Consider the following 72,089-nt stretch of genomic DNA (forward strand, 5'->3'; position numbering starts at 1 on the left):
TCATTTTTATCTACTAATTAAGCCCTGGCTAATGCCTATGTAACCTATGCAAATAAAAACAATGCAGCTTGCCGGGAAATAGGAGGCTACGTTATTTTAGCACCCTTTACAGGAGGTGTAGCTGACGGATTCCCAGGGGGCATTGGGATGTTAATGCACATCCCGATGCCCCAGGGATGCTTCTAAAAGGGAAGAATTGGCCCTAACCCAGCTCCCACCAATGAGCAAACCCATCCTGAAAGACCCCTGCCCAACCCCCTAGAGGTGGCCTAGAAGAAAATAATACAAAAATATAAGTTTAAAATTATGCAGTTGTGCCCCGCCCTTCCCCAAGCCCCTCCCCTTTTGAATGGATCCCTCCCAGGTTCATCCCCCAAGGCAATCGATCCCTCCACCCCCTCATGGCCACCCACACCATTAGTAGTGCTTGGTAGTCCAGTGACCCACCCTATCCCCAGACCCCCTCATATATTTAGAAGTAGTCCTTGGCATTTAGTGGGCCCAGCTAAGTCCCTACTCTCTGGGTCTGCCAATGCCATCTTTCGAAACAGCACTGGACAATCTTTACCTCATCATATGATAGGGGCAAAGGCCAGTCCATACCCTATTTAAAGATAGCGCTGACCACCAGTCTGGAACCTGGAGGCTGTTCCATTCTCCACCAGACTACCAGGGATCATTTCTACTGCTGGGGTGGAGTCTGAGGGGTGTCTGGGACATTGGGGGGTTGGAACTGAGGGTGGGGTTTGTAACATGCTGGGGCTTGATTCAGAAAGGGGAGGGTTTGGTTAGGGGGTGAGACTTCACTAAAAAATCATAAACTTCTTTTTTATGTTTCTGATTTTATGCCATTGTTAGAGGTGGTGGGAGTCTTCGAAGAACTCCAAGTACGTTTTTTGCACATTGGGTGGGGCTCAGGGTAGGACTGATTCTGGTTCTTTTAGAAGATTGCAGTCCCCTTGCAAAGCGGGCCACTATCATGGATTTTCACACTTTTTCCACATGATATATTTTATCGCACTGGGGAAATGTCCACAATATTTTTCTGTGGAGGAGCCTATTACTCCTGTGATAAAATATTGTGACTTGAGAAATGACCCCCTGATTTATCAATTTTCCATTGCACTACTCTCATCTATAAGATGAACGGAAAATCATTTTGCACTTGATCTCCTGCCGGAGCCATTTTCCGTACGAAAACGATTCGCGGCAAGAAATCGCTCCCGGAACCCCGCTGGACTCCCAGGAAACTTTTGGCCAGCTTGGGGGGGCCTCCTGACCCCCACAAGACTTGCCAAAAGTCCAGCGGGGGTCCGGAACGACCTCCTCCGTTGAATCGTTTTTGTCTATGGCCGCCGCCATTTTGCGGCGGCGATTTTGAAAAATGGCGCCAGCTGAAGACAACACGATTCTATTGAGGGGGCCGTTCCGGACCGCCGCCGTTCTGGACCACCGCCGGATCTTCAGGTAATTTAAAGCATTGGGGGGAGGTTCGGGAGGGTGGGGGATTTAATTTAAAGGGTCGGGGGTGGGTTTTAGGGGGTTTTAGTGTGCCAGTTTTCCTGCCCTCCCCCTTCCCCCGATTTACGATTTTTTTACGATAAATCGGGGGAATTGGTATTGTATCGTGGCCCTAACGATTTTTTGACAATTTTAAATATATCGGACGATATTTTAAATCGTCAAAAAACGATTCACATCCCTAATAAGTTATGTTAGCAAAGCTCTCTGGAAGAGCTTGGGGAATGTGTGGAAAAGCCATAGGGAAAAACCATTAGCAAAGGCTATTTCAGATAATTCATTCAGATAATGTCTGACTCAAAGTCCATCTGGGTAATTTAGTCCCCATAACAGAATCAATCTCAAAAGCGCTCACCCATTGGAATAACTGCCTACTTTCCATCACCAATCTACTCAACAGCTTAAACTTGGTCCTTAACACTTCTAAGACAGAGCTTCTCCTCATCTCCTCAAAAGATAACAATTAGGGATGTGAATCATTTTAGGACGATTAAAATTATCGTCCGATAATTTTAATATCGTCTTAAACCGTTATGGAACACAATACAATAGAGATTCTAACGATTTATCGTTATAAATCATTAGAATCGTGAGCCGGCACATTAAAACCCCCTAAAACCCACCCCGACCCTTTAAATTAAAACCCGAACCCCCCCGAACCCCCCCAAATGAGTTAAATAACCTGCGAGTCCAGCGGCGGTCCGGAACGGCAGCGGTCCGGAACGGGCTCCTGCTCCTGAATCTTGTTGTGTTCAGCCGGCGCCATTTTCCAAAATGGCGCCGAAAATGGCGGCGGCCATAGACGAACACGATTGGACGGCAGGAGGTCCTTCCGGACCCCCGCTGGACTTTTGGCAAGTCTTGTGGGGGTCAGGAGGCCCCCCACAAGCTGGCCAAAAGTTCCTGGAGGTCCAGCGGGGGTCAGGGAGCGATTTCCCGCCGCGAATCATTTTCGTATGGAAAATGGCGCCGGCAGGAGATCGACTGCAGGAGGTCGTTCAGCGAGGCGCCGGAACCCTCGCTGAACGACCTCCTGCAGTCGATCTCCTGCCGGCGCCATTTTCCGTACGAAAATGATTCGCGGCGGGAAATCGCTCCCTGACCCCCGCTGGACCTCCAGGAACTTTTGGCCAGCTTGGGGGGGGCCTCCTGACCCCCACAAGACTTGCCAAAAGTCCAGCGGGGGTCCGGAAGGACCTCCTGCCGTCCAATCGTGGTCGTCTATGGCCGCCGCCATTTTTCGGCGCCATTTTGGAAAATGGCGCCGGCTGAACACAACAAGATTCAGGAGCAGGAGCCCATTCCGGACCGCTGCCGTTCCGGACCACCGCTGGACTCGCAGGTTATTTAACTCATTTGGGGGGGGGTTCGGGAGGGTGGGGGATTTAATTTAAAGGGTCGGGGGTGGGTTTTAGGGGGTTTTAATGTGCCGGTTTTGCGTTTTTACGATTTTTAGATTTTTCACGATTTTTCACGATTTTTCACGATATTTTACCCCCCCAAACGGCAACAATACGATTCCCTCCCCCTCCCAGCGAAATCGATCGTTAAGACGATCGAGGACACGATTCACATCCCTAATAAACAATATCCACCAACCAACACCACTCAACTCTCACATCACATGTAAGCAGGTTAGAGATCTTGGGGTGATTCTAGACAACCGACTAAACCTCAGGAAAATGGTCAATACAACAACGAAAGATTGCTTTTACAGATTACAGGTCCTAAAACGACTTAAACCTCTCTTATTCTTCCACGACTTCAGGACAGTCCTCCAAGCGCTACTGTTCGCCAAAATAGACTACTGCAGCGCCCTTCTACTAGGACTTCCCAAATCCTCTACTAAACCTCTGCAGATGATTCAAAATGCGGCAGCAAGATTGTTAACCAGTACCAGCCGCTACGATCACATATCACCAATTCTCAGGAACCTACACTGGTTACCAGTAAATTACAGAATTCTATACAAATCAATCACCTTAATCCATAAAACTATCCATCATCAACTTCAACTTGACCTGGAAATACCTTTCAAACTCTACTCCTCTATCAGACCAACTAGAGACATTTACAAAGGCACTCTTAATGTTCCCCCCACTAAAGCCACACGCCTCGCTACGACCAAAGACAGAGCCTTTTCGATAGCAGGCCCATCGATCTGGAACAGTATCCCATCAAACCTCAGACTGGAGCCATGCCTTTTAACTTTCAGAAAAGACTTAAACCTGGCTCTTTCAACAAGCCTTCCCTGAACCACCAGACAATCACTAGTTGGCCTTCATTCCTACCCGGTCTGGCACTCCGTTTCTCAAAGAAAAAATAAATGGACTCTGAGACATTCAGGTTAAAGCACCGTCCTTAAGTTTTTAACTTGTACACTCTATGGTAAAATTTCTTTTACCGGCCTATCTTCTTTCCAGCTTGTTGCAAGCTTCCAAGTTTCTCCCCCTGTTGATTGTAACTTTGACTTATTCCTACTTATTGTTATCTTTCGTTTACGTGAATTTGTTACTTGTTTTTTCCCTTTGTTAAACTGTAAACCGATCCGATATGGTAATTTACTATGAAGGTCGGTATAAAAAACTGTTAAATAAATAAATAAATAAATAAATAAATTAGTCCCTTTTCTCCGACTCAAAACTCGTTGAATATTCAGTTCAGTAAGGTACAAGATCGATCTTGATTGGATGTCACCACCTCTCATAGACACAGGATTCATGGGATGCAAATGATGTTGTCTGAGTTTCAATGCATAGGAATATCCACAAACGGTTAATGAAGTTCAGAGAGTTCATTAACAAAACAGGTGCTAGAACAATACTAATTTCATAACTGGATACAAAGATTTACTAAGAACATGTCTCACATTGATGTCAAAATAGGTGCTAGAATAATACTAATTTCATAACTGGATACAAGGATTTACTAAGAACATGTCTCACATTGGTGTCAGACATGCACTGGTGTCAGACTTTGGTGTCAGACAGCACCAAAGTCTGTCTAGGCCCAGAGGCTTGATTATGGTTGCAAAGCCTAGGCTCAGTCCTGCCCAGAACCTAGGCCTGGATTTGGGGTCCAACCCTGAGGCTGGTCTCAAGCTGAGGCCTAGGCCTGGTCCTGGCTGGGTGCCAGGGCCCAGCTCTGATGCCCTATCCTGGTTCTGAAGCCTCTATCCACTGCTAGGGCTTGGCCTTGAAGCCTGGTCCCTGGTCCTGTTACTGAGGCCTAAGCTTGGTGGTGGGGCTAGGCCCTGAGGCCTGACCTCATTGCTGAGGCTCAAGTCTGGAATTGGTTCCTGGCCCTGAGGTCCGGTTCTGGCACCAAGGCCTAGATCCTGTCCTCCAGAGGTCTTCTTTGTGTTCTGGTACTTGAAAAATGATGTTGTCCACCTGAAGCATGGTGCCACTGGTTCATTGTATGCATTACCTGCTATTAATGTGGTTGACTTAGAAAATAGCCACTGCTATTAGCAGCTTCAGTAGCGTGGGATATACTTAGTTTTGGGTACTTTCCAGATACTTGTAGCCTGGATTAGCCTGGAAACAGGATGCTGGGCTTTATGGACTTTGGTCTGACCCAGTATGGCAATTTCCTATGTTTATGTTCTTATTATGATATATGGTAAAAGAAATATATGACTACTAAAGTAGAAATGTACATCCATACAGCAGAATGCTACCAGCTGCACCAGTGGAAGGCACCAAAGTTATGTCACTCCGGTGACATCCTTAAAGTGCAAAGCGTCCTTTTTCAAGAGCCGGGACGTTAAGATCATATCTGGCTTCAGTGCCAGGATCAAGCCTTGGTGCTATGCCTGAGACCTATTTTTGGCCCAGAATGACTATCGAGTGCCACCAGAAACCAGTTTTTTTGGGGGGTGGAGGGAGGGTCCCAGTTTATGTATTTTTTTAGTTTGGAATATGAATCAAACCAAATCTAAATGAAAAATAAAACCTGAAACGAAAAAAGGAAAATTTTGGGACTGCACATCCCTATCTACTGTATCTGAAGAACATTTTTGGATAGGTTCTCCTGATGCTTCTCAGAAAGATGATGGAACTCATTAAGTAATCTCCTCATCCGACCTGCCTTTAGCCCATCATAATTTCTGCAGGAAGATGCTATTGACACTTTTACTAAGGTCGAAGCTCCTTGCAAAGCAGGACATAGTTTGCTTGCTTAAGTAGTGAGTGGACTGAGCCATTTGCTATAATTACCCTGTAGGAGTGGCCGGAATGGCATAGTAGATGGTGTTTGGAGCTGGATAGGGAGGACGTGTGCCTCTGTTTCTATTGCGGGAGAGTATCTCCTCTCTGTTAGGCCGATACAGTAAAGCGCTGCCACAGTTACCCCATTTCTAACCCGCTGTGTACTCACAATTTAGCCGTGTAAGTCTAACCCGCGATTCACTATCCTTTTTTACCGATCCTTACCGCTTTTTGAACTCGACACGTATCTCTTTCCGCCCACAGCATGTATATGATATGTAAACGATTGGATTAGCTATTCCCTCCCATACAGTAATGTGCGCCCTGATTATCTCCTTTTTTACCTGCTATCTTGCCGTGTCTTTAACCTGCTACTTTACCGCCTACCCTGACCCTGGCGTTAGTGTGGTGAACTTAGCCTCCCAGTCCCAAACCAACCCAATCCAAGTGTCAGGCAAGCCCCAGCAGAGAGTAAATCATATTCATGCTCACTGCCTGGAGCAGCTCACTGCTGCTCCAGTCTGCAGCAAGGGGTGGAAGATGTGAGTGAACTCATGGAAAGTATGGACAAACTGGTGAAGATGGAGAGGTCTGTGGGCTGTAATAGCCTGCAGGCCAAAGTAATGCAGGCCCAGGCACACTCGGGAGCTGGCCACGTCCGGGAAGGGCATCCTGAGGATGGAGGGGGTCCTAGAGGCGAGTGAGGTCAGGTTAAGGTGAAAGGTTCGAGAGGAGTCGGAGAGAGAGGAGGGGGGCAGCTAGTAGCGGAGGTGAGGGGGGATTGGCTGTTAGTTGGAGTCCTCGTGGAGATGGCTGGCCAGGATTGGTCGGCTGCAACCAGGGGAGGGCTGGGCTAACGGCCGGGGTTCGTGCAGCGAGGCGCGATAGGGACTGCGGCGCGCTGCTCCGGGGAGAGAGGCAGCAGTTTCCCTCCCACCCGCCCTTATTTTGGTTATTGTTGTGTGTGATGTGTTTTGTCGCAGCGGATGGCCCGAGCCAGTGCTGCTTATACACTGGTTACATGTTTGTATGGAGTTACCTGGCTATTGGGGAATACTGGACAACGTGGAGTTGTTGGTTGCGGACTCCTTGCTGGCAGGCGGCGGGGGTCAGCTGACAGGCCTGGCTACTTGCTGGTGGCGGCGGTGGCCCACCGGGTTGGCTCCTTTGCTGGCAGGTGGTGGGAGTCTGAACTTGGTGCGGGGGCCACAATTGGTCGAGCCGCGTGGCTGGAAAGGACCTTCTTGCTGGATAAGCGGCGGACGGTTACAATGGTGGTGGAAAAGTTGTAATGTTAATTAATTGAGGCTCGGGCCTCCGGGTTGTAATAAAGCTGCGGCCCTGTTAACCCAATAGTAGTTGTCGTTGTTATAATTTGGATGTGAAAGGGCGGATGAGAGTGAGTGACGTCCTGGATGCCTGTATTACAGGTCAACTAGAAGAGGTCTTGGAGAACTGGTGCTTGGAAATATGTGCACAAGTGAGTAATATGTAAGGTACGAGCATGCATCAGCCAATGTTACAAAATAGCTATTGCCTCGCATAAACTGAGGCTTATTATGCAGATATGTTATAATTATATTTAAGACAAATAATATATGTGCATACTTTTATAAAACCAGTGTGCAAACTATGCGGATCACTTTGTTATAAAAATATTCATGTACTGAAATACACGCATACATTATCAGGGTGGTGACACGTGGACATTTATAAACTGTGCGGCTCCCGCTGCGGGTTTTATAAAATACAGGCGTGACTTTGGATATCATTCTGAATCTCTGTCGTATGTTGTGAATGAAGTTCAGTACTTTTAAAGTGTCCCTGTTGTTTTGGAGACACTTTTACTTTGAAATTGTCTTCATCAGAACGATACAGTGGATGAAATAAACTTCACAATCCAGAGGAAGCACTGAGAGGAGAGGATCACCTTGCTGGTGGCTGAAAAGAGCCGGAAAGTATTGCTTGGGGAAATTTTAGAAATTAAAAGTTTTGTCTGTATTAAATAGCAGGTCAAAGGAAAGGCAAAACCCAGGGGTTTATGTGTTTTATTTCCCTGCCCAGCCCTCACTCCTAGCTCATCCTTTAATTTATGGGCAGGTGACACGTTCACACTAAAAAAAAACCCCAATTAATATTAATCAGCCTTTTAACTTAAATTCAGAAATTCCCCATGCCTTATCAAGAGTTTAATCATTTCCTTGTAGGTCACTACCAGATAAATAATGAACACACTAATACACTAAGCATTCCTACTTCCACAGCAACCCAAACTTAACTAGGAACTGAACAAATTTAAGATGAAGGAAGCAGTCCAGCAGCAAGAGAGGGGCCTCCCAATCTTTTGCATTGAGTGTCAAATGTATGATTTTTTACCTGCAGTAAAAAAGTGGTTGTATGTGTGCACACAGTGAAAAGACCTCATGTCTCTCAGAGAATGAGTCCAATCTCTGGAGGCTAAGTGGCAGGCCTGGAGGATCTGAGACAGACAGAGGTTATATAGAAGATTCCTTCAGGGACATAGTAGCCAAGTCCCAACTCCAGTCCTGCAACCTGGTGCTTTGAAGGAGGAAGGTCTCCTGGTCAGACATCAACCAGGTACAGCAAGAAATGATTCTGTAGGAAAGACCAGCTCTCCAGGTGATGCATTGTCGTCTCACACTGAGAATGTGTCTCCAAGAGCTACTGCCCAGCAGGGAAGTGTTAGGTTGGCCATCATAGTTGGTGATTCGATTAATAGGAATATAGACAACTTGGTGGCTGGTGGGCCTGAGGATCACCTGGTAAGCATGCCTACCTGGTGCCAAGGTGGTAGACCTCATGCTAGATAGGATTTTAGACAGTGCTGGGGAGGAGACAGCTGTTGTGGTACACATGGGCACCAATGACATAAGAAAATGTATGCGGGAGCTTATGGAAGCCAAATTTAGGCTCTTAGGTAGAAAGCTGAAATCCAAAACTTCCACAGTAGGATTCTCTGAAATGCTCCCTGTTCCACTCTCAAGACCCCAGAGGCAGGTAGAGCTCTGGAGTTTCAATGTGTTGATGAGACGATGGTGCAGGGAAGACAGATTCAGTTTTTTAAGGAACCTGGATAACCTTTTGGGAAGGGGGAATCTTTGTTGAAGGGATGGGCTCCACTTTAACCAGGGTGGAACCAGGCCGCTTGCGCTAAACTTTAAAATGGAGATAGAGCAACTTTTAAACTAAATCAAAGGGGAAAGCCAACAGTCATTCAGCAGTGCATGGATCGGAAAGAGGTATCTGAAGGATACTAATGAAGCATTAGAGTTAGGGCATCCCAACGGAGAGATTTCAGTAATAAGAAAAGTAGTCCAAGGGCCTATATTCAAGACTCACCTGAGCTAAAAGATTCAAATTTATCCTTGTCAACTGAAAAGAAGTATGTTAATACAAACAAAAAACACACTTTGAAATGTTTGTATGCTAATGCCAAAAGTCTAAGATTGTGAGTTAGAGTGTATAGCACTGAATGATGACATAAACTTAATTGGCAACTGAGAGACATGGTGGAACGAGGATAACCAATAGGATAGTTCCATACCACGGTATAAATGATATTGCAATGATAGAGAGGAGCAAGTTGGTGGTGGAGTGGTGCTTTATGTTCAGTTTGGCATAGAGTCTAACAGGATAAAAAACTTGCAAGAGATTAAATGCACAATTGAATCTTTATGGGTAGAAATCCCTTGTGTGTTGGAGAAGAGTATAGCGATTAGGGATGTGCATTCATTGTGAACGAATGCACAATCTGCAACATATAGGTCCCTATTCGTTGCATTCTTGAGTTCGCGAAACGTATGGCGAACCCCCACGAATGCAATGAATCCTGAATGAATAAACTCCCACCCTCCTGACCTCCCAAGACTTGCCTAAAGTCCCTGGTGGTCCAGAGGGGGTCCTGGATCAATCTCCCCCACTCGCACCGTCAGCTGCCGGTATTCAAAATGCCGCCGATAGCCTTTGACCTTACTATGTCACAGGGGCTACCAGTGCCATTGGTCGGCCCCTGTCACATGGTAGGAGCAAAGGATGGCCGGTGCTATCCATTTCAAGCACTTGAAAAATTCCTGGACTGTGGTTAAACACTCTTTTTACAAAAATTCTATAGATAAAAAAAATCCAAAAAAAGTATATAGAATAAAATGCTATTGAAGGTGAATGATTGAGAAGACCGGTTGGTTTCGATAGAAATACAACGACAGGCTTGCTGACACCTTCATTGAGGCTATTTGAAAAATTGACTTTTGTGTTCCCATTTTTTGATTGATATATTTCTGCTTGGGTAACCTTACGACTCTGTTGATTATTGTTGTAGATTTTAATTACCCCAATATTGACTGGGTAAATGTGTCATCAGAACATGCTAGAGAGATAAAGTTCCCAGATGGAATAAATGGAGCAATTGGTTCAGGAACAATGAGAGAGGGAGCAATTTTAGATTTAATTCTCAGTGGAGTACAGGATTTGATGAGAGAGGTAACGGTGGTGGGGTCGCTTGGCAATAGTGATCATAATATGATCAAATTTGAATTAATGACTGGAAGGCGGACAATAAGCAAATCCTTGGCTCTAGTGCTAAACTTTCAAAAGGGAAACTTTGATAAAATGAGAAAATTAGTTAGAAAAAAACTGAAAGGAGCAGCTACAAAGGTTAAAAATGTGCAAGAGGCATGTTCATTATTTAAAAAATACCATTCTAGAAGCAGAGTCCAGATGTATTCCACACATTAAGAAAGGTAGAAAGAAGGCAAAAGGTGGAAAGAAGGCAAAATGTTTACTGGCATGGTTAAAAGGTGAGATGAAAGAGGCTATTTTAGCAAAAAGATATTCATTCAAATATTGGAAGAAGTATCTTTTAGAAGAAAATAGGTTAAAGCATAAGCATTGGCAAGTTAACTGTAAGACATTGATAAGACAGGCTAAGAGAGAATTTGAAAATAAGTTGGCCGTAGAATCAAAAACTCATAATAAATACTTTTTATAATATATCCAAAGCAGAGAGTCTGATCGAAGGATTAAAGGGAGAGAAGATAAGGCCATCACTAAAGTTTAAACAAATTCTTTGCTATGGTCTTTACTGAAGAGGATGGTGGGGAGATACCTGATCTGGAGATGATTTTCAAGGGTAATGATTCAGATGGACCGAACTAAATCATGGTGACCCTGGAAGATGTGGTAGGCCAGATTGTCAAACCAAAGTATAGAAAATCACCTGGACTAGATGGTGTACACCCCAGAGTTCTGAAAGAAATAAAAAATGAAATTTCAGACCTATTTCAATTAATTTGTAACCTAACATTACAATCATTCCTTGTACCTGAAGACTGGAAGGTGGCCAGTGTAATCCCGATATTTAACATGGGTAATGTTAAATATCGGGATTACACTGGGTAATGGTAATCTGGGAAACTATAGACCTGTGATCCTGACTTCAGTGCTGTGAAAAATCATGGAAACTGTTATGGGATGGGAGGCAATGTACTTTTGTGGATTGCAAGATGGTTAAAAGACAGGAAACAGAGAGTAGGATTAAATGGTCAGTTTTCACAGTGGAAAAAGTTAAACAGTGGCGTGCCTTAGGCATTTGTACTTGAATCAGTGCTTTTTAATATATTTATAAATGATCTGGAAAGGGGTATGATGTGAGATGATCAAATTTGCGGATGACACAAAATAATGCAGAGTAGCTAAATCTCAAGTTGTTTGTGACTGAAAGACTGGGATTCCAAATGGCAGATGAAATTTAATGTGAAGAAGTACAAGGTAGGGATGTGAATTGGGCTTCGGACGATTGAATATATCGTTGATATTTTCAAAATCGTCAGAAATCGGGGGCTCCCCAAAACGATAGGAAACCCCACAATATTGTTCCTGGGGGTTCTCTTATCGTTTTGGGTGAGGGCGGGAAAAACGGCACAAAAAAATAACCCCTAAACCCACCCCGACCCTTTAAAACTAATCCCTTAGCTTCCCCCTCCCTCCCGACCCCCCAAAAAACCTTTTACAGGTACCTGGTGGTCCAGTGGGGGTCCCGGGAGCTATCTCCCGCTCCCGGCCGTCGGCTGCCACTAATCAAAATCGCGCGGGCCATCCAGTGCTCCTACCATGTGACAGGGGCCGGCCAATGGCATGGATACCTTGTCACATGGTAAGGGCAAAGGGCCATCGGCGCCAGTTTGATTAGTGGCAGCCGATGGCCGGGAGCAGGAGATCGCTCCCGGGACCCCCACTGGACCACCAGGTACCTGTAAAATGTTTTTTGGGGGGTCGGGAGGCTGGGGGAAGCTAAGGGGTTAGTTTTAAAGGGTCGTGGTGGGTTTTTTGTTTATTGGCTCAGGCGCAGCTGATAAACAAAACCGCGATCTGGCCGGATGAAAAAAAAACACGATGTGAATCGGAACCGGAATCCGAGCCGATTCCGGTTTCGTTTCACATCTCTAGTACAAGGTGATGCATATAGGGAAAAATAACCCATGCTGTAGTTACATGATGTTAGGTTCTATCTTAGGAATTACCAAGAAGAAAGACATCTAGGCATCATAGTGGATAATACATTGAAATTGTCGTCTCATATGGTGATCAAAAAAGCAAACATAATGTTAGAAATTATTAGGAAGGGAATGGAAAATAAAATGGAGGATGCCATAATGCCTCTGTATCGCTCCATGGTGAGACCACACCTTGAATACTGTATGCAATTCTGGTCACCGCATCTCAAAAAGTATATAGCTGCACTGGAGAGATGGGCGACCAAAATGAGAAGGGGCATGGAACGGCTGCTGTATGAGGAAAGGCTAAGGTAGTTAAGGCTGTTTAGTTTGGAGAAGAGATGACTGAGGGAAGATATGATAGAGGTCTACAAAACCATGAAAGGACTTGAACAAGTTAATGAAAATCGGTTATTTACTCTCTCAGATAATAGAATGTCCAGGGGGCACTCCATGAAGTTAGCAAATAGCTCATTTAAAACAAATTAAAGAAAATTCTTTTTCACTCAGCGCATAGTTAAGCTATGGAATTCATTGCTAGAGGATGTGGCTACAGCAGTTAGTGTAACCCGGTTTAAAAAAGGTTTGGATAAGTTCCTAGAGGAAAATCTATAAACTGTTAATTTTTTCACAGAGAGGGTGGTGGATGCCTGGAATGCTTTTCCGGAGGAAGTGGTGAAGACTAAAACCATGAAGGATTTCAAAGGGGCATGGAATAAACACTGTGGATCCATAAAAGCTAGAAGATGGGAATGAACAGAAGAACCATGGGGGTGGCTTGCTGGAATTGAGGCTACTGCATGGTGATTACAGGATGCTGGGCTTGATGGACCCTTGGTCTGACCCAGTATGGCATGTTCTTATGTTCTTAATAAGCCTTCACACGGTTAATGTAACTCCAACATTGCCATCTGCTTCAACGACAAGGGGAAATGTGGAAAAGAGGATTTGCATTCAGACAACAACCAACAGGGACTGAACTACACTGTCTGGGTAAACAAATAAGCATGGGGGTAGCTTGCTTATTGCGGTGATTAGAGGGGGGATATGATAGAGGTGTTTAAAATCATGAGAGGTCTAGAACGGGTAGATGTGAATCGGTTATTTACTCTTTCGGATAGTAGAAAGACTAGGGGACACTCCATGAAGTTAGCATGGGGCACATTTAAAACTAATCGGAGAAAGTTCTTTTTTATTCAACGCACAATTAAACTCTGGAATTTGTTGCCAGAGAATGTGGTTCGTGCAGTTAGTATAGCTGTGTTTAAAAAAGGATTGGATAAGTTCTTGGAGGAGAAGTCCATTACCTGCTATTAAGTTCACTTAGAGAATAGCCACTGCCATTAGCAATGGTTACATGGAATAGACTTAGTTTTTGGGTACTTGCCAGGTTCTTATGGCCTGGATTGGCCACTGTTGGAAACAGGATGCTGGGCTTGATGGACCCTTGGTCTGACCCAGTATGGCATTTTCTTATGTTCTTATGTTCTTATGATTGGAGAAGAGCGGTGGTGGTCCCTCTTCACAAGAGTGGGAACAGAGAAGAGGCTGGTAACTACAGACCAGTCTGCCTCAGCCCGTTGGTGGGAAAGTATTGGGGTCACTGTTGAAAGAGAGAATAGTGAACTATCTACAGTCGGGAGAATTGCTGGACCAGAGGCAGCATGGATTCACCAGGGGAGGATCCTGTCAGACAAATCTGATTGACTTTTTTTGACTGGGTAACCAAGGAATTGGATCAAGGAAGAGCGCTCAATGTCATCTACTTGGATTTCAGCAAGGCTTTTGATACGTTCCCACACAGGAGGCTGGTGAATAAAATGAGAAGCTTAGGAGTGGGTGCCGAGTTGGTGGCCTGGATTGCAAACTGGTTGACTGACAGAAAACAATGTGTAATGGTAAACAGAACTTACTCTGAAGAGGGAGCGGTGTTAAGCGGAGTGCCGCAGGGATCAGTGTTAGGGCCAATCCGGTTCAATATCTTTGTGAGCGACATTGCGGATGGGATAGAAGGTAAGGTTTGTCTTTTTGCAAATTACACTAAGATCTGCAACAGAGTGGACACGCCGGATGGAGTGGAGAGAATGAGACGGGATTTAAGGAAGCTGGAAGAGTGGTCGAAGATATGGCAGCTGAGATTCAATGCCAAGAAGTGCAGAGTCATGCATATGGGGTGTGGAAATCCTAAAGAACTGTATTCGATGGGGGGAGAAGGGCTAATATGTACAGAGCAGGAGAGAGACCTTGGGGTGATAGTCTCTAATGATCTGAAGTCAGCGAAACAATGTGACAAGGCGATAGCTAAAGCCAGAAGAATGTGGGCTGCATAGAGAGAGGAATATCGAGTAAGAAAAGGGAAGTGATAATCCCTTTATACTGGTCCTTGGTGAGGCCTCATCTGGAGTACTGTGTTCAGTTCTGGAGACCGTATCTCCGAAGGGACAGAGACAGGTTGGAGGCGGTCCAGAGAAGGGCGACCAAAAGGTGGAGGATCTCATCGAATGACTTATGAGGAGAGATTGAAGAATCTAAATATGTACACCCTGGAGGAAAGGAGGAGCAGGGGTGATATGATGCAAACTTTCAGATACTTGAAAGGTTTTAATGATCCAAAGATGACAAACCTTTTCCGTTGCAAAAAAATCAGCAGAACCAGGGGTCATGATTTAAAACTCCAAGGAGGAAGACTCAGAACCAATGTCAGGAAGTATTTCTTCACGGAAAGGGTGGTGAATGCCTGGAACGCCCTTCCGGAGGAAGTGATGAAGACCAAAACTGTGAAGGATTTCAAAGGAGCATGGAATAAACACTGTGGATCCATAAAGTCTAGAGGATGTGAATGAAGAAGAGGCAAGGGGTGGCTTGCTTGCGGGAAAAACGGCTACTACCTGGAGATTAATATCCTTATTCAATAAACATACACACGGTTAATGTAACTCCAACATTGCTCTATGCTTCAACAGCAAGAGGAAATATGGAAAAAAGGATCTGCATCCTCAAAAAAAGCAGGAGTGTAGCTGGCTTGTTACGGCGGTTACTACCCCAAATCAAATAAGCCTGATACTTCACTTTCAATGCACATCCAGCATAGCTCTCTGCTTCAACGGCAGGGAGAATGAAGAATGAAGAAAAGATGATTTATATTCAGACAACAACCACCAAGGAATAAATTACATAGTCTGGGTAAACAAATAAGCATGGGTGTAGCTTGCTTATTACAGCGGTTACTATCCCGAATCAATTAAGCCTGATACTTCACTTCACTTGGAATACACATCCAGCGCATATATTCAGACAACCAACAAGGATTGAATTGCACAGGCAGGGTAAACAAGCATGGGAGTAGCTTGCTTATTATGGCGGCTACTACCCCAAACCAATTAGCTAGTTACTTCACTTAGATGCAGCTCCAGCACTGCTGTCTGCATCGATGGTGGGGGTGGAAGGGAATTGGAACCAAAAAGTTACCAATAAGGGCCCTGATTTCAATAGTCAGAGTAACAGATAAGTATGAAAACAATTAGGTGTGAAAGCTTGCTGGGCAGACTGGATGGGCCGTTTGGTCTTCTTCTGCTGTCACTTCTATGTTTCTATGTTACCCTAAACCAATTAAGCCTGATACATCACTTTGATTGCATACACAGCGTTGCTCTCTGCTTCAATGGCAGGGGGAAATGTATAAAACAGGTTTTACATTCAGACAACATCCAACAAGGCATTGATCTGTGCAGGCTGGTAAACAAGCATCGAGGTAACTTGCTTGATGCTGCGGTTACTACCCTTAACCATTAAGCCTTTTGCTCACCTTTGATGCAACTCCAACATTACTCTCTGCATCAATGACAGGGGAGGGCAGGAAATTTGAATCAAACAATTACTAACAAGGGCCCTGAATTTTGTGGTCAGTGAAACAGATAAGTATGGGAAAATAAGCGTAGGAGCTTGCTGGGCAGGCTGGATGGGCCGATTGGTCTTTTTCTGCCGTCATTTCTATGTTTCTAGGTTAATAAGCAATAGTAGCTCATGATTTGTTTAATGTTTGGGTACCTGCCAGGTACTTGTGACTTGGATCAGCCACTGTTGGAAACAGGATGCTGGGATTGATGGACCCTTGGTCTGATCCAGTTCAGTGTTCTTGGATTTTGAACCTGTAACCCCTTGAGTTTCTTCTACGTGATTATCTTCAATTTTTAAGCCATCCTCTCCTTCTGCTTGACGTAACTTTAGGTTCACCAGCTTTTGCATGTATGTGCTGAGTTATGCCCTCTATTGAATATTGTCATTTTAGGGCCAAATTTACTGTGGCTTTTCTGCCATTTTGTGATAGTGGGGAAAATGCTAAGAAATGAGGCCCTTAGATTGTGAATTCATTGGGTCAGAGGCTTATTTTACCTAAACAAATGCTGCAAAACACTTTGAGCAACACTTTATTACAAATAAATATCATTACTTCTCGTTTTTGACTGGCAGTACCGCTTCTGATGCACACTAGTTCATCACTTTGTACATAACCTTTTGAAATCACATAAGCACTCGCCTGATGTCCAGGATCTCATTCAGTGCATTTCCTTAGCATATACTCAGACATAAGTGCTTCAGACACAGGTCGCCTTTGCATCCTCTGACCACAGCTTGCTTACAGTTTGCTTACTCACTAATTCTGCTCAACCATGCACGTCATACACCTTCCCTAGTGAGAGAGAGCCTCGCACAGTGATTTTGCACGCAGGGTGAGAATGCAAGGCGTTGTTAGTGAAGATGAACTGAGATCTGAAACAGGGAGGCCATTCCAGAGCCAGCGACACAAAGGAGAAGCAATCGGACACCGCCCGGGGTGCGGTCAAGAGTTTGGCAGCCAAGAAATTAGCCACAAGATCCACACGTACAAAACGACAGCATTTGCGGGGAGGATCGGGGGTGAAAGCGTACAGTACATTTGCAAATTCAATTGTGCACATGTTGTACGCTCCCCCATCCTAAACACCCTAGGAATGCTTTTTTTAAAAATTGAATTTAACCCTTTGGCTGCTAAATTCAGATTAGGAATGAATGAATGAATTACCCAGCTAATGAGTTAATATATGCTTGCTGTGAAATCCTGCTTTCCTCAATGATCTCGTGCCAACAGCTTTGATTTGCAAGATGTCGACAATTAGTTTTCATGTAATATTTTTCATATTTTTATTTAATAACCAGGTGAATTTTTATATTTTGATATAGCCTGAAAAGCAGAGCTGCTGGGAGACCTAGAAGAAAGAACTTGGGAACCACTGCTCTAGAACATGGAGCAGGCACCCTGACAGGCTGATACAATAAAGGGCGCGCAGCCTGGTGCCCAGGTTTACCCACGTTTGCATACGCGTTTTGGAGGCGCTAGGCTAGCACCCAATGCAATAAGGAGATTAGCGCATCTAAAGTGCATGGCCAAACAATACATAGCGACAGAGCTCGTCACATGTAAATTCCATGTAGATGAAGCTATTATCGCCTGATGCAGAAAATCTCTGTGCACCCGATGCATAATTTTTTTTTCCGGCAAATTTAACTCCAGCCTCGGATCTGGTGCAAAATCAGTCCGTGAGTCAAAGGTTCGGGAGAAATTAAAAAAAAAAAAAAAGTCCTATGTGGTTCCTACCTTTATTCTTAAACCCCTATTGCTTGTGTTGTTTAAGAATAAATGTATAATGCAACTTCTTGATAAAATACAAAATTCTAGCCGCATAATATACTCGCTTCAGGCCAGGATCACCCCTTGCTACTGTGTATGTATATTGGGCATCCAGAAATCAGCCTGAAATGGGATGAAACAGACGCTCGTATTGCGTGCCCGTTGCAATGGTGGGCACACAGCCAAGTCTCCTGGGTGCCCGATGCATTTGAGCACTAGGGACGCATAATTCTTCCTCAGCAAATCCCTTTTCATGCAGCAGCTCATTAAACTATAGCATCCGGCGCCCCGGAGCTGTGGCTGTGCGCACATTAGGAAAACAGGCGCTCGGTGCACGCACCCGTCTTAATACGGACCTTATTGCACCGGCCCCTGAGTGGGGGACAGAGTGAAAACAAAAGAAATCATTACTGGGGCAGAGGGGTCTCAGAGCCCGTGCTCCAGGGGCCCACCAACACCTCGTGATTTCACAATATTATCCCAGGAAGATTCATCAGCTAGATTTACATTCATGTGGGCGGGAAATCTGGTTAATTTCCATACTTGAGTTATCCTGACTTCCAGACCTGTTTGAGACCCTCAGTCCATAGAGGAGAAGTTCTGATTTGTATTCAGTGTCCCGAGAGGAGTGGAAAATCTCTGAGTTCACTGCCCGTCCTCTCACGCTACAGCACTTCAAACCACGGGAGAGCTGGGGGCTCGGCTCTTGTGGTCTCCTGCAGTTTATTTTTACCCTGGGAAAGACACATGGATAATTCTTATAATTTAGTTATTCTGAATTCCTGTCCTATTTGTGGCCATCAAGCATCAGACATGGACCCTCTGACTTGTATTCAGAGTCAGACCAGTGATAGGTGACAAAGACGTGTCCAGAGAGGAGCGGAAAATCTCTGAGGTCATTGCACATCCTCTCACACTGTAGCACTTCACACCACGGGAGAGCTGGGGGCTCGGCTCTTGTGGTCTCCTGCAGTTTATTTCTAGCCCTCTCATTTCCTGTTTTCGTTGTTAATCTTCCTTGGTAAACATTAGTTGGCAGGGTCCTCAGTCACAGGGACAGCAGATGCACTCACAGCTTCAGTGGGGGAGATGCCTCAGATGAAACCTGAGTCTGTTTGAATTCTTTTCAATCAGCTCAAAGTGACGCTTGTCGCTTACTGCTCTGAGATTTTTGGCAAGAAGATCTTAAGGATGTGGAGAGAATCCCAGTAGGGATGAGGTCTCCCACTTGTTGGATGGACCCCTGCCTATCTTGGTTAATAAAGTCTGCTAACTGTGGCCATTTGGATTGGATTTAAATGGTGGTTAATGTTTCCCTGAATGAATCATGCCAGCTACCCTATAGCAAGCTGTTATTCTCTCCAATATCTTGAAATCTGCTTTAGATCCAAGAAGCCTTGATAACTTTAGGCCACTGCTCAACGAATCCAGGAGATAGAGGAGATTGACTTTTTGGATCTCTTTCAATCAGGCCAGGACACATCACTGTGACAGCCCTGATGGGAGGCTCTCTTGGATGTCTTATTTCAAGATTGGGATAGGGTTGGTGCTTCTCTATTAATCCTTCTGAACCTGTTGGTGGCCTTTTCTAAATTTCTACCATTAATTTCTCTGTTTTAATGAAATGCCTGACGGGATTATTTGTTCAAAGCCAGGGTGTCAGAGGCATAGCGAGGGTCTCCAGTACCTGGGGACCAATGCACCCCCCCTTCTCCCCCACCATCACCTACCAGCTCATCCCCACATGGCACCACAGTGTGAGGTTTTTATTTAACTGGGGAAGGGCGGGAACCCAGTGATCACGTCACCTCAATTGCAGCGCTGGCCCTTCCTCATTCTGTTTTTGGGGGTTTTTTTACATTTTATTTGTATTCTATTTCTAATCGGGATCAGTGCAAGGGCATTAGGCACCCTAAGTGAATCTTACAGCTTTGTGCCCAGCCTTCTCCCTACCATGGCCACCTCCACACACAATTTCAAATTATGCATTCATAATAAAAGATTTTACATGAAAAAGGACACTGAAAGTACAATCATCTGAAATAAAAATATCACAGCAGCACATAGAATATATTTACATGCACTGCTGTGCATGTAAATATATTCTATGTGCTGCTGTATAAAAGCCACATATTCTATGTGGCTTTTATACAGGAAACCCTGTATAAAAGCCACAAAGAACCTTGAAACCCATACGGTATTAGGACTCTTGTAATGCATGTTGGGTGTGGGCTTGGTCCTCAGAAAGCCATGAGCAAGCTAAATTACAATACAATATAATAAACCTCCCATTCCAAAACAGCGCTAACTGTCAGCACTCAAAACAGTTACCACCCTATGAAAAGGTGACCTTTCAAACATTACACCAGGCTCTAAAACACCAATATACACCAATATACCTCCTATTGTGCTGGCAGGTCCGCTGTGTGACCTATTCAATAGATCCCTAGAAACGGGAGTGGTGCCGAATGATTGGAGGAGAGCGGTGGTGGTCCCGCTTCACAAGAGTGGGAACAGAGAAGAGGCTGGTAACTACAGACCGGTTAGCCTCACTTCAGTGGTGGGAAAAGTAATGGAGTCACTGTTGAAAGAGAGAATAGTGAACTATCTACAGTCGGGAGAATTGCTGGACCAGAGGCAGCATGGATTCACCATTGGAAGATCCTGTCAGACAAATCTGATTGACTTTTTTGACTGGGTAACCAAGGAATTGGATCGAGGAAGAGCACTCGATGTCATCTACTTGGATTTCAGCAAAGCTTTTGACACTGTCCCGCACAGGAGACTGGTGAATAAAATGAGAAGCTTAGGAGTGAGTGCCGAGGTGGTGGCCTGGATTGCAAACTGGTTGACGGACAGAAGACAATGTGTGATGGTAAATGGAACTCTCTCTGAAGAGAGAGCAGTTTTAAGCGGTGTACCGCAGGGATCGGTGTTGGGACCGGTCCTTTTCAATATCTTTGTGAGCGACATTGCGGAAGGGATAGAAGGTAAGGTATGTCTTTTTGCGGATGACACTAAGATCTGCAACAGAGTGGACACGCCGGAAGGAGTGGAGAGAATGAGACGGGATTTAAGGAAGATGGAAGAGTGGTCGAAGACATGGCAGCTGACATTCAATGCCAAGAAGTGCAAAGTCATGCATATGGGGAGTGGAAATCCGAATGAACTGTATTCGATGGGGGGAGAAAGGCTGATGTGCACGGAGCAGGAGAGAGACCTTGGGGTGATGGTGTCTAATGATCTGAAGTCGGCGAAACAATGTGACAAGGCGATAGCTAAAGCCAGAAGAATGCTGGGCTGCATAGAGAGAGGAATATCGAGTAAGAAAAGGGAAGTGATTATCCCCTTGTACAGGTCCTTGGTGAGACCTCACCTGGAGTATTGTGTTCAGTTCTGGAGACCGTATCTCCGAAGAGACAGAGACAAGATGGAGGCGGTCCAGAGAAGGGTGACCAAAAAGGTGGAAGGTCTTCATCAAATGACTTATGAGGAGAGATTGAAGAATCTAAATATGTACACCCTGGAGGAAAGGAGGAGCAGAGGTGATATGATACAGACTTTCAGATACTTGAAAGGTTTTAATGATCCAATGACAACGACAAACCTTTTCCATAGGAAAAAAATCAGCAGAACCAGGGGTCACGATTTGAAGCTCCAGGGAGGAAGATTCAGAACCAATGTCAGGAAGTATTTCTTCACGGAGAGGGTGGTGGATGCCTGGAATGCCCTTCCGAAGGAAGTGGTGAAGACCAGAACTGTGAAGGACTTCAAAGGGGCGTGGGATAAACACTGTGGATCCATAAAATCAAGAGGCCGTCAATAAAGAGTGGGTGGCTCGCCAGAATGACGGCTACTGCCTGGAGATAATACCCTTATTCAATAAACATACACATGGTTACTGTGACTCCAACATCACTCTAAGCTACAACAGCAAGAGGAAATGTGGAAAAAAGGATTCGCACTCACAAAGTGGGGAGTAGCTGGCTTGTTACGGCGGTTACTACCCCAAACCAAATAAGCCTGATACTTCACTTTCAATGCATATCCAGCATAGCTCTCTGCTTCAACGGTAGGGGAGAAGAAAAACTGATACTTCACGCATAGCTCTCTGCTTCAACGGCAGGGGAGAAGAAAAACTGATACTTCACGCATATCCAGCATAGCTCTCTGCTTCAACGGCAGGGGAGAAGAAAAACTGATACTTCACGCATATCCAGCATAGCTCTCTGCTTCAACGGCAGGGGAGAAGAAAAAAGGATTCGCACTCACAAAGCGGGGAGTAGCTGGCTTGTTACGGCGGTTACTACCCCAAACCAAATAAGCCTGATACTTCACTTTCAATGCATATCCTGCTTCAACCGCAGGGGAGAAGAAAAACTGATACTTCACGCATATCCAGCATAGCTCTCTGCTTCAACGGCAGGGGAGAAGAAAAACTGATACTACACGCATATCCAGCATAGCTCCCTGCTTCAACGGCAGGGGAGAAGAAAAACAACCAATAAGGGCTGAATAACACAGTCTGGGTAAAACAAATAAACATGGGTGTAGCTTGCTTATTGCGGCGGTTACTACCCCTACTACCCCTAACTAATCAAGCTTGATATTTCACTTGGTTGCAGCTCCATCACTGCTCTCTACATTCATGGTGGGGGTGGAAGAGAAATAGAACCAAAGAGCTAAGAGAAACAGATAAGTATGAGAAAAAAATGTGAAGCTTGCTGGGCAGACTGGATGGGCCGTTTGGTCTTCTTCTGCCGTCATTTCTATGTTTCTATGTTTCTATGTTTCTATATTAAGAAAACAGAATGAACCTAGCTTCAGTAGATCCTTACATAGAAATGGCACATTAGCAGAATACTTAACCTCAATCACAGATGCAGAACACAGATAGACCCTCACCAAATACAGAACACCATCCTATGAAAAGATGACCCTGCAAACATTACACCAGGCCCTAAAACACCAATATACCTCCTATTAGGAAAACAGAACGAACCAAGCTTCACTAGATCCCTACATAGAAATGGCACATTAGCAGAATACTTAACCTCAATCACAGATGCAGAACACAGATAGACCCTCACCAAATACAGAATACCATCCTATGAAGAGGTGACCCTGCAAACATTACACCAGGCCCTAAAACACCAATATACCTCCTATTAGGAAAACAGAACGAACCAAGCTTCACTAGATCACTACATAGAAATGGCACATTAGCAGAATACTTAACCTCAATCTCAGATGCAGAACACAGATAGACCCTCACCAAATACAGAATACCATCCTATGAAAAGGTGACCCTGCAAACATTACACCAGGCCCTAAAACACCAATATACCTCCTTTTAGGAAAACAGAACGAACCAAGCTTCACTAGATCCCTACATAGAAATGGCACATTAGCAGAATACTTAACCTCAATCACAGATGCAGAACACAGATAGACCCTCACCAAATACAGAATACCATCCTATGAAAAGGTGACCCTGCAAACATTACACCAGGCCCTAAAACACCAATATACCTCCTATTAGGAAAACAGAACGAACCAAGCTTCACTAGATCCCTACATAGAAATGGCACATTAGCAGAATACTTAACCTCAATCACAGATGCAGAACACAGATAGACCCTCACCAAATACAGAATACCATCCTATGAAAAGGTGACCCTGCAAACATTACACCAGGCCCTAAAACACCAATATACCTCCTATTAGGAAAACAGAACGAACCAAGCTTCACTAGATCCCTACATAGCAATGGCACATTAGCAGAATACTTAACCTCAATCACAGATGCAGAACACAGATAGACCCTCACCAAATACAGAATACCATCCTATGAAAAGGTGACCCTGAAAACATTACACCAGGCCCTAAAACACCAATATACCTCCTATTAGGAAAACAGAACGAACCAAGCTTCACTAGATCCCTACATAGAAATGGCACATTAGCAGAATACTTAACCTCAATCACAGATGCAGAACACAGATAGACCCTCACCAAATACAGAATACCATCCTATGAAAAGGCGATCATTCAAGATGCTGGAGGCTTTGGAGCCCATATTGAAATTAAGGAAGAAGGCCTGGCAACAGAAGAGGAACAACAGGCTGTAGCGATACACTAACCCCTGAAGAAGGATTTCATTCGAAACTTGTACAAGTTGGGTTCAGCGATTTAGTCATGAATAAGTGGAGGAAGACGCCATAACCTTCAGTTAAGTAATGGTTTATTTGGCGGTCGTTTGAACATAAGAAAATCAAGCACGGCACAATTTGAATACAAGAAGGAGGAGGAATAGCCTAGTGGTTAGAGCAGTGGGCTACGAACCAGGAGACCGAGTCCTGCTATTGCTCCTTGTGACCTTGGGCAAGTCACTTTACCCTCCATTGCCTCAGGTACAAACTTAGATTGTAAGCTCTCTGGGGATAGGGAAATACCTACAGTACCTGAATGGAAACTGATGTGATATCTCACATTCAATATCAGTATATAAAATAATAATTTAGGTTATAGAGCACAATATTAGTTCACAAATTTCATAGCATGTGACATAAATTTGATAATATAAGAAGAGGAAGGTTGGTAAGTTTATGAACATATTAGAGGATGGATTGCCTGCTCTCCTTTGCCCTCGGCTCAGTGCATTCGGTGCCCAGACTCACCAGGGTCCCTGAGCCTGAGGTCCCGAGGACGCCTCTCGCCGGTCCTCCCCACGCGGCCAAAGAACCCCCCTCCCCCCCCCTCCCGATGACATCAGAGGCAGCGATCTACAGGGAAACAAAAGGCAAGTCCCTACCTGCCTTTCCCCTCTTTTGCCGGCCCTCCTTCACCCTCGGCTCAGCGCATTCAGCACCCAGACCCACCGGGGTCCCTGAGCCCAAGTCCCCCGAAGCCCTTGCCGGGGTCCCGAGGATGCCTCTCGCCGGTCCTCCCCCACATGGCCAAAGAACTCGCCCCCCTGACGACGTCAGAGGCAGCGACCAACAACTCTCTGTGAAACAACGGTCTACTCCCTCACTGTCGAAAGCAACACCCACCGATCACGTCACTACCGTAAAGCAACACAAACTGCACTTCATTAGGGAAGTAACATATAGGCGTCGCGCACCTAAGGAGCGCAACCAAGGGGCCTGCCCCTTGGTGCGCCCCTTAGTGAGCACCGCTTCACCACAGAACCAACGACGAACACCGCATCGACAGACCTGACGACTCTCAACTGGACTTCTCCCTCCTCCAATCGTAACTACCACTGCGCTTCACACAGCCCTTCGCTCTTCACCATTCATCTCTAAAGAACTCTCACTGTATTTATCTGCCATACCAGTCTGCATTTATCTGCTGTACCATTTTAACTGTTGTACCATTTATCTGCTGTACCATTTTTACATCCCACCTACAGCCCTCGCATTGTAACAAACATATCCTTTTCAACCTCCCCCCTCCGATACATCCTTACTGCCCATCCTCTCCACTCATTGCCAAACAGTCCCCAGTGGCATCCTACCCCATCCCTCGTATCCACTATCCCCGCTCCAGACTACCCCCCTCCCACACCATCCATCCACACCCCCCCCTTTGCAAATCCCTAATCCCCATCCTTGTCTCTCCACTGACACAACTCTTAGGCCTCACCACCCTCTCCTTAATACTCTTCAATGCACAATCCCTATCTAAAAAGACACCCATCCTCAATGATCTCCTAATCGATTGCAAACCAGACATCTGTGCCATCACCGAGATGTGGTTTAGACTCAGATACTGCCCACATCAACCAACTCCCCACCTCCTCTTATGAAATTTTCTCTATCCACAGGCACAAAAAAAGAGGCGGAGGTATCCTCTTGGCAGCCAAGAAACATCTAAACCTCAAACCCACCCGCATAACCTCTCCACCCAAGCTTGAAATAGGCCTCTTTAGTTCAGCTGCATTGCAAATCTGTTTAGTGTACGCCCCCCCCCTACCTTCCTTGAGTCCAACCCCTCACCTTTAATTGAATTCATTGTTGACTTGATAAAAACTGATATCCCCTCCATCATCCTCGGAGACTTCAATCTCCATGTAGACTCCTTACCCCCCTCCTCATCATGTGAAACCTTCATACAGTCCCTCCACGCCATAGGTTATCAGCAAATTATAGCATCCCCCACACACAAAGCCGGTCACACTCTGGACCTGATCTTTATCAACTCTAATGTCCTTCCCCCCCTCTACTCCCACTTGCACCCCTGTTGCCTGGTCTGACCATTACTTAATAGAAGGCCTCTTCTCCACCAACGTCCCTCCCCCAAGCAGCAACACTCTATGCACCTCCATAATATCCAGAAAATCCTGCCCTAGCGATGAGCTTGCAGTTGCACTATCGACCTCCTTACCCAGCCTTGTCTGCTCCGATCCTGACACAGCACTAGCATCCTGGAATAACCTTCACACCTTACAGGAGACATCGTCAACTATCTTTTCCCAATCTCTAAACGGGTCATAAACTCCAACTTGAAACCTACAAAGCCATGGTACTCACAAGAGCTAAAGACACTAAAAAACAATCTCAGGCAAAAGGAGAGAAAATGGCACAAGGACCCAACCCCACAACACTCCTCCATCTACAAAACTGCTCTACACAGCTACAGACTCTCAACCCTAAAACACAAACGAGACTTCTACGCCAAAAAAAATCCATGATTTCAGATTCAACCCCAAAGTGCTTTTCTCCTATGTCTCAAGTCTCACCACACCTATCCCCCCCACGATTCCTGACTCTTATGCAGCATACAAATGTGAAGAACTTGCCAACTACTTCCAGAGTAAAATCTCTATCCTCCTCTCAAGATTCCCCCACTCCACCAACTGTCCCTCCCCCACTGTCACCACACCCTCCCAACCCATAATGTCTGCCTTCAACTTCACCTCCTCCAAAGAAGTTGAAAACATCCTCAGAAAACTCAAACCTTCCTCCCATCCCAACGACACCATCCCCTCTAAAGCCCTACTAGCCATCCCTAACTCCATAGCCAGAGCTATAACAGATCTCATCAACTGCTCTCTCACCCATGGAACTGTCCCAGACTCACTCAAACATGCGGTAGTCAAACCACTCCTAAAGAAACCCTCCCTGGACCCAAAAGACCCCGCCAATTTTCGCCCAATCTCTAACCTCCCATTTATTGCCAAGCTAATGTAAAGAGTTGTTAATTCACAACTCATGGACATCCTCGAAAGTCATGCAACCCTCCAAGTCTCACAATTCGGCTTCTGAAAATACTTTAACACTGAATCGCTACTCCTCTCCCTATCTGACCACCTCCTCAGAGGCATGGGCCAAGACCAAAGCTACCTCCTCACCCTCCTCGATATTTCGGCAGCTTTCGACACCATTAGCCATCACCACCTCCTGGTCCGTTTGGAAAACATTGGCATCACAGGCCTAGCCCTTGCTTGGTTCAAATCCTTCCTATCGAACAGAAAGTTCTCTGTTAAAATCGGTAACACCACATCCACCCTCCAACCCTTACATCAAGGAGTCCCGTAAGGCTCATCACTTTCATCCACCCTTTTTAATGTCTACCTCACCCCTCTCTGACAACTCCTCTCTGATATTAAACTAAAGTTCTATCTCTACGCTGATGATGTCCAGATCATCATTCCTATCCACAACACCATCTCTGCCGCCCTAAAGCACTGGGAAAGCTGCCTTGAGGCCATCAACTCCCTACTCACCAACCTCCACCTTGCACTCAATACAAATAAAACTGAACTCCTGGTTATCTCCTCCCATTCCTCTCCCTCCACCCCTCTATCTATCGATCCCAAGCTTAACCCCCTTCAACACAACCATTTGTAAAGGCCCTAAGAGTTTTCATCAGTCATCAACTAAACATGAAGAACTACGTTAACTCCATCCTCAAAGCAGGTTTTTTCAAACTCAATGTACTTAAAAAACTCAGACCACTACTATACAACCAAGACTTCTGTACAGTGATTCAAGCCACTATACCCCCCAAATGCGACTACTGTAACGCACTCTTCCTAGGGCTCCCCTACTCCACAATAAAACCTCTACAAATGCTACAAAATGCCACAGCAAGACTTATCGCAAACACCTGTAAACCTGAACATATCAACCCCATCCTTAGAGACCTACATTGGCTCCCTATCCTCTCCCACATTCACTACAAAACATTGACCACACTACACAGATCTATTCATGCCCACAACTCCAAATGGCTAGACATTCCTTTCAACTCTCCCCAGTCCAATCGACCCACCAGAACTGCCAACAAAGGCACCCTACTTGTACCAGCACTGAAAGTAGCCCATCTTTCCTCCACATGCGACCGTGCCTTTTCAATTGCTGGCCCCACCCTCTGGAACTCCCTGCCTTCTAACCTGCGTCTTGAACCATGTATGATTAAATTTAAAAAGTATCTAAAAACCTGGTTATTTAAACGAGCTTATTTATTTATTTATTTATTTAACATTTTTCTATACCGACCTTCAAGGTTGAATACCATATCAGGTCGGTTTACATCGAACAGGGGTAGATCAGTATAACATAACGTAACATAAGGAACAATTTTTTTTTTTTATAATTAGCGGAGATACAAGCAGAGAAGCAAAAGTTACATAATAACAAGGACCTTGAACTTGGAAGCTGGTTCAGCTGGAAAAAAAGAAGCCTTACGAGGGTATTAAAATAAATGCATTGTGAAATATCTGAGCTTGGTCTAGAGCTAGTTAGCTTATTAGGGTAGTAAACTAGTAAATGAGGTGAGTAACTTCATATTCATAAGTTGAGTAATTATCTAATGAGAGTTTGATGGATCCGGGAAGGCTTGTAAGAAGAGCCAGGTTTTGAGTTTTTTTTTAAATGTTGGTAGGCACGGTTCCATTCTGAGATCTGCAGGGAAATGGCACAAGGATCCATTCTGAGATCTGCAGGGAAATGGCACAAGGACCCAACCCCACAACACTCCTCCATCTACAAAACTGCTCTACACAGCTACAGACTCTCAACCCTAAAACACAAACGAGACTTCTACGCCAAAAAAAATCCATGATTTCAGATTCAACCCCAAAGTGCTTTTCTCCTATGTCTCAAGTCTCACCACACCTATCCCCCCCACTGGGGGGGATAGGTGTGGTGAGACTTTTCTACAGCAGGTCCAGCCATCTTCCAGATGGCTGGACCTGCTGTAGAAAAAGCTCGGTCTCTGGTAGAGATGAGTCGTGTGGCTTATCCAGAATAGTTTTAAAGGAGCACACCCAGAATAGATTGTCCCCCTCTTGGCCAGCCCATATGCCCCTCACAACGTGATTATACATGCCTTCTCTTAAGGTTTCTTTTTTTTTTTAATATACATCTATACTGCAACTTGTTATCCCCTTCCCAGTTCTATCTCCCTGTTATCATGTATTTTCCAAGCCTTAATGTTCGAATGTAAACCGGTATGACGTTCCGCACTAATACCGGTATATAAAAGTCTTTAAATAAATAAAATAAATAAATAACCTGGATGGTTCCTGCCATAACAGTGTATGGAACCACCACCTTTCACTTCCAAAAACTTGTTTCCCCGTTGCTGGGTATAGAAGTTATATATATATATATATATATATATATATATGAAAAGCATGCATGTCAACATTGCAGTGAAATTCATGAGAATTATAGATTGGGTTTATTAGTACATGATTGATGTTTCAGATTTGAACCCGTACCAATGTTCTTTAAAACATTGGGCTTGTTCCATTTCTGGCCTGCTGAATGCCCTGCTCAGGGTGGTCAGGAGGGACTGTAGACCTGCATATGACCTGCATTGTGAGAAGAGAGTTTGTTTGAAGTTGTATTTTTCCACCACTGGGGAAAGGGAGATATTTTTTTTTCCTGCCCCCTTCTTTTCCCCTTTGGGTAACTGCTTCCAGCATAGGTCTTTCCTCCTGGGAGGCCAGCTTCTGTCTTTTGAAGAGGAATCATCAAGGGAGAAACATCAGGAGACCCCCCCACCCACAACCGAAGTTTGCACCCTGGGACACAGGACACTGCCAGGTGAAGTTTGGGATTGAACATGGACCTCAGGTACTGTGGGAAGGGAAGGGACCCAGTCACTGTTAGGATTCCCAGCTCCTTGGGATAAACATCTTTCCTTACCATGGAGGATGCCCCTGTTCCAAGCTCCTGCCTAGAGGAACTTTTCCACAGAATTAGAGAGCATTCATATCCTGTCTCCTGTAAATCTGGGAACACTGGAAGTAACTAAACCCTTTGGGGTAGATTTTAAAAGCTCTACGTGCGTAAATCCTATGTGTGGGTAGAGCGCACACAAGGACGCGCGTGCGCAACTTTATAAAATCTACCCCTTTATGTTGTTTTGCACCTATTGATTCATTTAAGAGGAATTAGAGTAAGCTTTAATGTGAACACCCATCAAGTGAGTCCCGGCAGGTTTGTAAATGTGCCAAAGAGCTCTGGTAAACACACACACACTTGGGAAAATACTGCTGACTGGGCCAAGAAGGTCATCCTTAACCCCCACAGCTTGGGACTCAGCAAAAGGGATGGAGAAGTGTAAGGAAAGCCACAATGATAAATTCTTTTATGGCCCTTCAGGACATGTGCCATCCGCAAAGAAACAGGTCACCTAATCAATTCTGAAGAGCTGAAAGATGGAATATAATTCAAATAAATAAAGACATAAAATAATCAGGTCTCAGTGACGGCATTGCCCAGGTCATCTGATCTTTCGTGATTTCTGCCCGTTTAATCATTATCAGACTTCCTGTGCGCTTGCAGTGTACAATCACTCCCCGTGAGAACTGGTCACAGAGTGGGAGGTGTTCACAATGGCTGAGACTGTGAATTATTCTGAAGTAAGGTTTGGTGAAGGAAGGAGAATCAAACCCTCCCAATCTCGCTCTGCAAGTAAAGGTACTTGGATATTGGCTGGGTATTAAGAGGGCTGATGGTTTTCTCAGTCCCGGGCATGGCTCATTGTTTCTAATCTGTGAATAATTGCATGGAAGGTTCTTCAGTGCTGCAGGAGGATGCGCAGGTCACCTACGCTGCTCTAAGGGTCACAGAGGCATCCGAGGAAAACATCAACCCTCAATCTCCAAGGACTGGAAGAAAACGGAAAGGTAATTAACAAAGGCACAAGACTAATATAACAAGTTACTTATAATTTAACCCTCGTAGGATGACTGTTCGAATATCATAAAACAGAAAATCATTTATCAGACAAACTTAGAGGAAAACATCAGCAAATCATTTAGTTTGCTAATTAAAAAACAAAACAGGTAATTATTTACCCAAGACTCATTTCCTGTGACGAATGGAAGTTGTTTTAAAATAATCCATGTAACAGGAGGGACACATTCTTAAATAAACATTATGTAAACAAGAAAAATTTTAAAAAGCAGTACTTATAGAAGAGAATAAGAGATAACCTCAGTGACTCTTAGCCATCCTTATTCCTTACAGTGCGTGATACAGTGAGATAGAAGGGATAGAAATGCCTGCGGATGATCTTTATTCCCTGCCGTGTGTGATACAGTGAGATAGAAGGGAAAGAAATGGCTGGGGATGGTCTTTATTCCCTGCAGTGTGTGATATAGTGAGATAAAAGGGATAGAAATTTCTGGGGATGATCTTTATTCCCTGCAGTGTGTGATACAGTGAGATGGAAGGGATATAAATGCCCGGGATGATCTTTAATCCCTGCAGTGTGTGATACAGCGAGATGGAAGGGATAGAAATGCCCGGGGATGGTTTTTATTCCCTGCAGTGTGTGATACAGCGAGATGGAAGGGATAGAAATGCCCGGGGATGGTTTTTATTCCCTGCAGTGTGTGATACAGTGAGATAGAAGGGACAGAAATGCCTGGGGATGATCTTTATTCCCTGCAGTGTATGATACAGTGAGATAGAAGGGATAGAAATGACTGGGGATGATCTTTATTCCCTGCAGTGTGTGATACAGTGAGATAGAAGGGATAGAAATGCCTGCGGATGGTCTTTATACCCTGCAGTGTGTGATACAGTGTGATAGAAGGGATAGAAATGCCTGGGGGTGATCTTTATTCCCTGTCGTGTGTGATACAGTGAGATATAAGGGAAAGAAATGCCTGGGGATGGTCTTTAATCCCTGCAGTGTGTGATGCAGTGAGATAGAAGGGATAGAAATGCCTGGGGATGGTCTTTATTCCCTGCAGTGTGTGATGCAGTGAGATAGAATGGATATAAATGCCTGGGGATGGTCTTTATTCCCTGCAGTGTGTGATACAGTGAGATGGAAGGGATATAAATGCCCGGGGATGATCTTTAATCCCTGCAATGTGTGATACAGCGAGATGGAAGGGATATAAATGCCTGGGGATTGTCTTTATTCCCTGCAGTGTGTGATACAGTGAGATAGAAGGGATAGAAATGCCTGGGGATGGTCTTTATTCCCTGCAGTGTGTGATACAGTGAGATAGAAGGGCTAGAAATGCCTGGGGATGGTCTTTATTCCCTGCACTGTGTGATACAGTGAGATAGAAGGGATAGAAATGCCTGGGGATGATCTTTATACCCTGCAGTGTGTGATACAGTGAAATAGAAGGGATAGAAATGCCTGGGGATGGTCTTTATTCCCTGCAGTGTGTGATACAGTGAGATAGAACGGATATAAATGCCTGGGGATGGTCTTTATTCCCTGCACTGTGTGATACAGTGAGGAAGAAGGGATAGAAAAGCCTAGGGATGTCTTTATTCCCTGCAGTGTGTGATGCAGTAAGATAGAAGGGATAGAAATGCCTGGGGATGGTCTTTATTCCCTGCAGTGTGTGATACAGTGAGATAGAACGGATATAAATGCCTGGGGATGGTCTTTATTCCCTGCAGTGTGTGATACAGTGAGATAGAAGGGATAGAAATGCCTGGGGATGGTCTTTATTCCCTGCAGTGTGTGATGCAGTGAGATAGAAGGGATAGAAATGCCTGGGGATGGTCTTTATTCCCTGCAGTGTGTGATACAGTGAGATGGAATGGATAGAAATGGCTGGGGATGGTCTTTATTCCCTGCAGTGTGTGATACAGTGAGATAGAAGGGCTAGAAATGCCTGGGGATGGTCTTTATTCCCTGCACTGTGTGATACAGTGAGGAAGAAGGGATAGAAAAGCCTAGGGATGTCTTTATTCCCTGCAGTGTGTGATACAGTGAGATAGAACGGATAGAAATGCATGGGGATGGTCTTTATTCCCTGCAGTGTGTGATACAGTGAGATGGAATGGATAGAAATGGTGGCAATAATTTTGTTTCATTGTATGTGTATTTCAGGTTTGCTGTCAGAACATCTCATATTTTCTCATTTCTGTTCTATAGTTTGAAGATATAAAAGAAAGTGGAGAGAACAGAAATGCCCTTTTAAAAATTCTTGTAGAAAGAAAGCTGAATCTTCAAAAGTGTTTTTTGTTCATTTTTTTGTGGAATCGTCTTTGAAGATAAAATTCCCTGCTACATTTATATTCACAATGCTAATAACAAGAGTGAATCTTAGGATTTTCGTATCTTCAGGAAATGAAACCAAATATAGCTCCTTCTTCACGAAGCCACGAACCCCAAACGTTGGAGAGTGCCAGTTTGCTCCAGGCCCACACTAGACCACCATAGAGACTTTTTAGGTAAGGGGGGAGTCTGGGCTGGGGATCAGCTTTAATTGCCTCTTTTCCCTCACTATTAAACCTTCCCTGGCATTCATTTGGTTTCCCTTTGACTTTTTCTAGTACATGGAATACACTCTCCCTCCCACAGGCATCCTTTCTCATACACACATAGTCCTCAATACACAGTCTCACATCCTACAACTCCTGCCATACACAACCCACATATTTCCACACACACCCCTGCAACCCTATCCTCCATATACACTCCACACCTCCAACATACCCCCACTCTGGCATTCCCTCACATCACATCAATCCCCACATAAACATAACACCACTTTCATATGTCACCTGCCACAACATCACTACAACATCAATACTCCCCCTTCACAGTCCATACACTCTGAAACCAATCCTTATATGCACACAACCAACATGTACTAACAGGCACACAAACAAACACCCCTATATACCCACACAGATCACACATTCATATACCCTACCTAAACATACACCATTCCCACACATCCATACACTCACAGCCCATACACCCCAACACAACGATACATCTACAAAGAACCCCCACACCCCTTATACCCCATATACATACTCCAAGCACATTCACCACACCATATCAAATACATACCATAACATTCTCCACAGCTTCTCTGTACTGTCCTCAAAGACACACTTGCCCGAAATCCCCATATACATGCCACTTGCTCACCCCAGACCCCTAACCTCCACAAATACCCACTCACACAAGCTCTCAATACATGCACACATCAAACAACTTCTCCAACACAGAAACCCCTACGCACAATCCCCCATATCCACCCAAGCAAATTCCGCACATTCATAGATATCCCATGCACTCCATATACACCAAAACTGCCATAGCCTTTACCAACTCTCCTACAGAGACACCCCACTACACATGGTCACGTAGAAACACACTGTTAGGGTTTTGTATGTTTGTGGGCCCCTGGGCAGACGGGAGCGATGGTAGCACCCACAGGAAAGAGCCCTCTGAGTCTCATCGTCGGGTAGGGATGTGCAGAGCAAAAGTTTATGTTCATAAGTCCATAAGACGAAAGGGGGGGTCATTTGCGGTCAATATGGACATATGGAGAATTCCATAAGTTGAGTCTATGTCCATATGTGCAAATAAAATAAATAAATAAAAATAAAAATTTAAACCCCTCACCCTCCTTAATCCCCCCCCCCAAGACTTACCAAAATTCCCTGGTGGTCCAGCGGGGAGTCAGGAAGCCATTCCTCCCAGTGGTTTTGCGAGGAGCACGTGACGTCCGCGTCACGTCGATGACGCGGCCGTCACGTGGTCCACCGGGGTTCCGCTCCCGGACCCCAAGCTGGCCAAAACGGAACTTTTGGCCAGCTTGGGGGGGTCAGGAGGCCCCCCCAAGCTGGCCAAAAGTTCCGTTTGTTCAAAACGAGGGGTCCGGGAGCGGAACCCCGGTGGACCACGTGACGGCCGCGTCATCGACGTGACGCGGCCGTCACGTGCTCCTCGCAAAGGACTAGAGGAATGGCTTCCTGACTCTCCGCTGGACCACCAGGGAGTTTTGGTAAGTTTTGGGGGGGATTAAGGAGGGTGAGGGGTTTAAATTTTTATTTAGGATCAACGATCGCGGTTTCCAACGTATTCAACATAGCTATGTTGAATAAGTTGGAAATCCGATTGTTTTCGCCTCATCACTTTTTTAAGTTAAAAAAAAAAATAAGTTGCGTTTTACATTTAAGTTCAACACGAATGCACACCCCTATCGTCGGGAGGCGAGGTATCAGCAGGCTGCAGACACAGCTGTGGAATAGAGTTTTTATTAGAGAGAGAGTGAGATATAGTGCCCAAGGAGTGGGCAGTGCAAGACCAGCACAATATTCGTGTGATGCGCTATACCCAGAGGGAATACCTCAGTAGTAGCAATCCGGCAGTGGTCCGCAGAGCGGGGTACACCGACAAGGTCCTCTCGTAGAGAATGCTTGGTAGTGGCCTGCAGCACAGGTTACACCAACGAGGTTCCTCATGTAGATCAAGAATGGTAGTGGCCTGCAGGGCAGGGTACGCCAGAGGATTCCCACAGATGATGGTATGGTGGAGGTCCACTGGATCAGGTGCACATAGGAGGGTCCTATGCGGGTGAATACGGTAGTGGCCCACAGCACGGGGTACACCGGAGAGAGTAAGTGATCCAAGAGTCAGAGTACTCACAGCAAGGTGCGTTCCAGCAGTAGTCCTGGGGTGCAGGATAGAGTGATAGCCCAAGACAGAAGGCCCTCCGAGGAGCGGATAGTCAAAGACAAGGAAGGGCCCCAGAGGAGCGGGTACCCGGAGGGTGTCTCGCCAGAGTAGGAGCTGGAACGGAAGTCCGTGGCATGAGGTACAGAATCAGCAATGAGGGAACTTGTTGCCAAGTCGTCAGTGGTCAGGTTCGGTCGGCTTAAGTATCCGGGAGTGAAGACATCATCAGCGGGGGATGCCCCTGAGGTTCCCGCCAAGCAGTGCTTGACCTGTGTATGCGTGCGCACGCCTATGTGATCCCTGAGTCAAGAGGGCAATCAGCAGTGCCCACGCCGTCCCGGGAACACCAGGAGGGGCCAGCGGTAGCTGATGAGGGCCACCACTCTCCCCAATGGAGTCACTGAAGAGAAGAGAGAGGTGAGCAGAAGTGGTTGCAGCCGTCTGCGACCAACGGGCGTAACACACACATTTGAAAATCATCACTGTTCATGTGCTTTTGTGTGTGTGCATATGGTCTATTCTTCCTTGTTTGCTTTCTAAAGTTTCATTTTTCCCCAGACTATTTTGGGATTACTGAGCAAACTGGCATCCTATCTTTGCAGATGTGGACCCTTGGACCGAGGTGGAGTTGGCATAACCTGCAGGTCCCCACTGTCAGCTTGCAGAGCTGGCTGAGGCACAGGCCCAACTGGAGCTTCACTCATTCAAGCCCTCATTCCCAAAGGTTGAATCCTCGAGTGCCGGGTCTGGCCGGTCTTAGGCACCTGAGGGGGGCCTCTGCTCTGCTGGAGATCCATGGAGATAAGTTGTTCGCAGACCAGGTCCAGGGCAGATGGTATAGTCATAGTCAGAGAGCAGGCGATGGTCATTGGCAAGCAGAGTTTAGACATGGTCATGAGTCAGGCAGCGGTCAGTGGCAGGTGGAGTTCAAGTGAAGTCAGAAGGCAGGCAGAAGGAAAGCAAAGTTCAAGACAGGCCGAAGTCAGAACCATAGATCCTTCCAAGGAAATGTTGGACTGATAGGCAGGCAGGGAGGTAAGGAACAGCACAGATGGGCCAGCAAGAAGACAGAAGAACTGAAGACTGACCCCCAAATTGAAAACCACATGAAGAACTGAGGATTGACCACAATGAAGAAGAAGACCAGGAACTGAAGACATGAAGACCGGGAACGCAGGCAGGGACACTGAGACAACTTGCTCTACTTACAGTAGTGGACCTATTGCTGAGGCACTAGAGCAGAGTCAAGAGAAGCCTTTTATAGGCCTCAGTTTCTGATGTCATCTTCAAGGGCCGCAGGGATTTTTGCACTGCAGCCCCTTTAAGGCATAGGGAGAGCCGTGCACCTAGGAAGGATGTGCACTTGCCTAGGAAGTATGCACTGTGGCTTCTTGCCATGATGGAGAAGGACAGCTAGCCTGGGGGAAATTGATGGCGGTGCCCTACCACATGCGCTGGCCAGGCTAGAGGTAATAATGGTGATCTGTGGGCAGCCCGCGGACCACCAGTCGCAACACCTGGACCAGGCTGCTGGGATGGGCCAGCATTCTGTAGCCTTTAACTGCCTTCTGTTAGTACCATAATTCTACTTAAGACCACATCCATGCCCTCTGAAATCCCACACAGACAGCCATCACCCCAATAATTACCCCCAGCACCCCACACAGATACCCACAAACATAATTTGAGATGTATCACTGTTCATGTATTTCCGTGTATATTTGTTTTCATTGCCCACGCATTTGTGCTCAGTCTCTATGCTTTGCCCTTTTATGGTAGCTGAGCAGACTGGGATGTGCTTCAGCTTTGCTCTAGGCCAGTCCTCTCTCCTGTAACTAGAGTAATATTTATCTAATCACCATATACTGTACATTCCTACCAACCAAGTTAGGCATTCTCCAATCCCTTCTTTGGTGAAGAATGGAAAAAAGTATTAGTTCAGTGCCTCTGATTTTTTCCTTGTCCCCTCTACCCATCCTTCCTTCTCTCTTCTCTGTTTTAGAATCTCACCTCTGCATCTGGGGGCCCGTGGTTAGCATGGGTGGGCCCTAGGGGCATTCCCCTGTCCCTGACCCATTCTGCCCCACCCCTTAACCCAACCTATTTGGGTCTTCAGGGCAGTGGCCACAAAACCCTTCTCATTTCTAAGAATCCTCTGTCCCCAGTCTCTTGAGTCTCTCTGCCATGTCTACTGTTTCTCACTCTCTGTCTCTGTACAAAGGTGACTCGCTCAGGCTGCTGAAAATCAATGTTAGAAATAGGCTTCCAGCCTTCCACCTGGTCAGGCATTCCTGAGAGGAGGGGGAATAATTACCTGCCTAAAATAAACAGAAAGACTTTGATTGCCTCATGTGACCCATCTGGCAAAGTTATTTTCAGAAGGCGTTTGACAAAGTTCCTCATGAGAGGCTTCTAGGAAAAGTAAAAAGTCATGGGATAGGTGGCGATGTCCTTTCGTGGATTGCAAACTGGCTAAAAGACAGGAAACAGAGAGTAGGATTAAATGGGCAATTTTCTCAGTGGAAGGGAGTGGACAGTGGAGTGCCTCAGGGATCTGTATTGGGACCCTTACTGTTCAATATATTTATAAATGATCTGGAAAGAAATACGACGAGTGAGATAATCAAATTTGCAGATGACACAAAATTGTGCAGAGTAGTTAAATCACAAGCAGATTGTGATAAATTGCAGGAAGACCTTGTGAGACTGGAAAATTGGGCATCCAAATGGCAGATGAAATTTAATGTGGATAAGTGCAAGGTGATGCATATAGGGAAAAATAACCCATGCTATAATTACACGATGTTGGGTTCCATATTAGGTGCTACAACCCAAGAAAGAGATCTAGGTGTCATAGTGGAAAACACATTGAAATCGTCGGTTCAGTGTGCTGCGGCAGTCAAAAAAGCAAACAGAATGTTGGGAATTATTAGAAAAGGAATGATGAATAAAACGGAAAATGTCATAATGCCTCTGTATCGCTCCATGGTGAGACCGCACCTTGAATACTGTGTACAATTCTGGTCGCCGCATCTCAAAAAAGATATAATTGCGATGGAGAAGGTACAGAGAAGGGCTACCAAAATGATAAGGGGAATGGAACAACTCCCCTATGAGGAAAGACTAAAGAGATTAGGACTTTTCAGCTTGGAGAAGAGACGACTGAGGGGGGATATGATAGAGGTGTTTAAAATCATGAGAGGTCTAGAACGGGTAGATGTGAATCGGTTATTTACTCTTTCGGATAGTAGAAGGACTAGGGGACACTCCATGAAGTTAGCATGGGGCACATTTAAAACTAATCGGAGAAAGTTCTTTTTTACTCAACGCACAATTAAACTCTGGAATTTGTTGCCAGAGAATGTGGTTCGTGCAGGTAGTATAGCTGTGTTTAAAAAAGGATTGGATAAGTTCTTGGAGGAGAAGTCCATTACCTGCTATTAAGTTCACTTAGAGAATAGCCACTGCCATTAGCAATGGTTACATGGAATAGACTTAGTTTTTGGGTACTTGCCAGGTTCTTATGGCCTGGATTGGCCACTGTTGGAAACAGGATGCTGGGCTTGATGGACCCTTGGTCTGACCCAGTATGGCATTTTCTTATGTTCTTATGTTCTTATGCAGGCTTACAATTCCCATAGAGATCCCATGCTTTCTTATTTCAGAGTTTTATATTCTGCTTTTTAGCACTTCAAAGCAGGTACTTCCCTGTCTCCAGCGTGTTTATAATCTAATTTTGTACCTGAGGCTTGCCCACCATCACAACGAATAATGCTGGGATTTGACCTCTGTGATGCCTGGTTTGTAACCCATCACTCTCACGTCTCAGCTACTCCTCCATGCTGCATTCGTGAATTCAGGAGATGTTTTTGTCTCCACCACTTCCACTGGGAGGCATTTCTATTCATCCAATACCCTCTCTGTAAAGACATATTCCTTGAGATTACTCCTGAGTCTACCCCCTTTCACCCTCATCTCATGATCCCTCATTCTAGAGCCTCCTTTCCATTGAAAGAGACTCACCTCCTGTGCATGGAAACCTTTCAGATATTTATATGTCTCTATCATATCTCCCCTATCTCACCTTTCCTCTAGGAAAGGGGTGGGCAAGTTCGGTCCTCGAGGGCTGCAAACCAGTCGGGTTTTCAGGATACCCCTAATGAATATGCATGAAATAGATTTGCATACAACTGAGGCAGTGTGTATGCAGGTCTCTCTCATGCATATTCATTAAGGATATCCTGAAAACCCGACTGGTTTGCAGCCCTCGAGGACCGGAATTGCCCACCCCTGCTCTAGGGTATACATGTTTTGATATTTAAGTCTATCCCCACTAATCATTTTAGTAGCCTCCCTCTGGACCTACTCCAATCATTTTATATTCTTTGAAGGTGCAGTCTCCAGAATTCTACACAGTATTCCACATGAGGTCACAGCGGGGACCTATATAAGGGCAATATTAGGGGTGTGCATTTGTTTGCAACATATTGGCAATCTGCAACGTATATGCCATATTAGTTGTATTCGTGGGGGTCATGAAACATATGGCGAACCCCCACAAATACAACGTATCACTAACGAATAAAGCCCCACCCTCCTGCCCCCCCACAAGACTTGCCAAAAGTCCCTGGTGGTCCAGCGGGGGTCCTGGAGCGATCCCCTGCACTCGGGCTGCTGGTATTCAAAATGGCGCTGATAGCCTTTGCCCTTACTATGTCACAGGGGCTACCGATGCCATTGGTCGGCCCCTGTCACATGGTAGGAGCAATGGCTGGTTGTAGTTAATTAAATTTAAAGGGTTCAGATGGGGGATTTTTTGGAAACAAATACATATGTAACTAATGAATGGATCAGGGTCCCCCGAGAACTGATGCAACGTATTTGGGTCCCGAAGAATACGAATACCGAATGGGACGAATCCTTCCCTGCTGCACATCCCTAAGCAATATCACCTCTATTTTTCTGCTGACCATTCCTCTCCCCATACAACCAAGCATCTTTCTGGCTTTTGCCATTGCTTTATCTACCTGGTTAGCCACTGTAAGATCATCATATGCAATCACCCCAGGATACCACTCTTCTTTTGTGCTTAGAAGTACATTACCTCCCATAATGTATCTCTCCCTTGGGTTTTTGCAGCCTAAATGCATTACTCTGCATTTTTTAGTAAAAATCTTAGCTGTTAGTCTCTAGACCATTCTTTGAAATTCACTCAATCCCACCTCATGTTTTCTACACTTTCTTGGCTCTTTTCCCTGTTGTAGATTGTGGTATCATCAGCAAAAAGACAAACCTTTTCTTTACAATCCTTCCACTATGTTGCTAATGAAAAATGTTGAAAATAAACAGTCCCAGGACTGATCCCTGTGGCACATCACTAGTAATGCCCTCCTCCTCCGAATAAATTCCATTTATAACTACCCTTTGTCACCTCCCACTCAGCCAGTTTCAAACCCAGTCAGTCACTCTAGATTCCATACCAAGGACGCTGAATATATTTATAAGTTTCCTATGTGGAACCACATCAAAGGCCTTACAGAAATCCAAGTACACTGGGGTAGATTTTAAAATCCCTGCGCACGTAAATCCTCCCGGATTTACGCGCGCAGGGCACTATTTTGCATAGGCCGCCGGCGCGCGCAAAACCCCGGGACGCGCTAAGTCCCGGGGCTTCGTAAATGGGGTGGGAGGGGGCGTGTCCAGGGCGTGTCCAGGGCAGGGGGTAGGAGGGGCGGGTCTGTGGGCATGGCGACGGTTCAGAAGCGGGCCGGGAGGGCGATCCCGAGTCCCCCGGCACTGCGGCCTGAGCTGGGGGATGCCGGGGCAGCGCGCGCAAGTTACGCCTGCTTCAAGCAGGCGTAACTTGCCCAACAAAGGTAGGGGGGGGGATTTAGGTAGGGCTGGGGGGGTGGGGTAGATAGGGGAAGGGAGGGGAAGGTGGGAGCCACAGAGGGAACGGAGGCAGGCTGCGTGGCTCGGCACACGCAGGCTGCCGATTTTGCGCAGCCTTGCGTGCACCGACTCCAGATTTTATAAGATACGCGTAGCCACGCGTATCTTATAAAATCTGGTGTACTTTTGTTCGCGCTGTAGGGATGTGAATCATTTTTGAACGATTAAAATTATCGTCAGATAATTTTAAAATCGTCCTAAATCGTTAGAGTGCACGATACAATACAAATGCCCCGATTTATCGTCAGGGGCATTTGTATTGTATCGTTAAATAGGGCACGGGAATTGTTTATTTCTAATCACAGAAAGTTTCATATTGTTTTTAATAATATGTTCCAATATGTTTAGCAAGTTTTAAAACATTTCATTTCAGGTTCTCCCCTGCTTCACTTGGCCTCTGACCTTTCCTCTGTTTCTGTGTCATTTGCAATCTTTGAAACTAAATTAGTTCTTGCTTGCATCCGGATACAGCTAGAAACCTTTTTTTCCTTAAAAGAAATATTAGATATATTGCCTTGTAGATAAGAAAATGCATATATTTACAGTAATATATTTGAATATAGTAATATGGTCTATAAATGTATTATTCTAAGATGGCGCATGAAAGATGGAATGGCTTTCTCTCCTTCACCTAAGGAATGTCATGGATCTCGCTCGTTGTCTGTACTTGAGAGAAATGTTTTTGAATGAAATAAGACCCTATGCATAAGAGTCCATATGTCTTTTGTAATATAAGAAATATTTACCTACATCGTTGCATGTTAGGGATGTGAATCATTTTTGAACGATTAAAATTATCGTCAGATAATTTTAAAATCGTCCTAAATCGTTAGAGTGCACGATACAATACAAATGCCCCCGATTTATCGTCAGGGGCATTTGTATTGTAAAAATAGGGCACGGGAATTATTTGGAGGAGGGCAGAAAAACCAGCACACCAAAACAACCCCTAAACCCACCCCGACCCTTTAAAACCAATTCCTTACCCTCCCCCACCCTCCCGAACCCCCCCAAAATGTTAAGTTACCTGGTGGTCCAGTGGGAGGGGGGGTCCCGGCGCGATCTCCTGCTCTCGGGCCATCGGCGCCATTTTGGCTGCCACTAATTAAAATGGCACCGATGGCCCGATAGAAAAAAAAAACCCACCCGACCCTTTAAATCGACCCCCCTTAGCCTCCCCCACCCTCCCGACCCTTTTGTTTTAGGGAGGCCTGTGTCGCTAAAAAAAAAAAAAAACACCCGACCCTTTAAATCGACCCCCCCTCCCGACCCCCCCAAAACCTTTTAAAATTACCTGGTGGTCCAGGGGGGCCTCGGGGGGCCTCGGGGAGAGATCCAGGGGGGCCTCGGGGAGAGGAAAGATCCAGGGGGGCCTCGGGGAAAGATTTCCCGTTCACAGGCATCAGCTGTTCTAAATAAAAATGGCGCCAATGCCCCTTTGCCCTTACCATGTGACAGGGTATCCGTGCCATTGGCCGGCCCCTGTCACATGGTAGGAGCACTGGATGGCCGGAGCCATCTTTAAAGATGGCGCCGGCCATCTTTACTCATCAGCCCCTATTATAGAGTATAGTATAATAGGGCTGATGAGTAAAGATGGCCGGCGCCATCTTTAAAGATGGCTCCGGCCATCCAGTGCTCCTACCATGTGACAGGGGCCGGCCAATGGCACGGATACCCTGTCACATGGTAAGGGCAAAGGGGCATCGGCGCCATTTTCTTTTTAGAACAGCTGATGCCTGGGAACGGGAAATCTTTCCCCGAGGCCCCCCTGGATCTCTCCCCGAGGCCCCCGAGGCCCCCCTGGACCACCAGGTAATTTTAAAAGGTTTTGGGGGGGTTCGGGAGGGGGGGTCGATTTAAAGGGTCGGGTGGGGTTTTTTTTTTTAGCGGTGCAGGCCTCCCCAGCCGAATCTGATCGTTAAGACGATCTGGCATACGATTCACATCTCTATTGCAATTAGGCTAGAGTGATTCTTTTACAGCAGCGGTTCTCAACCTGTGGGTCGCGACCCCTTTGGGGGTCAAATGACGATTTGCTAGAGGTTGCCTAAGAGACCATCGGAAATATGGGTTTTTTGTCGCTCCTCGAGTCACTCCCTCCCTTCACCGGATGCAGTAAAAAAGTTCATTCTGCGCTCCCTCGCTCCCTCGCTCCCCGATTGCCCAGCACCGACCAATCGGGCAGCACGCCTTCACTCCTCGAGTCACTCCCTCCCCTCACCGGATGCAGTAAAAAAGTTCATTCTGCGCTCCCTCGCTCCCCGATTGCCCAGCACCGACCAATCGGGCAGCACGCCTTCGCTCCTCGAGTCACTCCCTCTCCTCACCGGATGCAGTAAAAAAGTTCATTTTGCACTCCCTCGCTCCCCGATTGGCCGGTGCTGGACAAAAGGGGCTTGCCAATGCAAGCCCCTTTTGCCCAGCACCGGCCAATCGGGCAGCGCGCCCTCACTCCTCGAGTCACTCCCTCCTGCTGTAAATGTTGGAATGCGTTGGAAGAGGGATAGTCTTATACGGCGAGTATATCCCAAACTCTATATTTTAACTGTAAAAGTTGGGGGTCGTCTTATACGCCGGAAAATACGGTATATACAGTACAGTTACTTAGGCCTATGAACGAAAATAATTTTACGGTTGGGGTCGCCACACATTGGGGAATTGTATTAAAAGGGTCACAGAACTATAAAGGTTGAGAACCGCTGTTTTACAGTCTTTGTGCCTATTGTTAATTATAAAATCTTCCAATCCAGCCCACGTTTCCCAGCTGCCTTACCCGTTTCCATAGGTGAAATATTTTATACTCCTTATCGTGATCCTTTCTTGTTACTTGTTTCAAAGAGCTGAGAGTCTTTACTAAAGTGCTATATCTTTTTCTTAATTAATTTCTTTTCCATTATAGTGCTTATTAAGTCAGAGCAATGAGTGCCTCTGTTCTCTCTCTTATCTTTGAAGATTAGTTTTCTTTCACTAGCCTATGTCCTTCAATAAATTCATTTTATTTTTTATTAGAAAACATTATTATGCATCTAGGGAATAAAGACCAAGAAATGTTTAATATGAATAAATCTATGTATACTATATATACAGTAATATATATTTAGTACTGAATAACTCATTCAAAAAAGGTATCCCTATGCTATAGATTTCTAAAAAAAACCAATACCCATTTATATATAGCCATATATGTTTCAAAAATCATCATTTCAAACAGATGTCATACAATTTTATTCCAACTTAAAGATACATAAAAGCTAAATCTGTCACAATATATACCACCTATAGATGGGTACAATAGAAACTCATATCTGCAGTCACACACGTTCATACATAACACCCCCACACACAATGCATCAATGTAGGGTCACTTTAATTACAATACCATACAGGACAAAAATACAATTACATCTCCTTCTTCCAAAATCCATAAAGACTCATATCATATTTTCTATTTTTTCTTGCATTTGAATTGTTGCATTCCTGACTGCTTTCCCAGCTTCTCCCAGCTTTTCCATATTGATGCCTGTCTTCCAGTTTATGGGATCTCTTGTAGTTATTGAATGCAAAACTTTCCTTAGTTGCTAATATCACAATATCTCCTTTTAGGTTGGCCACTGCTATTCTACTTATCCTACTTATCCTCAACAAACTAATGACTCTTGAGGTACACCCCCCCCCCCCCCCCCAATTTTAATTAAAATTACATTTTCCTGAAGTCTAGGACCCTTGCCTTTGAATGAACCTTCATTTCTTGGACTCCTAGACTGCCCAAGTGTGGGTGATGCTTCACCTACAAGTTATCTCAATTAAAGGTGCAGAGGATCATGGACTGGCAATGAATGCAGGCCCAAATATAAAGAAGGAGCAATGTTGCACTCCACAATTCGTAAACACAATCCACTAAGGAGTGCAAGAAGACTCTTGGTCCAATGAATTTTTCAACAATATTTATTTGTAGTTTTAAATGTTCAAAGGAGCCACTCCTATTTTAAATTAATGCACAAATAAATGACTGCTTCAGGGTCCCCCTTTTTTCGACACGGACCCCGTGTTTCGCCCGAAGGCTGCGTCGGGAGGGACAGTCTGTTATTTCAACAAAAGCTAAAAGAGAACGAGACATCAGTATTAAAAGTAATGGACCAATTTAAGGGTACAGAGTATATCTAGTGACGTCGAGACACATACCTTAAAGTCAGCTGAGGGATTCATACAGCTAGAAATGGCAAGGAGGGCGGGCGGCAAGACTACACTCAGCGTTTTAAAGAGACCGGTTTTAGCGCGTTTTTGTGCACCAATCAGAGCCAAGATTGAGCGAACCAATCAGAGCAGAACAGCCTGCACTCAGCAAGATAAATAATGTAATTCGGTACAAAATTACAAAAATTACAAAAATACATACAGACAATTTCACAGGTACAGTATGGATAATACGCTAATGGAATTTGTGGAAATGTGAAAAGGAATATTATAAGAAATACTGCCACTCAATCTCATTGTTTAATCCCGCTGGATGCAGGCTGTTGAGAGTAAAAATCCATTTCTGCTCTCTGCGGATAAGCATTTCAGAAAAATTTCCTCCCCGACTAGGTGAGTGAAGCAAATCAATAACCAAAAATTTTAAATCATCCTCGGAGTGCCCTGCTGTTTGCCAATGAGAGACAAGAGGAGCTGTATCCCGGCCAGTGCGAATATTAGACCGGTGCTCAATAATGCGAGTACGTATTTGTCTAGTGGTTTTGCCCACATACAGTTTTGGGCAAGGGCACAGAATCACGTAGATTACTCCTCGTGATTGACAATCGGTGGAAAATTTCAAAACAAATTTTTTATGTGTAATAGGATGTTCAAAATTGTCGGTGGAAAGGACAAAGGGACACACTGAGCATTGTCCGCAGGATTGGTGGCCGAAAAAAACTTCTGAAGTGGTATTAAGATTAGGTTGAAAATGTGAATGTACAAGCATGTTTCTCAAATTTTTCCCACGGCAAAAAGAAAAGCGTAGTGGGTAATTGAAGACCTCATGCAGAGATAGCAATGACCAATGGCGCTTCAAAATAGAAGTAATAGTGTATACATGAGTCGAAAAGGGCAAAATACAAAATGCATGAATCCTCTGTTTGGGAGTGTGGAAGAAAAAGAAAATCTCGATTGACATATAATGCTCTTTTGAAGGCTTTACAAAGTACCCGGTGAGGGTACCCCCTTTCTTTAAACCAGAGCATCATCTGCTTAGCTTGTATCGTGAAGTCATCCTTGGATGAACAGAGGCGACGAAGACGTAGTAACTGTCCAGCTGGGATATTCATTTTCAAAGGAGTAGGATGATGACTCTCGAATTGTAACAAAGTGTTACGATCCGTACTTTTACGGTAAATAGATGTACTAAATGCTCCTTCAACCAGCTGGACCTGCACGTCTAGGAATGGGATGGTGATGGGATCAATACAATGGTTAAATTTTAAATGAGGATTGCTTTGGTTAAGCCAATCTAGAAAATAATAAAATTGTATATCTGTTCCTGTCCAGATTAAAAAAATGTCGTCTATATAACGATACCATGCACTAATGAACTGAAAAAATGAAGAAGTGTATACTATTTCTTCTTCAAACTTACTGACATACAGGCATGCCAAACTGGGGGCCATGGTGGCCCCCATGGCAGTGCCCTTAACTTGTTGGTATACAGTTTGATGGAATTGAAAATAATTTCTAGTGAGGGCCAATCGTGTTATAGAAACTAGAAATTGAGTAGATATACGATTTGGAGGGGAACGGGAACTCAAAATATTTTCAACCAATGTTAATGCCTCATCCTGAGGGATATTGGAATAAAGAGATACTATATCCAGACTAGCTAAAAAGCATGTCTCTACAGGTGGAGGGAGATTTTCAATGATGGTGATAAAATGACTTGAGTCACGGACATAGGATCGACTTGAAGGAACATGGGGTTTCAAAAAAAGGTCTACAAATTGAGACAAAGGTTCCAAAATAGATCCTATGCCCGCAACAATTGGACGTCCAGGGGGGTTCACTAGGGATTTATGGATTTTAGGAAGGATATAGAATGTTGGAATAATGGGATGTTCTGTTTGCAGAAAATTGGCTTCACGAGGAGTAAGCTGATGTGAGTCTAAAGCATCCTGAACAATACCTTTAATTAATTCTTTCAATTCCTGAGTGGGATCAATGGTCAATGGCATATAAAAGTCAGTATCTGATAATTGTCGAAGTATCTCTTCCATATAATCAGTAGTGTTTAACACCACTGTGCCCCCACCCTTATCTGCCGGTTTGACAATAATACTTGGATCAGATGTCAAAGATGAAATGGCTAATTTCTCATTTTTGGAGATATTGAAATGCTTCACTTTTGGCTTAGAAGGTAACTTTTGAATATCTCGCTGAACTAGCTTTTCAAATGTGGTCAATACCGGATCGATCGGTCCAGGAGGAAGCCATTTTGATTTTTTCTTTATTATAGACATATCACCTGTTGAAGGAGAATTAGCAAAAAAATGTTTGATACGCAGCATGCGGAAAAATCGAAACAAAAATACTTGTAAATTAAAGGCATCAAAGGGAATGGTGGGAACAAAAGAAAGTCCTTTCTCTAAAATAGACAATTCATGTTGAGATAGTGAACGACAAGACAGATTAAATACTGATACAGAGGGTGAAGAGATCATTGCCAAGGATCCTGAGGTGACTGCTGTTTCGTGTTGCGAGTAATTCGAAAGTTCTGTGGACCCTGAGAGCGCCCCCGGTATCTGGGGTTCCGGGATGGTTTCCCGGAAGGTTGAGGATCTAAAAAAGCCTGTGAAATTGCTTGTGCTGACTGTAGATGCGGATGTGGCAATGATGATTGTGAGAAAAATGATGAAGCTGCTGGTTGTTGAACAAACATAGTCGAGGGATCGATGGGAGCTGATTCTTCTTGACGGGTGACAACAGCTGAGTCTTCCCCCGATGAGTCGTCGGACGAATTTGCAAAAGTCACTTTTCTTCGCGGGATGTTGGTGTTCGTCCATGAGTAGACGTATCCCTTCGAATAGTCAGTCTCGTCGCGTTGAAATTTTTTATATTTAGCAACTTTTAATTCGTTCCTGAATTTCTCCAAATTTTTATTGAATTCTGTTAACTCTTGTTCAAAAGTATCCACAGGTGTAGAATTTTTTATACTGTCCAGTTGCTCATTTAATTCCTCACGCAAATATATTAATAATGGTTTGGTGGTCTCAATAATGAGCACCATCAGATCGAACGAACATTTGTTCAAAATCTGTGTCCATCTGGTTAGAAAATCCTTATTTTCAGTATGTAACCGCGGTGCATTCTGAACTCTTAATCCTCTTGGTATGCGTTTTACTCTACAATATTCAATGAGTGTCAGGCCGTGCAGTTCAGCACGGGTCAATCGCTTCTGCAAATTTATAACATCAGTCCAAGAGACACTGGGAGCGGGTGCAGTTACTTCCGAAAAAAAGGGGGTGTCAGTCAAAACGGCCTGAAAAGCCTCTTCTGAGTAGCTGAAGGTACCGTCGTCGGCTGAGGTACCCATTCACAAAACCCCAGTAATCACCGGAGAAATCCAAATATAAAGAAGGAGCAATGTTGCACTCCACAATTCGTAAACACAATCCACTAAGGTGTGCAAGAAGACTCTTGGTCCAATGAATTTTTCAACAATATTTATTTGTAGTTTTAAATGTTCAAAGGAGCCACTCCTATTTTAAATTAATGCACAAATAAATAAATTTATTTGTGCATTAATTTAAAATAGGAGTGGCTCCTTTGAACATTTAAAACTACAAATAAATATTGTTGAAAAATTCATTGGACCAAGAGTCTTCTTGCACTCCTTAGTGGATTGTGTTAATGAATGCAGGCCCACCAGGCCCTCGGATTGCTTCACCTTTACAAACTGACTCAGATGGAACATGACCCTGATACTAGGGGGGAGAGCCAGAGCCAAGAGTGAGGAGAGATCTGACTGCGGTGATGCCCCTGCTCTGCACGTTCTCCTCTCACTATAAACATAGAAAAATGACGGCAGAAAAAAAAAACCCCTTATGGTCCATCCAGTTTCCCTTCTGTGCAATTTCATTTAGCATCATAATTCTAATCCCCTCCTTAGACATCCCCTGTATTTATCCCAAGCTTTCTTCAATTCAGATACTGTTTATGTCTCCACCACTTTCAGTGAGAGCCTGTTCCATGCATCCAAATGTTTCCAAAGATTAATCCTGAGTCTTCTCCTTTCCAAGCTCATCCCATGACTCATTTCCATTGAAAGAGGCTCCTCTCCTGTGTATGGAAACCTTAAGAGATGTTTGAGTGTCTGGATCATATCTCCCCCATGCTATCTTTCTTCCAATGTTCAGATCTTACAATCTATTCCCCCAAGCTTTAGAACGATGACCATTGAGCCACCATCTGGAGACGAGAGAGGAGAAAGGGGGATTTCAATACATTTCTGAGGCAAATCTAGGAATAATACATAATTTCCAAAATAACACAAATGAAGCCAAACAACACCTAGATTGAGTGTGGCATTGACATTTTTGCACAGCCATAATCATGCCCTGCTTGGCTTTCATTAAACTTTAAGGAACTGGACACCTAGTGGTAGAGGTGATGTCATCACCAGCTTCCAATGACAATAGGAAATGGGGAAGTGAGGAAGGTGAATTCCAAACTGCATATTTTATACAATCTAGGTAGATCTCACAACTGAGAGAAATTCCTTTTATTTTTATAGTTAAATGTGCAGCTCAATAAAAAATAAAAATATAAAATATAAAAAAATATAAAAATATAAAAAAAATAAAATTATAAAAATATAAAAATAAAAATAAAAAATAAAAATAAAAAATAAAAATAAAAAAAATGCGCAGCGGTGACGTCATTGGGCGTCACCGAGAGGATTTAAAAATCCTCTCTCCTCCCGGCAGCTCTCTCTTCGCCGGCAGACTTCGGCGGACCTGGTGGCTCGGGCCTGCGTGATCGGCGCTGCAAGCCCGTCGGGGTAAGGCCTCTCGATCGCACCCTTCCCCCCAACTGGCTCCAGGCCGACCGCGAGGCTTCTTCCTACGGCCCTCCGCTTCTCCGGGCCCACTCACCTTCACCTCCGGCGCAGCGGTGATGTCATCGGGCGTCGCCGAGAGGATTTAAAAACCCTTTTTCCTCCCGGCATCGTGCGCCAAAGGCGCACGAAAAAGGGGCCCGCCCCTTTGTGCGCCCCTTCGTGCAGCCCCTGAAGTCAGGCCCTACTCTTTTTAACCTTCATCTCTTCTTACGCTGTCATTATTTATAAAAAAACTAAATTTCACCTCAGCAGTCAGCAGCTTACCAGCGCCAACCAAAGAGACAGCTCCAACACGCCCTACCTCTCCTCCTGAGTCCACCATTATCCAGATCCGGCTACCTCTTGATCAAAGATTAGAAATCACGGGATCAGATTATCACAGATCATATCAGTTTCCACTTTAACCCCTTTCAGGCTTCCAGTTCCCTGCAATCCCAACCACAATACCAGACATTACGCAAGGACACTACTCAACTCACCAGCTCAACAAGATGCACCTATTCCATATACCTACTATTCCTTATAAACCCAAACTCACTGCTAATAAACCCAGGACTCTAGGCATCCGACACCAGAGATTGATTCTAATTATGATCTCCCCCATCTCGCAAATGCTAGGACTCACACTATTCACGCTCACATTATTCAACGCCCAGTCGATCACAAAAAAACTCCACCTACTCAAGGACCACCTGACGGACAACAACCCTGACATTTGCGCCATTACTGAAACATGGCTGAAACCCACAGACACAGTCTTATTAAACCAGCTCCCCAACCATCTCTACGACATACATTCAATCCCCAGAATCAAAAAAAGAGGTGGAGGGATCCTACTAACCACAAAAAAGGGTCTTGGACTCTCACTTCAACTTTCTACTACAATAAATAACACCGAACTTGCCTTTTTCAATTCGGACCATCTACAAATAGCCTTAGTCTATTCACCTCCAGGAACCTTAGACACCGATTCCTCTCCATTAATTGAATTCACAGCCAAACATTTCAAACAGGATAAACCAGCTATCTTGATGGGAGACTTTAACTTACATGTAAACAGCCCCCATCTATCCCATAACTGTGACATCCTACTTACAGCACTCAATCACCTAGGCTTCAAACAGATCGTCAAAGGGCCCACGCACAAAGCGGGACACACACTTGACTTGATCTTTCTCAACAATGGCATAACCTCGGCCGCTAACCCTACTTGCGTCCCTGTCCCATGGTCCGACCATCACATCATCTCCGCAGAACTTCAAATTAAAGATCAGCCTCGTCCTATCTTCCCGGCAACCACTATACAATACAGGAAACCCTGCCCCATAGATAGTCTCAGCAACCTGCTCACTAAAGAGCTCAACCGACTGGATCTCACAGACACTCCCTCAGCCATCAACTCCTGGCTCAAGATAACAAACGAGGTCGCAGATCTATCCTGTCCCTCCATCACTAAATCTTTGAAACCACCTCAAGCCAATAGACATCCGTGGTACACCCCGGAACTTAAAATCCTTAAACAAGAACTTCGGAAAAAAGAAAGCAATTGGCGCAAGTCTCCTTCCACCGTCTCAACTCTAAACTACAAAACCCACCTCAACACATACAGAATAGCCATCCTCAAGGCCAAAAAAGACTTTTTTGCAAAAAAAATACACAACTTCTCATTCGACTCCAAAGCCTTATTTTCATTTGTATCATCTCTAACAAAACCATCCCCACCTATCATCCCTGACGAACAAGCATCCAACAAAGCCACGGAACTAGCAATATACTTTGATGAGAAGATCACCAACCTACTCAAGCCTATCTCTTCTCTACAGCCGATAACAATGCCCCCCAGCACCTCAACACCCACCAAGAAATTCAGCTTTACATCGTTTGAGACCCCATCATCAATGGAAATCGAAATCATTCTCAAAAAGCTTAAACCCTCCTCTCATCCATTGGATGCCATACCCTCCAATCTTCTGCTAGCTATTCCTAACACCATTTCCAAAGCATTAGCAGACATCATAAACTGCTCTTTAACTCAAGGAAAGATCCCAGAACAACTTAAAATAGCCATACTGAAACCCTTACTAAAAAAACCTAACCTCTCAACGGCTGACCCTGCAAACTTCCATCCAATCGCTAACCTCCCCTTGATCTCAAGAGTGATGGAAAGATTTGTTAACAAACAACTGTCTGAGTACCTGGAGGAGAACAAAATACTCTCCCCTTTCCAGTTCGGTTTTAGGAAATTGCAAAACACAGAAGCGCTACTCGCATCATTATCTGAGACTATTCTCCTCAATCTTGAAAAAAAACAACCGTACCTCCTCGCCCTTCTCGACCTATCTGCGCCTTTGACACAGTCATTCCATCCTTCTCGAGCGGCTATCTGATATAGGAATTCAAGGAGAAGCTCACAGCTGGTTCCAATCATTCTTGGAGAATAGATTCTATAAGGTCAAGATCAATAACAAAGAATCACTTCCCATCAAATCAATCCGAGGAGTCCCGCAAGAATCATCTCTCTCCCCAACACTTTTTAACATTTATCTTCTACCACTCTGCCACCTACTCTCCAGCCTTAATCTAAAGCATTACATTTTCGCTGACATTCAGATACTTCTTCCTATCACAGAATCCCTGCAAAAATCCTGGGCACATTGGAACAAATGCTTACAATCTATCAATACTCTGCTATCCAGCTTGAACCTTATACTCAGTCAAAACAAAACTGAAATCCTCATCATCTCGCTGGATGAAAACCATAGTCTCACAAACTCCCAAAGCGCAACACAATTCGCAAAATCATACATTAACCACTCCCCCTCTGTCAGGGATTTAGGGGTGCGACTCGACAATCAATTTAACCTCAAATCCTTCGTCCACAACACCACTAAAGAATGTTTTTTCAAACTTCAAGTGCTCAAAAATCTGAAACAGCTCCTTCATTTCAGCGACTTCCGATTAGTAATTCAGTCTATAATTCTGTCAAAGTTGGACTACTGCAACTCCCTTCTACTAGGTCTCCCTGCCATTTCCACGAAACCGCTACAAATGGTGCAGAATGCTGCGGCGAGGTTACTCACCAACTCAAATAAAAGAGCCCACATCACACCAATTCTACACGGCCTTCACTGGCTTCCTATAAAATCCAGGATCACCTTCAAGACATTAATGATGATCCACAAGGACATTATGGGCATCGCCCACCTACATCTAAACACGCAACTCCGCCCTCACACATCACAAAGACCAATCAGATACAATTACAAAGGATCATTATATGCTCATCCGGTCAAATCCTTATTAAGAAAACGAGCACTCTCTACAGCCGGGCCCACCCTCTGGAACTCATTACCTCCGGAACTTCGCCTAGAAACATGCCATCAAACTTTTAAGAAACAACTAAAAACATGGCTCTTCCGGCAAGCCTTCCCGGAATCGCAGGAACACTCAGACACCGGTCAAAGGGCAAAATAAAACATAACAAATCTATCGAACACCCCCAAACCCCGCTGGGCCCGCTTACGCCTTACCCGGACAGTCCACAGATTATGAAATTCACCACTGTAGATGCACTAGCTCATTAGCTCTCATTATGCTCAGGTCATGCCCTTCAACATTGTACACTGTTACTTGATACACTCAATTTATTTTACTATCTATTGTAGATATTTTTATTTTTGTTTGTTACGTCTTTTGAACGCTGTTTGACGTGTTATTGATGTCTACTTAATATTTACGTTCTAATGTTCAGAAACTGTTACATATTTTTACGTTCTCATGTTTAGAAACTCCGTTTAATGTAACGCCTTAACCGCGACTGTTTTGTTCAATGGAAACTGACCTGATTCGATATGTGTATCGAGAATGTCGGTATATAAAAATTCTAAATAAATAAATAAATAAATAAATAAATGGTTAGAGAGATCAACATGGTTTATTAAATATTCCCAGTTGGGATTAATTCTCTTTTTTCTGTCATCTCTTTAGCCCAACGATGTGAATGCTCCCACTGGTTCAATGCTGCAGTTTTTCTTCTGATCCTCTGTCTTCTCTTACTGACTGTGTCAATAACCCTGGGAGTTCTCTGTAAGTATAATACACCATCCTCCTGTGTTATAATCATACCTAACCCATACAGTAACCCCAGGGATCTCTTCAAGTATAATACATCATTCGCCAGTGTTATAATCATACCTAACCCATACAGTAACCCCAGGGATCTCTGTAAGTATAATACACCATTCTCCTGTGTTATAATCACACCTAACCCATACAGTAACCCCAGGGATCTCTGTAAGTATAATACACCATCCTCCTGTGTTATAATCACTCCTGACCCATACAGTAACCCCAGGGATCTCTGTAACTATAATATACCATTCCCTTGTGTAATAATCACACCTAATCCATACAGTAACCTCAGGGATCTCTGTAAGTATAATACACCATTCTCCTGTGTTATATTTATACCTAACCCATACAGTAACCTCAGGGATCTCTGTAAGTATAATACACCATTCTCCTGTGTTATATTTATACCTAACCCATACAGTAACCCCAGGGATCTCTGTAAGTATAATACACCATTCACCTGTGTTATAATCACACCTAACCCATACAGTAACACCAGGGATCTCTGTAAGTATATGACACCTTTCCCCAGTGTTATAATCACAACTAACCCATACAGTAACCCCAGGGATCTCTGTAAGTATAATACACCATTCTCCTGTGTTATAAATCACCTAACCCATACAGTAACCCCAGGGATCTCTTCAAGTATAATACACCTTTCCCCAGTGTTATAATCACACCTAACCCATACAGTAACCCCAGGGATCTCTGTAAGTATAATACACCATTCTCCTGTGCTATAATCACACCTAACCCATACAGTAACCCCAGGGATCTCTGTAAGTATAATACACCACTCTCCTGTGCTATAATCACACCTAACCAATACAGTAACCCCAGGGATCTCTGTAAGTATAATACACCTTTCCCCAGTGTTATAATCACACCTAACCCATAGAGTAACCCCAGGGATCTCTTCAAGTATAATACATCATTCTCCAGTGTTATAATCATACCTAACCCATACAGTAACCCCAGGGATCTCTGTAAGTATAATACACCATTCTCCTGTGTTATAATCACACCTAACCCATACAGTAACCCCGGGGATCTCTGTAAGTATAATACACCATTCTCCTGTGTTATAATCACACCTAACCCATACAGTAACCCCAGGGATCTCTGTAAGTATAATACACCATTCTCCTGTGTTATAATCACACCTAACCCATACAGTAACCCCAGGGATCTCTGTAAGTATAATACACCATTCTCCTGTGTTATAATCACACCTAACCCATACAGTAACCCCAGGGATCTCTGTAAGTATAATACGCCATCCTCCTGTTGCGGTCCCGGTCGCTGCGCAGGCAACTGGGACCTTACCTTTCCTCCCGTGGGTCCAGGGTCCGCCTGCCGGAGCGCCGCATTCGGGTGGGCCTGCGCGGTCTGTTTGGCGTCGTCTCCACGAGGGAGACGCTGCTGAGTCTCGGAACATTGCCCCTCCCCTCCTAGGCGCGCGCAAGGGGTGGCAATTTTAAGGCGTTTTCCCGCCGGGTCGCGGGCCGCCCCTTTTGTGACGTCACACACCGGCAGATATTTAAGGCCGGTGTCTGCCTTCAGTCAGTGCCTTGCAACAAGGTCACTTGCTTTCCTGTTGCAGTGTGCTGCGGACGTTGTCTGTTTTCTCTTGAGATTCTGTCTTCAGTTCCAGTTCCAGGTTCTGTTCCTGTCTTCAGGTTCAGTTCCAGGTTCGGATCTTGTCTTCAATTCCAGTTCCAGTTTCCGCTTCGGTTACCAGTTCCGGACCTTCCCAATCCTCCCGGCTTGCTTCTCCAGTGCTGACATCTGCCTGTCTCCGACTCTGCTCGCCAGCTACCTGCCTTGCCCTCGGACTGTCTCTTCAGATTGCTGCTCACCTAAGTCCCAGCAGTCCAGGCTCCTACGGGCTCCTCCTGGGGGAGCCTCGGACTTCCAGGGTGAAGTCATCTTCTTCAGCCACCTAAGTCCCAGCAGCTCAGATCCTCAAGGGCTTCTCCCGGGGGGATCCGGGCTTCCAGGGTGAAGAGCTTCGTCTCGCTTAACCAGCATCCGCCTCCCTGCCTGTATTCTCTCCACGGAGACTCCTTCTTCCATCATCCTCTCTCTCCGTCAGGCCGGCTCAGGGTCCACTGTTACCCGCGCAACAGTTTGCAAGGCCATGGATCCAGCGGACCAGGCTGGTCTTCAGGCCATTCCCGGAATGGCCCAACGGATCCAACAGCAAGAGCACTGCTTGGATGTGCTTGCCGCTATGGTGGAACGTCTGGCAAATTGTCTGGACGCCACGCCTCTAGACCTGCCTCAAGCTCTGCCACCTGCGCCGGTGGTGAACATTGGCTCGCCCACGCAATTGCCTGCACCACTCACCGCACTCACCCATAGAGGAGCTGACGCAGTGGATTGGCCAGAATCAGCTTGCCAGGCATTTGAGACACTCAAAGAGGCCTTTCTACAAGATATTTGCCTCTGTCACCCTGATCCTCTTTGCCCATTTGTAGTAGAAGTGGACGCATCCAATGTGGCCATAGGGGCAGTGCTTAGTTAAAACACTAGCTCCGGGAAGCTACTGCCATGTTCTTACTTCTCTAGGAAATTCTCTGCAGCTGAAAGCAATTACAGCATTGGTGCCAAAGAACTCCTGCGCATCAAACTTGTTTTCGAGGAGTGGAGACAATGGCCTGAGGGGGCCGTCCATCCTATTACGGTATACACGGATCATAAGAATCTGGAGTTCTTATGCCAAGCTCAACGCTTGAATCCTAGACAGGCTCGGTGGTCCCTGTTCTTCAATCATTTCAACTTTGTGCTACGCTACCGGCCTGCCTCCAAGAACGTGCGAGCAGACGCCCTATCCCGTACCGCGGACCTGGAGGAGAACGGGGATCAACCACAGTATATTTTAGATCCTGCGAGAGTCCTCTCTTTGACGGTGAGGGTTATAGGTGCTTTTATTTTATAAGAGTCGTTCCTTTACATTTTAGGACTGAATTTGATGATACAATCAAATGCCAGACAAAATCTTTATTGTTAAAGAAAAAAAAAATCCTTTGTGGGGTTTTGAAGCTACCAAGGGTCATTTGCATTTTCTCCTGGGTCATTTTATGTGGAAGGGAGGGTAATTCTCAGCAGCTCCTGGAGGTGTATACTTTGCATGTTCAAAGTACCCGCAGACTCTAGCCTGAATTTTTAAATCAGAGTTATGCGCATAAATCCACTTTGATACTTAGCGGCCACACAGGTAACCTAGGGGCACACGTTTACAGCCACTCGTTTGCAGGCTGCTCGTTAGTAGGTGTAAATGTGTTCTTGCAGATTTCCCGGCATGCTTTCAAACATCAAAATGATGAACGTGAATTGTTTCGCCGCTCCAAATCCACTTCACCCCATGCGCTCCTATCTAATGTGCATGCAAGTCCATGCAAAATCATTTCTGCACACAATTGTATGCACATCACTTACATGCATTGAATCTCCTTTTATACCTGGTAAATCCTTTTGAAATTCAGGTATAAAATTCAAAGGAACAACTAACATAACCTATAGCCCTTACCATTAATGAGAGAAAAAACTCAAGTACAAGGTGAGAAGGATCTGATGCCCAATTGAATTGTAATTAAAGGAGTGATAAAGCAGTGCTTAGCGTTGTCACATACCATGGAGCAGGTTCCCTTGGCATGCACAGACAACAAGTGCACCCTTTCTAAGCATTTATTGATTGGCGAGGTCCTCACAGCGTTTGTATCTTTTTTAGGTCTGTATTTGTGTTGCATATAAAAATATAGTCAGGGAACTTATCAGTGCAGTGTCTCAGAGGATTTTTAGTTGGTCTGGAAACCAATGAAGATCTTTGATTTCCCGGGCTGTCAGCCACTCACTTGCATTCAAGTCACTCAAAACGTTTGTAAAAACTAAAAAAAAAATAAAAATTGTAGAAATGTTATCCTTCAGTAAATGAAATTGTTTGTGGCTGGGAGCAGTAAATGAAAGAGAGAAGGGGAGGAGTAGCCTAGTGGTTAGATCGCCCCGTGAGCTGGGAAGCCAGGGTTCAAATCCCCCTGCCACTCCTTGTGACATTCGGCAAGTTACTTCACTTTAGGTTGCCTCAGGTACAAATTTAGATGGAGAGCCCCCTGGAGACAGGGAAATCCCTGCAGGACCTGAAACCAAGGGGCTTTCAAGGGTCTGAAAGGTGCAAAATAAACAAATGTTACTTGGTTGTCAATTCACTGCTTCCCATTCAGGCACAGCCAGTGCGATGATGGGTTTCCTGGCCCGGAACTCGACACGGTGCTGTGTCTCTCCTAATCCTGCATCATAGCGCGGGAGTCTGTCTGACACGGTGCAGGCAGAGGGCAGACCTGGAGCTGAGTACAGAGGAGGAGGTGAGCAAGGGATGGAGACCAGAAAGCAAAGATTTCATTAAGAGTCTGGAGGAGCTGGGAGGTGGGGATGAGATTCCTGCAGGCAACCGAAAGAACAGAAGGAGGAAGCAGACACTGGCTGTGTGCATTCTGTCTGCCTCTCCCAGCACTGGTGGCGATTAAACTCTTATCTTTATTTACTGTAATAGGAAGAGCTTTTTTTTCCTCCTCTTTGCTTCTTTTCTCCCTTCCTTCCACAGATCACGCGTGTCTGAATGATGCACATGTGGCAATGACCCAAACAAGATCGGATTTACAGGACCGGCGGGAGAAGTTACAGAGGGAGGGGATGCTGAGAGGTACTACCTGTGCTTTAAAGTGAGATGGGTCTGCCTATAGAATAGGAATAACAATCTATAGAAGGAATGCATGCATATCCTTTGGACACAAGGTAACAGACACAGAAAGGGTTGAATTAACTGAGCAGTATTGCCAGTCATCAAGACTTCAGCACTAGCTAATATCCATTTGCATCTTTCCTAAACATTTATAATTCAAGAATCTTAAAAAAAAAAAAATCTGTCTAATGTGTGCAATAGGAATGTGCAGAGAACTTTGCTTTGTTTTGGTTTTTATTTTTCAGTTTTTGACTTTTTTTTTTTTTTTTTGCTTTTTTATTTTGTGGATATATTTTTTGTTTTTTAATTCTTTCATATGTATTTATTGCTATTTTCTGAAATGCATAAACCCACACATTTTGGGGATTTTCAGGGGGAGGAGGATTGTACATTTGTTTTGGGGTAAAATGAACAAAAATGAAAATACTCATTTTGGTTGAAATTACCATTTGTTTTAAAACAAATGCACATCCCTAGTGGAGAGTATATGTCACCAGATGCTTGAATCAGAAATGACTGAGCAGCATTCAGACTGCAAAACTCTTAAGGATTTGCCTTGGGGAAAAACCCACAAGTAGAAATTATAGAAAGATCTATGCTTCTTTTTCCTTTATAATTGAAAGTGATGTTAATGATGTCATGAAAAGATACTTTAAAAATATTAACCTTAATTTTCATGAACAACCTGTGAAAATATTTCCAGATTTGTCTAGGGAAACCCAATTGAGGAGGAGGGATTTTTTTTAACAATGAGATCTCAAGTGTTATCCTTGGAATATATATTTGTGTTAAAATATCCCTGCAGATGTTGTATTAGAGGTAGTGGAGAAAGTTTTATTTTCATATTTCCGGAGCAACCAAAATCCTTCCTGAATGCCAGTGTTGCACTGGAGGTGGACCCCTGGCCTGCTGCAGGATTGGTACGGCCCTCCGGTCGGACCCAGAGAGTGCCTGCCACCAGGAGGCGGAGCACAGGAGGAGACAGAGGCTAACTGGAGCTTCGCCAATAGCACCCCGGGGTTCCCTCAGGTTGAGCCTGAGGGCCGCCTGGTCTTAGGTGGGCCTCTCAGGGTCTCTTAGAGAGAAAGTTCAAGGGAGTACCCATCACGAGCAAGGGTGCGCGGTCGGTGTTCATATAAGGAAGTCCAGAGGTCGCAGGAGACCAGAATAGAGTGTCCGAGCGACAATCAAGGCCAGGGTGCAGAATGGTCAGCCAGGCAGGGTCGATAACAGAAGTCAGTCCGGGCATAGTCAGGTCAAACAGGAGGTCGAGTTCCAGGTAGCAGATGAGAGTCTAATGTGTTCCAGGCAGAGGTCAGGTCAGGCAGCAATCATGGAGTAAAGAACAGGCAAAGGTCAGTACCGTGAGATCAGTCTGAAAGGTACTACCAGGGATGGAGAGACGAAGGAGCAGGAGATGCTGGAACAGGAGACACAGAAGATGCTGAAACGGGAGACACAGGAGACGCTGGAACTGGAGACACAGGAGACACTGGGAGACACTGGAACAGAGACTGGAACACAGGAAGGCAAACTTGCTATCACTAGGTGATCAACCCGATTGCCAAGACAAGGAAGTGATGTGAGGCACTTCCTCTTATACAGAGATCAATCTGGGTGTACCGCGGAGCTGGGATCTGCCCTTGGCCTAGGGTTGGGACCGATGCCACAGAGGATCCGAGCCCCACCGTGAGGCCTGGCTGGAGCTGGGAGATGACGCGCTGGGGAACGCCGTCGCAGAACGCCGCAGCCGAGTGGAGCTGGCGGCAGATGGGAGGGAGGCTGAACCAGGACTGCCTGGCATGGAGGAAGGGTAAGCAGGCCTGGGAGCTGGTCGGGCGCGAGTGGGACGCGGAACAGCCCTATGAGGAAAGACTAAAGAGGTTAGGACTTTTTAGCTTGGAGAAGAGACGACTGAGGGGGGATATGATAGAGGTGTTTAAAATCATGAGAGGTCTAGAACGGGTAGATGTGAATCGGTTATTTACTCTTTCGGATAGTAGAAAGACGAGGGGGCACTCCATGAAGTTAGCATGGGGCACATTTAAAACTAATCGGAGAAAGTTCTTTTTTACTCAACGCACAATTAAACTCTGGAATTTGTTGCCAGAGAATGTGGTTAGTACAGTTAGTATAGCTGTGTTTAAAAAAGGATTGGATAAGTTCTTGGAGAAGTCCATTACCTGCTATTAAGTTCACTTAGAGAATAGCCACTGCCATTAGCAATGGTTACATGGAATAGACTTAGGGGCGGATTTTCAGAGCCCTGCTCGCGTAAATCCGCCCAAAACCGGGCGGATTTACGCGAGCAGGGCCCTGCGCGCCGGTAAGCCTAAGCCTATTTTACATAGGCCTACCGGCGCGCGCAGAGCCCCAGGACTCGCGTAAGTCCCGGGGTTTTCGGAGGGGGCGTGTCGGGGGTGTGTCGGGGGCGGGCTCGAACCGCGCGGCGTTTTCGGGGCGTGTCGGGAGCGTTCCGGGGGCGGGCCCGGGGCGTGGCTACGGCCCGGGGCGGCCCGGGGGCGTGGCCGCGCCCTCCGGACCCGCCCCCAGGTCGCGTCCTGGCGCGCAGGAGGCCCGCTGACGCGCGGGGATTTACGCCTCCAAGAGGGAGGCGTAAATCCCCCGACAAAGGTAAGGGGGGGGTTTAGACAGGGTCGGGCGGGTGGGTTAGGTAGGGGAAGGGAGGGGAAGGTGAGGGGAGGGCAAAGGAAAGTTCCCTCCGAGGCCGCTCCGATTTCGGAGCGGCCTTGGAGGGAACGGGGATAGGCTGCGTGGTTTGGCGCGCGCCGGCTATACAAAATCCATAGCCTTGCGCGCCGATCCAGGATTTTAGCAGATACGCGCGGCTCCGCGCGTATCTACTAAAATCCAGCGTACTTTTGTTTGCGCCTGGAGCGCAAACAAAAGTAGGCTATTCGCGCTCCTCTTAAAATCCGCCCTATAGTGTTTGGGTACTTGCCAGGTTCTTGTGGCCTGGTTTTTGGCCTCTGTTGGAAACAGGATGCTGGGCTTGATGGACCCTTGGTCTGACCCAGTATGGCATTTTCTTATGTTCTTATGTTCTAATGTAAGTGCTATTCCTGGAGAATAAACTACAAGATAATCAGTATTATAATACTACTGTCACGTTAAGACAGTTTCCTTTATAATTTCCTTTGTCTCCCATTATAATTCAGGGCCCTATTTTAATTTTTCCTGCTTTGAAAAATGATGTAACTTGAAAGTTTTGGTTAATTGATTTAATGTCTTATTTCTGTTGTTCCATCATATTTTCATTTTTCTGTACGAAGTAAGTAATATGCTTGTTTCAATGAAAAAATTAATAAAGTGTAAACTAAAAAAAAAAAAAAAGAATTGACTGAGCAGCATTCAGACTGCAAACTCTTAAGGATTTGCCTTGGGAAATTTAAATTCCAATAAGTGAACAAGTCTGTGTAAGAGAAGGTGGATCCCTGTGCTGTGGTGTGGTTCATGCAACCAAAAGAGCAAACCCCCTAGGTCCATACCAGCAGCAGGCGGAAGATGGGACTGGACAGGAGCTTGACCCTTACCCATAACTTGAGCCATTGTGTTCTGGGGTCCAGCAAGACTTAGGTGGGAGTCCCTCAGGGTCAGACAAGATGGAGTCAGGGTGGGTCAGGACAGACAGCAGACATGTCCCTCATTATCCCTCTCCCTGGTCCTTCGAAAAATCATGGGGATAGTGAGAGAACCTTGATCATCTCGCTGCTCTTCCACACTCTCCAGACATGAGTGGTCAATGTCCAGACTAAAGTCAGTGGTAGGAGGCAACAAAGCATAGTCAAGGTCCAGGCAGGGGTCAAAGCCAGATAGGCAGTCTGAGGGGAAGGCAAAGCACAGGGAAGTGGACTGATGAGACTAGAAAGCTAGATGAAACAAAGAAGGCTGGAGTGGCAATATAGGACAGGCTGAAGACAAGGCAGAGCAGGCTGGAGAGAAGAGATGGGGCAGGCTGGACCTGACGAGGCAAGGCAGGCAGGATGAAATAGAACAAGGAGACAGGAATGCTGGCAGCATGCACTGCCAGGATGATGTCATCAGAGGGTGCCAGTAGTAGGGATTGCGGCAGAGCCTTTAAGAGGTGCGGTGCGGTGCGTGCATGCTTGCCTAGGGGAACAGCAAGAGCAGCAGCCTGGGAGCATCAGCGGTGTCAGGTGTATGGTGGGTTGTGGATAGCCTGCGACTGGCCAGATGTAATGGTTTCCCACATCCTAATTCCCCTCCACAGGTTGGTAGGCTTAGGCTTCTGGGGGCAGTGTAGGTGGAACTTTTTCACCAATTGGGGGGCTTGGAGATTGGATTTCAACTCCCAGGACTTTTCTTCACGTCCATAATTCTTCCAGAAAAAAATTAAGTACTCCAGCTGCTTCCATTCTCTCCTGGAGTCTAAAATTTCTTATACTTTTAAGCTGGTGTCAGAACTGGAGCTTGTTTCCATGTGTTTGGGTAGATGTTGCAATGGCCAGGAGAGGATTAATGGTTTTAGTCATTAAACTTGTAACACGTTGTGCAGTTTCAGCGTGGGAGGGAGCTTCAGATGGTAAGTTATGGGTCCAACTTGTTGCAGAATGGAAATAGATCTGATGAATCTGGGGGTGAATTTTATTGAAGGTACCTTGAGGTGCAGGTTTAATGTGCTTAGTCACACTAGGTCCCCTGGTTTGAACTGGGGGAGCCAGTCACTGTTTCTTGCTGCTTGCCTTTTAAAATAGTCAGCAGCTTGGGTAAGCAGCTAGTTAGTCCTCTGCCAAAGATTCTGAAGAAACTTAGTTGCAATGTAAGCACAGAGAGTGGTATGAGGAGAGGTACATCGGGGTGTTTGCCATAGGTGATCTGGAAAGGTGTCAAGCTCATGGAACCGCCAAAGTGTTATTATGGTATTGCAATACTCAATCTTCCTGCTGCTTGTTGACATAGGATCTTAGAAAGATTTTAACGCCTTGATTGACCATCTCTGTTTGCTCATTCCCTTGATGTAAAGCCTAGAGTGATCATGAATGTCTTGCAGATACTTCTCCAAAAGCAGGCCATAAATTGGACACCTCAGTCTGAAACATTGAGAGAGGAGTGCATGAAGATGACAGGTGTATTATAGAAAGAGGCGAGCCAGCTCTGGTGCCAAGGATAAGTCAGGAAGTGGAGTGAAGTGGGTTATTTAGATCAGGGGTCCCCAACCACCGGTCCGCAGACAGGGCCCGGGCCGTGGGAGTTTTTTGCCGGTCCGCGGCGCCGCCAAGTACCGGCAGGTGTGTCGCGCGCTCCCAGTCTCTCCCGCTGCCGTTGCCGCCGGGCTGTCAGCACGTTCAAGCCCAGTGGGAACGGCAGCGGTGCTAGAAGCTGTGGCACCCGCAGCTGGCTTTTTCTTCTTCCCGCGCCCCCACCCCTCCCCGTGACCCGGAACAGGAAGTGAATTGCGGTGCGCGGGAAGGAGAAAGAGCCGCGCCGCGTGAAAAGGTAGCAGCGGCGGCTGCAGCATTGGTCCCTGAGCGATTGAAACAGCTGATAATCGAGAAAGGAGACAGCAGCAGGAGCCTCCCGCGGCCGATGGGATTCTTGTTTCTTGGCCTGCGGGGGCTGCTGCAGCTCCCATTTGTGCTTGGGGGGGCGGGGAGAGGAAGTGAGTGAGAGAAGCAGCCAGCCTGTGTGTGATTGACTGGTCAGAGAGCTGATGTGTGTGTGTATGTGAGAGACAATGAAAGTGATTGCTCAGGGAGATGACTGATATGTGTGTGTGTGTGCGGTGTGAGAGAGAAAAAGCATGGAAATGAGAAGTCTGGGTATGTGAGAAAGCATGGGCGTAAGAAGCCTGGTTTTGTGGGGGTGAAAGAAAGCATGGGAGTGAGAAACCTGGGTGAGTGTGCATGCATGAGAGAGAGAGACTGCTTGGTAAGGTGACGGTGTGTGTGAGAGAAAAAGACTGGTGTGTGTGAATGTGAGAGAATGTGATTCAGGGAATGAGAAGCCTGTGCACGTGGAGAGTGAGCATGGAAATGAGAGAGACTGGTGTGTGTGTGTAACAGAGAGAAAGTGATTATGGGAATGAGAAGCCTGTGCACGTGAAGAGTGAGCATGGGAGTGAGAAACCTGGGTGTGTGTGAGACACAGCATGGGAGGGAGAAGCCTGTATATCTGAAAGAGAACATGGGAGTGAGAGACTGGTGAGTGTGTGTGTGTATGTGAGAGCGAGAAAGAAAGTGATTATGGGAATGAGAAGCCTGAGCATGTGGACAGAACAAGCATGGGAGTGAGAGACTGGTGAGTGTGTGTGTGTGAGAGAGAGAAAGTGATTATGAGCGTGAGAAGCCCATATATGTAAGTAGAACACGGGAGTGGGAAGCCTGTGTGTGTGTGTGAGAGAGACAGAGAAAGTGATTATGAGAGTGAGAAGCCCATATATGAAAGTAGAACACAGGAGTGGGAAGCCTGAGTGTGTGTATAGCATGAGAGAAACTGTTCAGGAAGGTGACTGGTGTGTGTGTGCCAAAGATGTTTGGGAGATGATTGGGAGATGTTTGGGAGATGATTGGTGTGTGAGAGACAGAAACTGGTCATGGGGGCATGACTGGTATGGTGTGTGTGTGAGAGACGTGGGCACTAAGGAAGAGGACCATAAGTATAGAGCTTAGCTTCTACTGCTGCTTCTGGTGTGTGCCACGGCCTGCAGGGAAGGGGAGTAGGAGAGCTGCTGGAGGGGGTAAGTAAAGGTGGCTTTTTAAGTTTATTTTTCTTGACTGACATTTTAATTAGAACATAAGAACATAAGAACATAAGAAAATGCCATACTGGGTCAGAGCAAGGGTCCATCAAGCCCAGCATCCTGTTTCCAACAGTGGCCAATCCAGGCCATAAGAACCTGGCAAGTACCCAAAAACTAAGTCTATTCCATGTAACCATTGCTAATGGCAGTGGCTATTCTCTAAGTGAACTTAATAGCAGGTAATGGACTTCTCCTCCAAGAACTTATCCAATCCTTTTTTAAACACAGCTATACTAACTGCACGAACCACATTCTCTGGCAACAAATTCCAGAGTTTAATTGTGCATTGAGTAAAAAAGAACTTTCTCCGATTAGTTTTAAATGTGCCCCATGCTAAATTCATGGAGTGTCCCCTAGTCTTTCTACTATCCGAAAGAGTAAATAACCGATTCACATCTACCCGTTCTAGACCTCTCATGATTTTAAACACCTCTATCATATCCCCCCTCAGTCGTCTCTTCTCCAAGCTGAAAAGTCCTAACCTCTTTAGTCTTTCCTCATAGGGGAGTTGTTCCATTCCCCTTATCATTTTGGTAGCCCTTCTCTGTACCTTCTCCATCGCAATTATATCTTTTTTGAGATGCGGCGACCAGAATTGTACACAGTATTCAAGGTGCGGTCTCACCATGGAGCGATACAGAGGCATTATGACATTTTCCGTTTTATTCATCATTCCTTTTCTAATAATTCCCAACATTCTGTTTGCTTTTTTGACTGCCGCAGCACACTGAACCGACGATTTCAATGTGTTATCCACTATGACACCTAGATCTCTTTCTTGGGTTGTAGCACCTAATATGGAACCCAACATCGTGTAATTATAGCATGGGTTATTTTTCCCTATATGCATCACCTTGCACTTATCCACATTAAATTTCATCTGCCATTTGGATGCCCAATTTTCCAGTCTCACAAGGTCTTCCTGCAATTTATCACAATCTGTTTGTGATTTAACTACTCTGAACAATTTTGTGTCATCTGCAAATTTGATTATCTCACTCGTCGTATTTCTTTCCAGATCATTTATAAATATATTGAACAGTAAGGGTCCCAATACAGATCCCTGAGGCACTCCACTGTCCACTCCCTTCCACTGAGAAAATTGCCCATTTAATCCTACTCTCTGTTTCCTGTCTTTTAGCCAGTTTGCAATCCACGAAAGGACATCGCCACCTATCCCATGATAGGTGTGATGTCTGCTTTTTTGAAATATTTTATTGGTGTTTGGAGAATGTTTAATAGTTTTTATGAGTTTTTAATTGTTGGATGTTATTCTGTTCATAGCTGTTTTGAAACATTTATTCTGCTTATTAGGATATTTTTACAATTATTTCTGTGTGGGGATCTATAGCTGCTTGCTTGTTCTGTTTTCCTAATAAGAGGTGTATTGGTTTTTAGGACCTGATTTAATATTTGTAGTGTTGCCTTTTCATAGATAGGGTTGCTCCTGTTTGAGTGTATTCCATAACAGAGGTGTAACTGTGTGCGGATTAGTTTATGTGCATTACTACAGATCCTGGGAGTATGTTAGGTCGGTTCTGTGTCTGTTACCGAGATGAGATATTTTGCTAGCATGTAAGCGTTTGTATCGGTCTTATTTGTTGTGTTTTCTCAAGAGGACATGCATTGGTGGTAAACTGCTGTCTTTTCATAAGTAGGGCTATTGAGCCTGGAAGTAGAAGGAGTTTGAGTTGCTGTTACTGAGATGTCACCAGAACCAGAATATCTTTTTTGTAGGGTGAGTTGTATGGGGAATGTCATAATTCTGCTTTACATCCATTATTGGGGGTCAGGGGGGTTCCCGTGGATACAAACTGTACTTTTACATCTAGCCCCGTGACGATCATGGGTCAGTGTGCCATGCATGTGAGAACCTATGGTGAGTTGAGTCACATTCACATTATAAATGTCATAATTAAATGATAAGTGTGCACTAAAATCCAACCCCCTCCATAACCCCGCCCCCATATGACCAAAGCCCCGCCCCTACCCCACCCCGCCCTGCCGGGCCATGGAAAAATGGTCTTGCTTGAAGCCGGTCCCTGGTGCAAAAAAGGTTGGGGACCACTGATTTAGATGATCTCTTCAACAGAATCCATATCATGGTGTGGCCAATCGAGTAAGGGAAGTCTGTGATAAAATCAGTGGACTAAGGTACTTCAGGGGCTGGCAGTAGTTGTAATAGTCCCCAAGGTCAGGTGCAAGAGCTCTCATGCTGGACACAGGTAGGCCATGACTCTACATAATATTTCACATCTGCCTTTACCTGAGGCCCCCAGTAGAGGGGAAGAAAGAGTTCTTTAGTTTGAGCAACCCTGGGATGTACTACTATACATAAGTTGTGGGCCCAGGCCATTTCAACATTTTTCACAGAACTGCTTGGGCACTACTGTCTTTCCGGGTGGTACTAGTGTTGCAGCAGAAGCCAGATCTATAATATGTGAGGAAACACTGGGATATCCTCTACCTGGAAGGAATGTGAGTGGTCATCTACTTGCTAATTCTTTGCTGCCAGTAGATATCGATGTCCAAAATTGAAGCGGTTGAAGAACAAGGATCCCCTGGCCTGTTGAGAGTTGAGCGTTGCACTTGTTACAAGTACATTTATTTATTTATTTAAATAATTTATATACCGGAGGTTCCTGTATAATATACATATCACCCCGGTTTACATAGAACAGTAACAATCGCTACATTTAGCGGTTTACATAGAACAGTATTAAACAACGAAGTTTTACATTGAGCAAAAGACGTAAACAAGTTTTTACATTGAAACAAACGAAGTAAACAAGTTTTTACTTTGAAACAAATTAATAGAAGTAAGCAAATAGTAAATACTATTAAACTGTTAATAAACATGCGGTTAATAAATCAATAAATAACATGGAGATATGAAAGTCCACATGAGAATATGTATGTAGACTATATGTAGTCAGCATGAATATGTGAATCTCTAATTGAATAAGGAAGAATAAAATAGATCTGAAAAATATCATTGTGGGAGTGAAAAGACTTTTTTTTCTGTTCTTGGTTCTAGGGGAAAGCTAGTTTGAACAACCAAGTCTTAAGTTTCTTTTTAAATGTAGTGTGGCATGGTTCCAGACGCAGGTCTGGAGGGAGCGAGTTCCAAAGTGAAGGGCCCGCTGTCGACAGTGCACGTTTCCTTAGAGCGGATTTCGCCGGTTGTGTGATTAGTCTGTTCTGATAAGCGCTTCTGGTAGGTTTTACGGATGTGTGTACTTGAATTTGAAATGTTAAGTTGAGAGGCGCGATGTTGTATAAGGCCTTATGTATCATCGTTAGAGACTTGAATTGGATCCTGTATTTAATTGGAAGCCAGTGGAGGTAGTGGAGGATTGGGGTGATATGATCTCTTTTCTTGGGATCTAGTACATGGGATCTAGTTAGTGCTTTGGTACTTGCCAGGTTCTTGTGGCCTGGTTTTTGGCCACTGTTGGAAACAGAATGCTGGGCTTGATGGACCCATGGTCTGACCTAGTATGGCAATTTCTTATGTTCTTATGTACTCCAGATTTTTATGGTTGATGTATATAGTGATTGGATGCTTGGCTCCTTCAAGGTTGTGGCACCATTCTTCTAGTGCCAGTTTAACAATGAGGAGCTCCCAATCCCCAATTGTATACTTTTTTCTGCTGGTGTGAACTTCTAGGAAAAGAAGGAACATGATAATAGAGTCCCTTGGTCATTATGTTTGGTGACCACAACCCCTACCCCAAAGGTAGAGGGATCTACCTCCATGACGAAAGCTGAGTGGGGTAGGGATGTCTCAGACAATGTCCTTGTGTAAATGATCACTTGAGAGAGATGATTATCAATCATTATTAAATTAAAAAAAAAATTCCAGAAAAATTCCAGACACCTGCATAATAGACCCAGAGTAACTGAAATGCAGACCAACGCCTGCTTACAGGATGCCGTCCAGCGTCAATAAAAAATAATACCTGGTGACATCATGGCGGAGGAATCTGAAGATTCCTGTATCTGGCAAGGTAATGGTGTAGGCTAGTTTAGTTAAAAGTAATACTGAAGGTGTCACGTGAGGAATAGAGACAGCTTATTAAAGGCAGAGTCACTGTGACAGTGAGCTTGAAAGATAATAACTGGTAAAACACCAAGAACACCGAGCTGCATACTGTCACTGACTCAGATCCCCTGGTCACTGTCAGACAGCCATACCTGTAAAAGAGTGCTGGGCTAAGATTTATAGTAACCATCTTGCCCAGATTTATATGCTACAAAAGGTAGCTCATTTGTAAAAAAAAGGTGCAGACTCAAGAGTGAATGAGAGCAGTGATAGCCATAGCACCCCAGGGTTCTTTCTCCATAGAAAGGGCTAAATAAATTATTGTTTTATTTTAAAATAGTTAGAGAAACTGTTTCTGTCAAGGATATACCCCAAAGGAGCATTTCATGCAATAGTCTGCAGAAGATTTATTGGTACAGGGAACTAGACTCTCTTTTTGAGTTATTTAATAGACGGGTAGTAGGAAGAAGAGTCGGAGAAGAAAAAAGAATGAAGGAAAGCAGGGTTCACCACAGCAGAGATAAGTGTGCACACACACCAGCATTAGTGAAACCACCAACGCCAGCCACAGAGAGGGAAAACAGCAGAGACAGGAAAGAAAGAAACAGATTAACAGTAGAGTAAAAGGAAAAGGAGGCAGAAATATACATCACAGACAAAACAGACAAGGTGATGAGAAAAGAAGAAAATAAAATAAAATAAAATATACTTACCCAGAGCACTCTGGAGTTCATCTTTGCTGATCCGGAGAACCTGAAAAAACATAAAGTAAACACAAAGAATCAATTCTTTGAAATACACACCAGAGACAATTTTCTGCACAGAATATGAATTTTTGTAAAGAATTTAAACTTATCTGACAGGAGTTTTGGACTGAAGTTAGGCTCTTGAACATGTTCTATTTGGAGTCCTTAAATTGAAAATATCTAAAAAAATAAAGAAAAGAGAAATACATAGTCATACTTATATACATATTGATGTTATTTTAAATAAGATAAAGGATAGGTATCCTTAAAGAGTAAGAAACTTGTTGTGCTTATATATTTATGTGAAAGAACATATTTATTATCTATTTATTTGCTTATTTATATACTGTCATTCCATGTAAAGATTACAACAATTTACAGATAACATACATAAAAGCAATATAATACATTAAAAAAACCCACTCATCAACCTAAGTAATAAAAAATTATAAAAAACACATCAAGTAAAATAGTGATCACATTCACTTTTTTCAACAATTGATGAACATAGGCACGCACTCCTAAATAGAAATCTATCCATGGGTAAACCATCTGTTCTCGCTCTGGGTACTTTTCACTTCATCTTAACGGATCACGTACGTAACTTAGGTATTTGATTAGATGCAAGTTTTTCTGTGACGAAGCATATCAATAGGTTAATCAATTTGAGCTATGCAAAATTGTGCTTGCTACAACTCTTAAAATCTTTATTATCTTTTAAAGACTTTTGAACAGTATTGCAGACCCTCGTTTTTTTCAAAGATGGATTAT

This window comes from Rhinatrema bivittatum, unplaced genomic scaffold, assembly GCF_901001135.1.
Source record: "Rhinatrema bivittatum unplaced genomic scaffold, aRhiBiv1.1, whole genome shotgun sequence".
Lineage (NCBI taxonomy): Eukaryota > Metazoa > Chordata > Amphibia > Gymnophiona > Rhinatrematidae > Rhinatrema > Rhinatrema bivittatum.